The sequence below is a fragment of the Anabrus simplex genome, chromosome 8, assembly GCF_040414725.1.
Source record: "Anabrus simplex isolate iqAnaSimp1 chromosome 8, ASM4041472v1, whole genome shotgun sequence".
Taxonomy (NCBI): domain Eukaryota; kingdom Metazoa; phylum Arthropoda; class Insecta; order Orthoptera; family Tettigoniidae; genus Anabrus; species Anabrus simplex.
In genome coordinates, this window is record NC_090272.1 from 198,329,503 (window position 1) to 198,401,591 (window position 72,089).

Below are 72,089 nucleotides of genomic sequence, written 5' to 3' on the forward strand. Positions count from 1 at the left end.
ACAACACCGGTATGAAGATAAAGTTGGAATTCAAGGAAACAAATTGTGGCAAATATTCGTTTATAGGTACGGTAGTTAGGGTTTGGAATACCACGGGAGAAGTTCAATAAATTTCCAAATTCTTTGCAATTATTTAAGAAAGGGCTAGGAAAACGACAATAGATACGGATGCCGCCACCTGGGCGACTGCCCTAAATGCAGAACAATGTTAATTGATTGATTTTTTAAAAAAATTATACAGTTCGTTATTAACGGGTGCATCTGTGGTGTGTTTCCTATTCTGATTCATGGCATTAGAAAAGGTATTTCGAGAGAGTATGAACATAATATCCTCTTTTGATGTAGTCTTACCGCTATTAGCTCGTTGTTCCACGGACCAAACTCTGAGGAGAGATGCACTCATCTAACCAATATCAAAGATTCAATCCGCATCTCGTCAATAGTTATTTTCCCTTACATTTTATGGGCATTGGTAAAATGAAAACGAGATGGTAAATTCAAATGCCATAGTCACAGTACCGTACGTAGACAAATTGAACGGGAATAAGAAATGCCCGGACGGTAGTGAATCTTGCTCTCTTAATCAGTCACTTAAGGAAGTCTTCCGTGGGATGGAATCAAGATTTTCGTCGGTGTGAAAAACAGGCGGTGTACATAATGAAATAGTTCATTCAATTATTTATTAATATACCAAGTTATTACTTTATTAACCAGTTTCGTTATTTGACCTTCAAGTTTGTGTTGCACAAGGTGCGAATGTATTGCACCTGTGGTATTATTTTCTGTGACAGCAGGTTGATGGTAAGCTTTCAGTAGGCTACTTGACTGAAAAAAGTGAAAATAATGGAGTATTTAACAACTTACTGCATTTTTCTTAAAGAACTGCATTTATAACAGAGCATTTAATTGTTATGAGGCCAGGGAATGAGGGTTTCTACGGGCAGTAGTGAAAGGTTACATGGAAGCAAACGTTTCTGAAAAACTAGAGTTCAAAGAGCGACGGAGCGATAGAAAGAAAAGTATTAGTTTTCGGCTACAAAATCATCTAAATAGTTACTGGATAGTACCTGGGAGGAGTCGATGTCGCTTGTAAAGGCCATATTTTCTCTTCGTTAATCGCCACGTCTGTTTGAGTAAAAAAAAAAAAAAAAAAAAAAAAAAAAGAAAAACGTTATTGCTCTTACTTGTTGGCCATTGCTCTAACTTCTTAGCTCTGAAATTGTAACTCTCTCACCGCCATTTTGCAATGACTCGTAATTATATGAAAGTTGAAGTTTGCTGTTGAACTGGGCGTCTAAAAATTGTCTTCATGTGTACGTTGATTTGACGTTTGTCACGACGACTATGTCAACAGGTCGTTTCCATTAATTTCCTATACTAATGAAATAAACTCTCCTGTCAGTAAGCGATAAAAGCGAAGTCCAATAATTAACAAGAGGAAGAACTCCCTCGAAATTCATGTCATTTTAAGACCATGAAGATTAAATTATTTCTGATAGGCCTATCGTATTCGAACTGTTTATAGTTTACATAGGTAATAATAATAATAATAATAATAATAATAATAATAATAATAATAATAATAATAATAATAATAATAATAATCGTATGGCCTCAGCTGCCGTGTGCAGACATTTCAATTTGACGCCATCTGGCTGACTGCTTGTTAATTTCGTCCTTCCGTTTTGCTGTAGGTCTACTAGATGACAGACCGAGTAAACCGGATCTCTCTTGGGCGTCTGTGGCTGAGATTTTAATGAATTTTGTAGGGCAAACACCAAATGTGTCACCAGAGATCTTTTACATGCCGACATCGTACGACATGGAGTGTCGAATGGACTTCCTTTTCCGCCCTTCAAAAATCCGACTACCTCCGCCGGGTTTGAACCCGCTATCTTGGTATCCGGAGGCCAACACTGATCTACAGAGACAGCTGTTTACATAGGTGATCTATCGCAAGCTACAATTATATGGAATGCAGAGATTCTGTTGGATGGAAATGTAGTAAGTAATTTAGTATGCGACGACCTGATTTTAATGGCAGACTGTATTGAAACATTACAGTCTAATTTCTTGGAGTTTGAAAAGCAAGTGTGCGAGTAGAATATGAAAATACGCATTTCCAAGACTGAAGTGATTGGGAAACTGAATAGGCTTGAAGGTTAGGTAAGGAATACCTTCAGTCACCACTGATCTGCATTTAGGGCAGTCGGCCAGGTGGTAGATTCCCTACTTGGTGTTAACCTAGTCTTTTCTTAAATAATTGCCAAGAATTCGTAAATTCATTTAACATCTCCCTTGGTAAGTTAGGGGAACCCTGGATAATTTGAACATTATCATATAAATACCATATGCAGGAAAATAAAATACAAAATTGTGTGGGTAATTGAAAAACACCCTCTTGTAGGTATAAATTGAGTAACACACTATAATGTGTGGGAATGCAGAAATATCATGTCACTTTTTGATATTTATATGATAATGTTCTAATTACCCCAGGTTCCCCTATCCCAATCCCTAACGCCTCTTTCTATAAGCAATATTTGCCCAAATTTGTCCTCTTGAATTCCAAGTGTATCTTTATATTGTGATCTTTCCTACTTTTACAAACACCACTCAAACTTATTCGTCTACTAATGTCGTTCCATGCCATCTCTTCACTGACAGCTCGGACCATACCACTTAGTTGAGCAACTCATCTCCTTTCTCCCAAGTCTTCGCAGCCCAAACTTTCCAACATTTTCGTAACACTACTCTTTTGATTGAAATAATAACATTAAGTTATTTATTAGACCACCTAATCAATACAAAATCGTCTTGGATGATTTACATAAATTTGTTAACTAATAGTGGTACATGTTTCGCCTTCCCTGAAGGCATCATCAGCCATAGTCTTAACCTTAAATTAAAAATAAGTGTCTAAATAACATGTAATAATGAAATGAATTTTAAAATCTTGAAGAGATTTGAAGTAAAATAACATTAAAAATAACAATGATGGTTTAAAAATACAATGTGATGAGATATAATAGTGGAAGTATTAACAAAATTAACATTAGAAGGCTGCTAAAATAAGTGCAATGGATAAAACTGTACCGGGCGGTACACCTTCGCTCCGCTAATTCAAACATTGCGCCGGTTGAAACTCCTCTACTGGAGGAAGCCTGAACTTTAACTACAGTGTTAATTCTCAAGTTTCTCAGAAGATGTCCCTACTTGTAAATTTTGAAGTTTTCTGAACTGTGTCGTTTTTGATGTATTTTTGTTTTGCCTGTAGTAAGAAGTGTGGACATTCTCTTCTAGATGGCACTACTGAAGGACTACAATTATGCACCCTAGTGCGAAGTGAACGAACTGGGTTTTTGGAGAAATGTTGGGTTCATAAGTTTGTTCTTTGTTAAATTTCTTTCAGTTATTGTTTAAGTTGGCAATAGTAACCCTTTCTTTCCGCCAGTTTTGAATTTGACCAATAGGAATTTCTGTAATTAATTTTCCACCAATAAGGGGTTTCTTCTTCGTCTAGTTTAGTAGTTTTTGCCATTATCCAATAAAAGGCTTGTGGGCGGGTGTTCTCATTCATGAAAGGTATCGAATGTTCCGCGAGGGTATATAAACTGCTGATTTTCGGGTCTCTGCGCCACTTCAGTAACATCTATCAGTGTGTAAAGTACGTAGCAGGGGGCGGGAAGCGCCTCTTTCTTCGGGCAGCAGTTCAACCAACAGGTAATGGCCGTTTTATAACTTATTTTCTTGCCAGCTCAGCAGTTTAACCCTCGGGGCGGGTTCGAAACCTTTTACCATGTAACTTTCCTCTAAAATGTAATAGACTCTTGGTATAAATTCTATCTCCTTAAACTACAAATTGGGATAAAGAGTGCCTAACCCTCTCGAGCTCCCTTTCATATTGTTTTTGAGGTGACTACGTTTCTCAACCATTTTTCTTCGTTTTGTAATGTAATAAGTTTTCCTATCGTGTCACCTCTTTAGTATGGGATTAGCCCTTGCATAAGCGGCCTAGTGCCAAATAGGTTTTTAAAGAAATGTATTAGGAGTGCAGTTTCGCCTCCTCTCAAGTTGGTATTTTGGGGCCATGTAATTGACCTGTTTCTTTACTTAATAGGCCTCAGTAGGTTGGGTATTTTTACCCCTGTTTTCATGTACTTGGAGGACAGCTTGGAAGTAGAGTTTGATGTGGCCTTTGATAGGCTTGAACTTTATGAGCGGGTTGCTCTTTCTTAAAATTTTGATTTCTGCGTGCCTCGAGGAGGCTTTACTGTGTAATTGGGAGCAAGAGCTCCTGGGCATGATTGGGGTCTTCTGCCCCTTTGTTAAATCTCGTATATGTGTCAAGTTGGGCTTATAGCTCAAGAAGTGTGTGTCTGGCTCTCGGAGCCCAAATCCTGTAATCACTGTAGTTGTACATTCTCGATTTGTTGCTAGGCTACTAAGTACCTGTTATATTTGTTATTTCTTGATCTTAAAAAGAAAATATAACCTTGTTAAATTTTAAATTAACTTTAATTTCGTAGATTGAGACCTGTTCATCCCAGCACCTTCTTTCACCTCTGCTAATCCACCAAACCACGGTAACAAGTGGTAGCAGAGCGTGGTTGAATGGGTCTCAAATTAGCCCCTTTTGACGGCTAAACATTGCTTTGCTTTCGAACTCTAACAATTTTCTCAGTGCTGGAATTATGGATTTTTCTTTTTTTCAAAATTGCTTTGTCATCATGCCCGGCCCTCGCGATGTCCTCCATCTCAACTATTTGCGCAAGGAGGAGGTAATCTATGAATTAACAATTAGAAATGTGCAATCTGGAGGCACGATTGCGGTAGACACAAATAAGCTTAGAGAGTCCCTTGATTTGCCCATTTTCATCCCAACTTTGGGAGAGAAAGAAATTGACGACTCTCTCTCCACGATCACGGACAATACTACTGAGCTGGCATCCGTAATTACCTTTTTTGAAGAAAATGATCCTTCTCCTAATCAAATTAAACGTGTGCAAGCAAGGTTATTTCATTTTTCTAATAGAGTTAACGATCTATTGTCTCTGAAGTTGAATGACGTTCAGAGGAAGGAAGCTAGTGTGGTCCTTGGAAATCTTTCGGAATTGTCCAGTAAGGTTACCCAATTGTTAACTGGGGAAGTTCCTCCCAAAACTGATCAACCCACTACGGTGAACGTAGTTCAAGAGGAAGAGTCTTCCAAAGGAGAAGGAAATATGAAAGCTGTTGGAGCCCAACAAATCTCTGCCCCATTGGACAACGAGTCTGAACGCCGCACCTCGTTGAATAACGCACGTTCTGAATTAGCTTCTTTGCCACTTAAACCTTTACCTACTATGTCACCTGGGTTCAGCAGCTTGCCTCATCCATTAGCAATGTTGCTCAGAGGTACTTCTAAGTTTTCGGTTAACTCTACCAGTGAAGTTATTTCATTCTTAAGGTTTTTAGTTGAATTTCAGGATCATGCCCTTGTTTTTTTTCTCTTTCTCCGTGTCAAATTTTGCAAATCATTTATCCCTATGCAGTTGGTGTTCTCTCAGACAAAATTGTTAGGGCAATAGCGGAACAGTCATCTATTGAAGACTTCCACGCCCACTTGCTAGCTAACTTCATTCCGGCTAGGGCAAGGTCCTCACTTATTCAGAAGTATTATTATAGAGTGCAGCGACTTGATGAAAACCTGGCAGACTTCATACAAGACATTAAATTCTATACCAGGGTGTTTGCTCTTCACTTCCCTGAAGATCAGATTGTACAGGCCATTGTGGAAGGCATTTCTCCATCTTACAGATCATACTTGTGTTTTCCGTCGCGTCCGCAAACTTTTGCCGAGTTAGAGGCTATGGCCGTCTCCGCCGAAGGAGTTAGATACGCCGATACCTTGCGTGTCGCGAAAGAACCCCCTCCTTCTTTTAGTAATCCCCGGCCTCCACCTCGCCGACCAGTCACACCCCGTAAATGTTATGCTTGCTGGTCGCCTGACCATCTTCGCAATAAATGTCCATCGGTCAAATCTAGTAGGACAAATGATGGAGCAGGTTCATCACAAGGCTGTTTTAAATGTGGGGCTTTCTCACATATCGCCAAGAATTGCCCAAATTCAAATAGCACCCCCTCCTGCTCAACTTCTGGTGCAATTTCCACCAATGCCAATAATAATAAGTGACTAGTGCCTTCGGCTGAGTCGGCGAACCCACCTTTCCGAGGCTCAGCCCTAAGTAATCACACCAAAACTGCAGGGAAAACTCCCGCTTCAAATTTATCTTTTGAAGGCCCTAAGGAATGTCTTAGGATTGCGGCGGATTCCCCCGCACATGTGCCTTTTCTCAAAATTGAGTTAAATAATGAACCTGTAACAGCTTTACTAGATTCAGGCAGTGTGTGTTCTATTATTTCAGCTGAATGGTATTCCAAATTGAAAACAGTTTGTAAACTTCCTGGCTATTGCTCATCTCCTGTTCAATATGTTTCGGCTAATTCTTCTCCATTAGAAATTTTAGATTCCTTAAAAGCCAAAATTCGTATTTCTAAATTTACTTGGAAAGTTAAATTGTTTGTGGCTAAGCATTTGTCTTGCCCCATTATATTGGGAGCCGACTTCATGTCCCATACTGGTCTTGTGCTCGATCTTCAGAGTAGGTCATGCACATTCAAATTTGCTTCCAATTGTAAAATCCCCTTATTGAAATGTAATTCTGTATCATGTTCATCTGTTTTGCCTACCCAGGATGAGATGTTGTTAGATCTTAGACATCTACCTGCGGAGCAGGCTGACAGTATTCGTAAGTTGTGTCAGTCGTTTCCAGAGGTGTTCTCGGATACTCTTGGTGTTACTGACCTGATCGAATACAAAATTGAGGTCACGGATTCGATTCCTGTCCGTTTTCCACCTTATAGGCTACCTCCACCTAAAATGAAGGCATTGAAGGAAATCATCGATCAAATGTTAAAGGATGGTATTATTAGGCCCTCTAAGTCGGCGTATTCTTCGCCTATTTTTCTAGTCCCGAAACCCCAAGGTGGCTTCAGGCCTGTCATTGATTATAGGGCTCTCAATCGGAAGGTGGTGTTACAATCTGTGCCCCTTCCTGACCTTTATTCTTGTTTTTCATGGTTTCGTAAAGCCAAGTTCTTTACCATCTTGCATCTAAATCAGGCCTATAATCAAATTCCTCTGGCTGAAGAATCCAAACATCTTACAGCGTTTGCCACGGATTGGAATTTGTATGAATACAACCGCGTGCCTTTCGTGCTCCCCACGGGAACAGCTGTACTCACTAGACTGCTAGATAGGGTCTTCTCCGACATCAAATTCGAAGGTACTTGTACCACTATCTTGATGATGTCATCGTATTTTCGGAGACTTTTGAAGAACATCTAGATCATCTAAAGGAAGTTCTCAATCGCCTTCGTAAGGCTGGGCTAACTGTGAAGTTGTCCAAGGTAGCTTTCGCTAAGCCTTCCATGTCATTCCTAGGGCATATTGTCTCGCCCGATGGTGTTGCTGTCGATCACTCTCGAACACAGGCCATCCGTGATTTTAAACCTCCCAAGGACATCAAAGGTATTGCCAGGTTCATTGGTATGGTGAATTTCTTCAGGAAGTTTATCCCTAACTTCGCTAATAGAGCGGCGCCCTTGAACCTTCTTCGTAGGAAAGGCATCAAATTCGAGTGGGGGCCTTCGCAACAAGCCGCTTTTGAAGACCTGAAATTAGCTCTCTGTAATGCCTCTGTCCTTGCTATGCCAGATTTCTCGAAGAAATTCATCGTCCAAACCGACGCGTCGTCGTCGGCGGTAGCTGCAGTCCTTCTTCAAGAGACTGAACTAGGGAGGCGACCCATCGCCTATGCATCTAGGACTCTATCGGCTCAAGAAGCCAAGTATTCCATCTATGAGCTCGAAGGTTTGGCAGTCTTATTTGCCTTAGAAAAGTTCCGTCTCTATCTGGAACATGTCAAATTCGACCTGGAGACTGATAATCAAGCCTTAAGCTGGGTCTTAGGTAGACCGCGTCGTACTGGTCGTATAGCCCGTTGGGCCATCCGAATTTCTGCCTTCCAATTTGACGTTAGGCATATCAGAGGTACTGATAATGTCGCAGACGGACTCAGCCGTATGTTTTCCAATGACGTCGCGACCCATGAATCGGTCGATAGTTCATCACCTCCCGAGTCCATGCTAGCTGAGGTTGATGCCATCTTAACAGATGCTCCCATGCTCTTTAGGGATCTTGAGAAATATCAACGTGAAGATCCGACGCTGGCTCCGATCATGGAAACCCTTTCTTCTGGGGAACATGTTGTCCCTTATGTATTCAGGAATGGTGTTTTATGTTGCCCGTCGAGGCATGATCAAAAATGAAAGTTGTAGTTCCAGCTGTACTTGTGCCAATGATCTTCAAGTACTATCATGAGATCCCACTGGGGGGGCATTTAGGTATCTTTAAAACCCGGGAAAAGATCCTTGAAATGTTTATCTGGAAGGGTATGGACGGTGAAATTCGTGAACTAGTCAAGGTTTGTAAATCTTGCTTGCTTAGTAAACCCACCATGTCTACCAAGGTAGGCCTTTTGTCTTCTCATCAAGCGTCGCGCCCCATGGAACGTCTCTACATCGATTACGTAGGACCCTTCCCCCAGTCAAAGGGGAATGCCAACAAGTTCATCCTTGTATGTGTAGATGGTTTTACAAGATTTTCTTGGTTATTCCCGACTAAGCTGGCTACCGCTCAGGCCACCATTACTTGTTTAAATTCAATCTTTGCTTCTTTTGGTCCGTGTCAATATATTGTGTCTGACAATGCTAAGGCTTTCACATCTAATCTATTTCGTAAATTCTGTTTTGACCTGTCCATCTCTCATGTGACAACTTCTGCTTATTATCCTCAACCATCTCTGGCTGAACGGGTTAATCGTAATCTGAGGTCCGCGTTGATTGCCTATCATCATGAAGATCATTCTAGGTGGAACACGTCCCTGCATTGGTTAGCTTTTGCTTTGAATTCGGCGGTTCATGAATCTCATAAGTTTACTCCAGCTTCGTTGATGTTCAAGTTTGTTCCCAACACGCCGCTCTCTAACCTCTGGTCTCTGAGTGACATTCTACCCGAGACAATAGATCCAGATAATATTAAAGATCTTTGGAAGAAGGCTAAAGCCAATCTTAAAGTGTCTCATGAAAAGGTTAGGGAAAGATATGATCGTGGACGGAGACCCACCAATTTAAGGTAGGTGACCAGGTGATGGTCAAAAATTTTGTTCCCGCGGGCAAGCTTGTCCCCAGATTTCATGGGCCGTGTACTATTCTCGATTTCCTTACACCCGTTACCTTATTGCTAAGTAATCCAGCCACCGAGAGGATATTTAGGGTTCACCTGTCACAGGTGAAACCTGTGTAGCTTCCGCGCTAACGTAGCTGATTTTATATTTGCTTTAACATTTTTGAAAGAATTCGGAAGGTTATATTTTTTTTTGGGTTGCATTTTGAGGCCTTCTGCCCTTGGAGTCTGGTCCTTTGTGTGTAAGCATTTATTGTAAATCTTCCCCGACCAGTTAAACTGCCATCCTGTCCTTACCATGGCCATTACCACGCTCCCGTCTCCTGCTCAACAACACACAGTGGCTATTTAAATGAAATAAAGATCTCCACCCCGCTGGCCCCTCAGCCTCACCACTAAGCCTGTGCCCTAAAAGAATTATGGTCCAACAAATTCTGCCGCCGAGATCTTAATGTTTCAGTGCCCCCGCAGCAGCGCGGCGCCGTACCGCCACTGAGGTGGGGTATGGGCCCGCCCCTCTCCAGTGAGGCCAACCAGTGTACGGCGAGCCGGAGCCCTCCTCCCAGCCAAGGCTGATGTGCGGCGCACAACTTGCTACTTGCCCGCGGCCTGCATACGCTCGCCGCGGGTGCGGCGTGCTTCAACACCACTACTCCTCTCATAGTGCGGGCGAGCGGTATCTCAGGGTACTTGAGGAGTCCGAGCGGCCTCCTCTGGACACAAGCAGCAGCGGCCGGTCTGGCCGTCCAACTTAATCAACCTTGAATTATTTAATCAGCTACATGGACATTTAATATCAACAATTACTACATTTTTGAATTCAACCGCAATATTTGGTGGACTTAGAAAATTTTTCTTCCCTTTCAAGAATTAAAAGTTTTTTCTTCTGAATTCAACTTCTAGAAACATAAAGACATTACATCAGAAGTAACTACAAAGAATTTTGAAACTGGATCCAATCATTTAAGAAAATTTGGTTGTAAATACTTCTGCAATTAACTTCTATATCAACATCATAACTTGGACCTTATTTTAAAACAAAAGTTTATGTTCTTCTGTGTTACCCCTTGGAGGGACTTTTGGGGGGGGAGGTCTGTACCGGGCGGTACACCTCCGCTCTGCTAATTCAAACATTGCACCGGTTGAAACTCCTCTACTGGAGGAAGCCTGAACTTTAACTACAGTGTTAATTCTCAAGTTTCTCAGAAGATGTCCCTACTTGTAAATTTTGAAGTTTTCTGAACTGTGTCGTTTTTGATGTATTTTTGTTTTGCCTGTAGTAAGAAGTGTGGACATTCTCTTCTAGATGGCACTACTGAAGGACTACAATTATGCACCCTAGTGCGAAGTGAACGAACTGGGTTTTTGGAGAAATTTTGGGTTCATAAGTTTGTTCTTTGTTAAATTTCTTTCAGTCATTGTTTAAGTTGGCAATAGTAACCCTTTCTTTCCGCCGGTTTTGAATTTGACCAATAAGGAATTTCTGTAATTAATTTTCCACCAATAAGGGGTTTCTTCTTCGTCTAGTGTAGTAGTTTTTGCCATTATCCAATAAAAGGCTTGTGGGCGGGTGTTCTCATTCATGAAAGGTATCGAATGTTCCGCGAGGGTATATAAACTGCTGATTTTCGGGTCTCTGCGCCACTTCAGTAACATCTATCAGTGTGTAAAGTACGTAGCAGGGGGCGGGAAGCGCCTCTTTCTTCGGGCAGCAGTTCAACCAACAGGTAATGGCCGTTTTATAACTTATTTTCTTGCCAGCTCAGCAGTTTAACCCTCGGGGCGGGTTCGAAACCTTTTACCATGTAACTTTCCTCTAAAATGTAATAGACTCTTGGTATAAATTCTATCTCCTTAAACTACAAATTGGGATAGAGAGTGCCTAACCCTCTCGAGCTCCCTTTCATATTGTTTTTGAGGTGACTACGTTTCTCAACCATTTTTCTTCGTTTTGTAATGTAATAAGTTTTCCTATCGTGTCACCTCTTTAGTATGGGATTAGCCCTTGCATAAGCGGCCTAGTGCCAAATAGGTTTTTAAAGAAATGTATTAGGAGTGCAGTTTCGCCTCCTCTCAAGTTGGTATTTTGGAGGCCATGTAATTGACCTGTTTCTTTACTTAATAGGCCTCAGTAGGTTGGGTATTTTTACCCCTGTTTTCATGTACTTGGAGGACAGCTTGGAAGTAGAGTTTGGTGTGGCCTTTGATAGGCTTGAACTTTATGAGCGGGTTGCTCTTTCTTAAAATTTTGATTTCTGCGTGCCTCGAGGAGGCTTTACTGTGTAATTGGGAGCAAGAGCTCCTGGGCATGATTGGGGTCTTCTGCCCCTTTGTTGAATCTCGTATATGTGTCAAGTTGGGCTTATAGCTCAAGAAGTGTGTGTCTGGCTCTCGGAGCCCAAATCCTGTAATCACTGTAGTTGTACATTCTCGATTTGTTGCTAGGCTACTAAGTACCTGTTATATTTGTTATTTCTTGATCTTAAAAAGAAAATATAACCTTGTTAAATTTTAAATTAACTTTAATTTCGTAGATTGAGACCTGTTCACCCCAGCACCTTCTTTCACCTCTGCTAATCCACCAAACCACGGTAACAAAAACAACAGATTGTTATACAACAAGTAGTAAGATAGCATAAAAATAAAGTTGAGAGTCTGGCGGTTATAATTAGACGATGGCGAAAAATCGTATATGATCAAAGTAAAGAAGAGAGAATAAAAGTCAAAGTTAGTCGAGAGATCCGAAGTTAATCATGATCTTGAAGATAAAAGACGAAAGTCAGAGGCATATGGTGAAGTTGTAGAACACGTTGAGGATATGAAGTTGTAGAATAGAAGTTGAAGAACAGTTTCAAATAGGATCTCTATGGACCATCTTAAAATTTGAAGTAATGCTCAAATGTTGTAAATTGTGAGTTTGTAGATATTCTAGTTGAAAAAGCATATAATAGTGGAATCTGTACAAGGAAGCAAGAAACGTAGAGTTAATTGTGTGAAAAGATATTTGAAAATATTGAAGTAGAATCGTGTGCACTTACCATTTGACGGTGACAAAGATAGCTTGTAACGTTATGAGTTAGAAGTATTTGCAACAGTAGACTTCTTGCTATGTGTGTTATAGCTGAAGGTTTGTGCTGGAGGGGGATCTGTTTGCGTTGACGTAAGTATTGGAGGGGGGCTGCTATGGGTGGGAGGGAAGGAAGAGAGTGTATTACTGCGCGTGTTGTATCGGTGTAAGGCTATTGGAGGGAGCGATGTTACAGTGGGTGTGGCTATGGGTTTATTGGTTGTATTTGAATTAGGGGTACTAGCGGAGGGGGGAAGGGAGGGGTTATATTAGCTGTAGGGGAGGTGGGAACGCTAATACTTGCGCCTAGAGACAGCACTGATCAAGTCTTCATGAACGTATTACAGAATCTCTGAGAAAGCCCACATGTATAGAAACATCCACATCACTCGAAATAAAAAAGCAGAAATTACTGGAAAAACTACAGAAACAATTAACAGAAGAGGTAAATCAGATAGAAACAGAAGAAGAAATCAGGGCGTTAGAAAATCACTTTGCACCACTGTATGCAATATTGACGGCTGTCAGAAACAAGAAAGAACATAGCTATTCAGAGCTAGTGTCACTGGCCCAGGGAACAAAAAAATATGTCCACAGAGATTATTTTCTACAAGGAAATCTACGGGAAAACCTAAAAGTAAAATGTGCAAACCTACTCTGGAAGAAAGTAATGCTATTGCCACAAACATTGTCCTTCAGGCACAATATTCAACGCAGGAGGAAATGTAACTATTAATGTAAATTCAAGACATTTTATGTGTGTGTGTTTGTTTTAATTAGGATAGTTGTTTGGCTTACATCACACTTTCATTGTACTAGTACTGTTTTCGTTATCGCACATAATCCGATAGTGAAATTGTATACTCAGACATGTTCTAAAATTAATATTAGTGCTTCAAGAGTTAAAGCAGTAATATTTGGCCGCTGCATTTGAACCTTCCGTCGGTGCTCAGCTCTATGCATCAGAAATCTGTGAGTATAAATGTGTGCATATTTTTATTTAACAACGATTGTTTTCTTTACATTTGTATGATGTATTTGGTAAGTGTTATGCTGTGAAGTTAATTTGACATTTCATTGTTCGGGATTTGAAAGTTCCACAGATCATACTGCCTATTTACTCCCCCTCCTACCACCGGCCGTTCCTGTAATCTCTATCAGCTGACAAGACGCTCCCTCTCTGACCACCCGCCCTTCCTGTAACTCTTAGCTGACAAGATGCTGCCGAAGCGCATGCGCGAAATGAGTTGAAGACATGATCAGTGCTGTCTCTAGGCACAAGTAACGCTAATTGATGTGAGGTTGAAGATTTTTAAGAATATATTGGTGAGGGGAGTTGATTCTCGTAATAAAATAAGAATCTGTTCATACAAGGCGAAACATGTACCACTATTAGTTAACAAATTTATGTAAATCATCCAAGACGATTTTGTATTGATTAGGTGGTCTAATAAATAGCTTAATGTTATTATTTCAATCAAATATCATCAATACGGACCAAAAATGATATTTATTACATGTAACTACTCTTTTGTCGGAAATCACCCACAACAAATCGAGCTGCTTTTCTTTGGATTTTTTTCCAGTTCTCGAGTCAAGTAATCCTAGTGAGGGTCCTGTGCACTGGGACCATACTTCTAGATGGGGTGTTATAAGAGATTTACATGCCCTCTCCTTTACATCCTTACAACAATCTATATATATAAAATAACTTGTCCTGACTGACTGACTGATTCATCATCGCCGAGCCAAAACTGCTGGACATAAAGAGATGAAATTTTGGGGATATATTCATATTAAGACGTAGGTGCTCGCTAAGAGAGGATTTTTGGATATTCCTTCGGTAAGGGGGTGAAAACGGGGGTGAAATTTTAAAAAGAGTTGCTCTATATCTCAAAACTTTAAAAGTTTACAGATGTAAAAATTGGTATTTAGAATCTTCTTTAAAAATAAGGAAACACGTATTTTTTTGTTTTCAGAAAATCCCAATAGGAGGGGTGAAAATGGGGAAAAATGGGTTGAATGCCTTTAATCAGGATACCGGTACCTATATCTCAGAAACTGAAGATATTACAGACCTGAAAATTGGTACTTTTGATCTCTTTTAAAAATAAAGAAACACGTAATTTTTTGTTTTTGGAAAATCCAATTAATGGGAGGGTGAAAAGGGGGTGAATTTTTAAAATGAAGGAATCTATATCTCCAAACTTTTAAAGTTTGCAGATGTAAAAATTGGTATTTAGAACCTTCATTAAAAATAAAGGAACACGTATTTTTTTGTTTTCGGAAAATCGCAATAGGAGGAGTGAAAAGGGGCTAAAAAGTGGTTGAATGCCTTTAATGAGGCTACTTATATATCAGAAACTGAAGATATTACAGACCTGAAAATTGGGGTTTGGGATCTCCGTTAAAAATAAAGAAACACGTATTTTTTTGTTTCTGGAAAATCCAATTCAGGGGGGGGTGTGAAAAGGGAGTAATATTTTAAAATGAGTGTATCTATCTCAAAATTTTTAAAGGTTATATATGTGAAAATTGGTATATAGAATCTCCTTTAAAAATAAATAAACACACGTATTTTTTCGTTTTTGGAAAATCCAAACATTGGGGGGTAAAAAGGGGGGAGGGTAAATTTTTTAAAATGAGTGTGTATACATCTTAAAACTTTAAAATTTACAGATGTAAAAATTGGTAGTTAGAATCTCCTCTAAAAATAAAGGAAAACGTATTTTTTGTTTCCTCTAAATCCCAATAGGAGGGGTGTAAAAGGGTGAAAAATGGGTTCAATGCCTTGAATGAGGATACATATATCTCAGAAACGAAAGATATTACAGAACTGAAAATTTGTATATGGGATCTCCTTTAAAAATAAAGAAACACGTATTTTTTAGTTTTGGAAAATCCAATTAATGGCGGTTAAACAGGAGTGACAAATTGGGTGAATTTTTGAAAGACTATATCTACAGAATATCTTGGAAACGTAAAATGTTACAGACGTAAAAAGTGGGTGTTTGTATCTCCTGTAAATCTAAAGAAACATAGGTGATTTGTGTTTGGAAACTCCACTTAAGGGGAACTCAAAAGTGGTGAAATTTTAAAATGAGAATTTTTACAGTTTATCTCAAAAAACTTAACATGTTACAGAAGTGAAAAATGGTATTTTTTATCTCTATTAAACATAAAGAAACCTGTATTTTTAGCTTTCGGAAATACCACTTGGGTGGAGGGGGGGGGGGTAAAAGTGACTGAAAATGGTGTTGAATTCTTTTAATTAGGCTACTGATATCTCAAAAATGAAGATGTTACAGACGTGAAATTTGATATTTGCAATCTGCTTTAAAAATAAAGAAACACGTATTCTCGGAAAATCCAATTGGGGGGGGGGTGAAAGAATTGAAAAATTAATTAAATTAATTGAATGAAAATACACACATCTAATAAAAACTAAAGTTGTTACAGACGTGATTATTCGTATTTGGATGTCCTTTAAAAACAAAGAAAAACGCGTTTTGGGGGAAACCATCTTGGAGGGCGGGAGTGTAAAGGAGTTGAATTCCTTTCATGAGGACACATAAATCAAAAACTGAAGAAGTTAGAGTCGTGATAATTGGTATTTAGATCCTTTACTATTAAAGAAACAAGTATTTTTTGCGGGAAAATTCACTTAGGGGGGAGGGGAGTAGTGTGAAATGAAGTGAAAAAAGTAAATTATTTTTATGGGGATACTTATATCTCAAAACTGAAGGTAATAGACGTGAACATTGGTGTTTGAAATCTTCTTTAAACATAAGAAACGAGCCTTCTTTTAATTTTTTTTTTGGGGGGGGGGGGGTGCCGGTAAATAAACTTAACGGCGGTGGGGTGTAGAAGGAGGTGAGACCAATTGATTTTACTGTTCTTAATGTACTTATAAGGATCCTCGGCAGCGCGCCGGCCTCTCACAGCTGGGTTCCGTGGTTCAAATCCCGTTCACTCCATGTGACATTCGTGCTGGACAAAACGGAGGCGGGACAGGTTTTTCTCCGGATACACCGGTTTCCCTGTCATCATCCATTCCAGCAACACATAATAATAATAATAATAATAATGTTCCGGACCGTCGTCAAATGTGCGGACCGCGCTGGAAACGGCTCCTGGACGGGTAATGACTAAGAATGCAGTCCGGCCGCGGGTTCAGTGCCTTCTAGGCACCCAATATGACACCACGCCGGATCTCCTGAAGGATTTTATCCATATTAAAAATGATTATAGGAAAAGATGGCAAAGATTTACGGACCCAACTGACCGGGAGGAATACCTGAGCCTAGCCCGGGAAGAACGAAATCGATTGCTGGAAAAGAAGATTGAAAAATGGGAGGAAACATGCCGTAATCTAATAGAAAACGAGTCAGATCGGGAATTTTGGTGGGTTCTCGCAGAAAACGAGTCAGACCGCGAATTTCGGTGGATTATATATCTAAAACAATAAGCATTCAATTATAAATTTCAGTACAATACCGTAGCGAAGCACGGGTATCTTGCTAGTCCCTAAATATTCTCATGCCAGGCTGAGTGGCTCAGACGGTTGAGGCGCTGGCCTTCTGATCCCAGCTTGGCAGGTTTGATCCTAGCTCAGTCCGGTGGTATTTAAAGGTGCTCAAATACGACAGCCTTGTGTCAGCAGATTTATTGACATGTAAAAGAACTCCTGTGGGGCTAAATTCTGGCACCTCGGTGTCTCATAAAACCGTGAAAATAGTTAGTGGGATGTAAAGCAAATAACATTATTTAAAATACTCTCATAACCATGTGCAGAGATCTGTAACCTTTATTTACAGTCCCATTTTTGTGCTTACCCCAATGAAGATCTTTCCTTATATTAACACCTAGGTACTTACAGTGATCCCCATAAGGAATTATCACCCCATTAATGCAATAATTAAAACTGAGAGGACTTTTAATCCCATTTAACATTGAACCATTGCCTGCTGTCCATCTCAGAACATTATCAAGGTATTTTTGCAGTTGCTCGCAGTAAACTTAGTTATTACCCTATACAGTACAGTGTCATCTGCAAAAATCCTTATCTCTGATTCCAGTTCTACTTATATCATTTACATATATAAGAAAATATAAAAGTCCAAGAATACTGCCTTGAGGAATCCTCCTCGTAATGATTACAGGATCAGATATTGCTTCGCCTACTCTAATTCTCTGAGTTATTTTTTCTAGAACTATCACGATACAGTCCATTTGATCTCCTGAATCTAAGATATCTGCTATACCTTGCTGGAATCCTACAAGTTGACTTCACTGGAATAACCTTTCCTAAACCCGAACTGCTGTTTATCAAACCAGTTATTAATTTTGTGAACATGTCAAATATAATCGGAAATAATGCTTTCCCAAAGCTTACATGCAGCACATGTCAAAGTTACTGGCCTATAATTTTCAGCTTTATGTTTATCACCCTTCCTTTGTACACAGGGGTTTACTAGAGCAACTCCCCATTAATTTGGGATAGCTCTTTTATGCAAACAGTTATCAAATACGGACTAGGAACTGATGAATACTTGAAGCTTTCACGGGGTGGTAGTAAAGTGTATCAAAGCTGATGTTGGAGCTTGCGGTTGAGATCATTGGTATTCTGTATGAAAGTATTCTGCTCCTAGATGAAGTTATCCTTACATCACTCCATTTTCAGGTTGGGTTTGCAATATGGGAGTGAAGGCTGGGTGGACTCAGGGCATTTTCTCATAAGCTGGAGATAACACATATGAAAGTAGTGACAATGATTGCTGTTAGACTGGTGGTAACGATGGCAGGAGTACACTTATAATAAGAAGATAGAGACTCGGATGATGCTGTGTGTATGAACTGGTTTTTCTTGGTGGAGTCATATGTGGCGAAAGGAGGAGGATAATTTGGTACTGAGCTCGATAGCTGCAGTCACTTAAGTGCGGCCAGTATCCAGTAATTGGGAGATAGTGGTTTCGAACCCTACTGTCGGCAGCCCTGAAGATGGTTTTCCGTGGTTTCCCATTTTCACACCAGGTAAATGCTGGGGCTGTACTTTAATTAAGGCCGCGGCCGCTTCCTTCCCATTCCTAGGCCTTGCCTATCCCATCGTCGCCATAAGACCTATCTGTGTCGGTGCGACGTAAATTAAATAGCAAAAAAATAAAATAAAAAAGTAGATAATTTGGTCATCAGTCCATCAGTCACCACTGACCTACATTTAGAGCTGTCACCTAGTAGGCAGATTCCCTATGAGTTGTTTACCTAGCCTTTCCCTAAAGGGTTTCAAAGAAGTTGAAAATTTATCAAACTTCTCCCATGGTAAATTATTAAAATTCCTACTTCCTTGTGTAATAGGCAAATATTTTCCCCAATTTGTTACGTTGAGTTTCAGATTTATCTTCATACCATGCTACTTCCTAATTTTCAAAGCTCCAGTCAAGCTTATTGGTCTACTAATAACTTTCCATGCCACCTCTCCACTGACAGCTCAGAATATACCACTTCGTCGAGCAGCTCATATCGTAACTCCCAAGTCTTTTGAGCTCAAAGTTTGCAACATTGTCGGAAATCTCCCAGAACAACTCGTGCTACTTTTCTTTGTACCTTTTCCAGTTCTCAGATCAAGTAATTCTCGGAAGGGTCTCATACACTGGGGAGGATAAGAGAAATAGAAGTACAATTAGATAAGGGGATAATGCTGGTTACTTACAGAGTACTGCAGAGAAGCTTAGTTCATTCTCAGAGGCTTGTGAACTGAATTCTGAAAGGCATAATAGTATTAGATGTATACTCAACATTATCTGCACATTTCAGAGGTTTAAGGAAAGATCCCTGAGAGAGATTTGCAATGTACAGAGATCTAGGAAAGATGTTCAGTACAGTCAAACAAATATATATCTAGTGCCATACCGAATGGCTGCTAGAGGAAAATACTGGACACTTCTTAGAAGTGATTTTGGTATCTCCATGATGGCGAGTATGCAGTAGTGAGAGGGGAAGGAAGGTATGGGTTTGGCAAGCCATGATGATGTTTTTATCTGTCATTAAACAAAGATAAGCATTTAGCGGCCTTATGTTCTTATTCTTGACAGAAAACCTATGATGTTATTTCTTATAACATTATGGAAATTAAAATGAGTCAGTTTGATATAATGATAATTAAATGCTGACAGAAAAGCTGCAGTGACCTCATCATGATCTTAGGGTTAGAGAAATGCATGTTTTGAGTAAAATGAAATGCACGTACTTATGGTGTCTTTAACACTTCAACGAGACAACATCAAAGGTTTCTCAGACATTTGTTCACAAATTTTTTTTATCACAGGGCATTAAAATTATTTTGTTTTGAAAAACACAATTATTTAAGGTCTTATAGGGTCCTTTTTAGTGACAAATAGATCTGTCTCTACACACCCACCCACTCTCCCTCAGAGGCTTGCAATTGTTGAAACGTGAAAGGCAGGAACAGGCCCTAAGCTGAGCCTGGCATTTCTTCCTCTTCCTTGTGTCAGGCTGCTCCTGCCTGATCCCCATTGGTTAACTCAGCCATGGCAAGTAATTTCAAGGATGGCAGACAGTATAATTCGAAGTATGTAACTCATCAGTTTTCAGTGCTTCTTTGAAAATTTGATTAAATTTGTCACCATTTTGTACTGAAATGATAGAGTCAAATTTCAGCTTCCTCTTTAGCACAATGATATAGCTCTATTACTGGCATTTGAAAGTACTTAATTGCTAGAGGCTTATGGTGGTGCTTTCACTGGCATATAAAATAACACCTGCAGGATAAAATTCTGGAACTGCTATGTCTGTTGTTAGTTGCTGGGACATTAACATCCTACCCTTTTCCTTCTTGTCATTTATTTACCTTATTATAACTGCCAGAGAAAAAAAAGAAGACCTGGAAAGACAGTGTCGATTTTGATCCGATGACAGCATATGCCACCTGGGGGATAGTAGATGTACTGATAATAGTTTCAATATCATCTGCCAGCAGATGGCATAGTGGCATACCTACCAGAGTGTTATTTGTGTCTACTTTTTTAAAAGGGAATGCTCACAGCCATAAGGCTCAGTGTGGTACAAACGTGTAAAGCAAGCGGGCACCATGCCACGGAGATGCACTTGTGCGTCCTACAGCCAACTGAGCAAGTTTGAAAGCGGTCAGATTGTGGCCTTCCAAGTGGAGGGATGGTCCTTTAGAATAATTGCCATACAAGTTGGATGTGCCCCGTCAGTTGTGCAGTGATGCTGACAACAGTGGAAACGTGAACATTTTCACATTCATAGATGGGGTTCTGGACGTCCACACATCACAGACACCCACCAAGATCATTGTATTGTAAGAGTAGCAGTGTCATGTTGTACAGCTACCACAGCACAGATAAGAGTGAGTGTGAGCATAGAAGTGTCAACACGAACTGTTGCAAACCAGTTTCTAGCAGTGGGACTATGGGAACGCACAACTCTATCACGTCTTCCATTTAAGCCACAGCATTGATGTGCACAGCTTGACTGGTGCTGTCAGAGGATCACCTGGAGAACAGAATGGTGCGCTGTGGTCTTCAGCAATGAAAGCAAATTCTGCCTGTACACAAGTGATGGTCGTTTGTGCGTAAGACATAGACCTAGGGAATGCTGTCTTGTAGAGTGCATTTGTCCAATATACACTGGCCCCAGCTTCTGGCAGTGGGGCTATGGGAACACACAGCCATATCCCGTCTTCCATTTACGCCACAGCATTGATGTGCACGTGGCTCGGCTGGTCTTATGATCTGGGGTGGGAAAAGCTACAACTCTTGCTCACCTTAGGTGTCTGTGGAAGGAATGCTGACCAGCTCTTGGTGCTTGCATAATGTTGTTAGACATGTTCTTTTGCCAATATTTTTTAATTTTCCCATCTAAAAAATTATTTCTTGAAGAATGGCAAAAGAACATATCTAACAATGTGCATAAATGTAGGCCAGGCCAGGGAGAGATTGTGCTACATGTGTGACTGTCTGGAAAAGGCACTCTGGGGGTAAGTCACCCCTAGGGGTAGAGGTGGAAAGGAGGTGGCATATAAAAATAATCAAAAATAGTGTCAAATCCATAGGTTTTGGGGTCGCTCAGATGAACAGTGACACTCCACATGTCGTTTAAGTCGTTCAGCCCCCATTAGCATGGGGAATTAAAAGGAATGAAAAAAGTCCAAAATGGCCGAGATTATGGATGTATGTGTGTGCACCACCCTGGGCGGGGGTGGAAAAGGGATGAAGGATAAAAGTAATAGAAAACAAATTCTATAGTTTTTGGGTTTGCCTAAATGAATACTGCCCCATCGGCAAGGGGGTGTTAAGGTTTGATTTTAAAATAGTCCAAAATGTCCGAGATTATGGATGTATGTACATGAATGTGTTCCAGACCAGCACTCAACCAAGCTTGGTGCGGATATGAATTCTCGAAAAGATACTGTAGGGGTAAGACATCCCTCAGGAAGGTGGTGACATGTAAAATAATTGAAAAAAGCTTATATTAATGGCCAATCCATACTTTTTGGGATCACTTTCTTTTTTTGCTATTGGTTTTACGTCGCACCGACACAGATAAGTCTTATGGCGATGATGGGATAGGAAAGGGCTAGGAGTGGGAAGGAAGCAGCCATGGCCTTAATTAAGGTACAGCCCCAGCATTTGCCTGGCGTGAAAATGGAAAACCACGGAAAACCATCTTCAGGGCTGCCGACAGTAGGATTCGAACCCACTCTCTCCCAGATGCAAGCTCACAGCTGCGCGCTCCTAACCCCAACTCACCCGGTTTTGGGATCACTGAGATGAATAGTGACCATCCAGATGTCGTGGAAATTCAACTTCAGCACCCATCGACATGGTGATTCAGAAGGGGTGAAAAAGAAAATGCTAAATTGACTGAGATTAGTGTTGATTTCACGGTTTTTGGGCTCATGTGGCTGATTGGTGACAGCCCCAGTGATAGCTCGAGTTGTTTACATCATATCTATAATGCAATATGTAAACACATTACGGTATAACTTATTTATATTATTTGTTTGAAAGGCTCAGCTACTTCCCAGGCAAGCTGTGCTATCACAAGGAGATACTTTAATGCAAAACTAAATAATCTCAAACTAAAACATAAAATTATGTACATAACAATTTCTCTAAATCTACAAAAGAGTTCATAAACTATCAATCAATGTCACAACGAAGAAAACTTAAAAAAAAAAAATCACTTCAAACAGATAATACAAATCCTAAATGTGAACGGCGCGAAAGAGAAAATGACCAAAAGGACCAAGGCTGTAGATGTATGTGTGTACAATATCTTCCAGAATAGCTCTCAGCAAAACTTTGCACAAATACAAATTACTATCTCGAAACGGTACTGGAGGGATTAAACATCCCTAGCAATCCTAGGGGAGGAATGAAATACAAGAATAATTTTTAAAAACTACTAATATTAGCATTGAATCCATAGTTTCCATGGTTGCTTAGACGTATTCTGGATGCTGTTGAGTACCAGTTAAGCTGCATAGGCATGGTGAGAAGTGGTGATGAATAAAATGTCCAAACTGACTGACAACAGTTTAATTAACGAGAAACAAAATAATCTATAAGTGAAACTTGAAATTAAACATACAATGATAATGCATAAAGTACAAAATAGTTCCTAAAATATCAGTCAACATCACAATAAAGAAATTTCAAAAATTTGCTTCACACATGATTAACAGGCAATAAAATACCTAAAAGTAAACAATCAATACAGTGCCAGATGATAGAAGCTAGTATGTAATATTTACTAGGAAGATGGTACCTAGTTCAATAGCTGCAGTCGCTTAACTGTGGCCAGTGTCCAGTATTCGGGAGATAGTGGGTTCGAACCCCACCGTCGGCACGACCGCTTCTTTCCCACTTCTAGCTCTTTCCTGTCCCATCGCCGCCATAAGACCTATCTGTGTTGGTGTGACATTAAGCAAATTGCAGAAAGAAAAAAAAAAAAAAAAAAAAAAAAAAAAAAAAAAAAAAAAGGAAGACATAATATGGTACTTGGATTTCATTGTTTTATGTTTTGGTTACAAGGAAAACAAACAAACAAACAAACAGACAAACGAAACAAAGGAAGACCGTTTGATAATGATCTGAAGTTGTCAGGTGATACTTTTTAAATAACTTAAGTGAAGAGGTTGGTATGGCAATGACAGGATGCAGGAGGAAAACTTGCAACCCTGCTCTCTATTTCACCCAGCAATTGTTGTCTTCTCAGCAACAGACTGTACTTCTGTACCTATTTCTCTATCATTAGAATTTTCCCTATCTTCCTTTATTGTTCTATCCAAATCCTCCCTAGCACCTGCTGGTTGATAATTTAATCTCTTGTATGTTCAGTCCTTAGCCCTAAGGTTGATTGGATCCTCAACAGCTTCACTATCAGCTATCATAGATGGCCTAGGGATCACTGAAGAGGTGCACTAGGGAAATGAGTAGTGAGGTAGTTTCCCCGTTGCTTTCCTCACCGAGCCAGGAGTTGCTATTACATATCAGTCTGCCAAGCTCACTGAAATACATACACCAACTGGCCCTATGAGCAACATTTTCACACCATTCATAGCAGGGACTGTCTGCATAAGGAATGGCATTACTAGCATCGCTCACACCTTAGTCACTTGCATGTTGTCAAAGCCATGGATAAGACGACAGATCAAATGAAAGTTACAAAATTGCTCTAGCCTATACCAGAAGACATAGTGCACTATAAACACTAGGTCCTGGTGAATTTCTTTTTAAATATTGTTCACATCTGAGTATTTGCCTTTTTCTTTCTTCTTTCTTGCGAACCGGCCAAACTTAAGACCACGCCAATACCACTTCACTTCCTTCTAATCATCCCTTCTTCCTTCCTCTTTCTCCACAGTGCCTTCATTCTTTCAGAATGTTGCGCTCTTCTCTCTTCAGTCCATCTTCCCCCTCTGCGCTCTTTCTTTTCTTCAACCAGAACTTTTATGTTGGAAAGTCTTTTCCTGAATTTGTCTCTATCACGACATTCTTCATCTGCAATTCCTAACCTCTTGAGTTCTTCCTTCATCTGCTTGGCATATCCCCCCTGGCTCTTCAAGTAGTATATTTTATTAAAAATTTGTTTATTTAACCTTGTTGGATCCATTCTGACCATGTGTCCATAGAATCGCAACCGTCTTTTCCTTATTGTTGTTTCCAGGTCTTCTGTTATTTTGTATATCTCCTTATTTGAGCGTAATCTGTAGTTTCCCTCTACCACCCTTGGGCCGTAAATCATCCTCAATATTCTCCTTTCAATCTTCAGTAGTTTTTCCAGGTTCGTTAGTGTTGCTGTTTCCACCCCATACAGAATCACTGGTTTTACCACAGCATCATAATGTCTTAGTTTCGCATTGATGGAGAGATTCTTTTTGTTGTAAATGGCTTTGGTGGCAATGTTTAGCCTTTCCAACTTAAGTCTTCTATTTTCCATGGCCGCTTTATCCATCCCGTTGCTGCTGATAATTTCTCCCAGGTATTTAAACTGCTTTGTGACCTTCACTTCGCCATATTTCGTCTTCATTGTTCTCTTCACATAATTCCTGTCCGTGCTCATCATCTCTGTTTTCGTGAAGGAGATTTTTAAACCTGTTTTCTCGGCTATCTCCTGTAGTTCATTTATCTGTGTTATTGCTTCCTGTTCTGTCTCAGCGAAGAGTGCCAAATCATCAGCAAAGGCCAAACACTTGGGTTTGACATGTTTATTTTTACTACCTATTATAGCACCTGAGTCATTATGTTTCCACAGTGTTTTCATGACCTTATCTAGAACCACGTTGAAGAGTGTTGGGGATAAGCTGTCACCCTGTCTCAGACCTGTTTTTATCTGGAAGGGTTTGCTGATCTCTCCTCGAAATTTCACTTTGGATATGGTGTTTGTTAGTGTTAACCTAAGTAAGTTGAGTGTTTTTTGATCGATACCATATTCTCTCAAAATTTCCATCAATGTGTCTCTATCTATTGAATCGTATGCTTTTTTAAAATCAACGAAAGAGATGAAGATGTTCTTTGGCCGCGCATTGTAATATTTGATTATCATTTTTAGACTTAGGATATGGTCCTGACAAGAGCGCCCTCTCCTGAAGCCACCCTGATATTCTCCCAACTTGTGGTCAATTTGCGGTGTCAGTCTGTTCAATAGGAGTTTAGAAAAAATCTTATACGTGACAGATAAAAGTGATATTCCTCGGTAGTTGTTGACGTCTGTTTTCGGTCCCTTTTTATATAGTGGGTGTATTAATGCCACTAGCCAGTCTTCTGGTATTTTCTCATCTCTCCAAATATTCCGGAACAGTTCTGTCACTTCAGTGATAAAGGCGTCATTGGCTATCTTCCACAGTTCTGCTATTACTCCATCTTCACCAGATGCTTTGTTGTTCTTTAGGGAGTTTATTACTTCCCTTACTTCTTCCTCATCGGGTGGTTCAGAATCTGGGTTCTGGATTGTGTCCTTCTCAATCTCCAATTTTTCTCGTGGTGATTCACAGTTAAGGAGGTCTTCAAAGTACTTTGCAAGGATCTCACAGTTATCTTTATTGTTGAGGGCAAGAGTTCCGTCCGTTTTCTTGAAATGCAGGCTCGGTGCTATATAGCCTTTGATTCTATTTTTAAAGGCCCTATGGAATAATCTGGTATTGTTTTTCTTGAAGTTTTCATCCATTTCTGTGAGTTCTGTCCTAAGGTGTTCTCTTCTGACTCTTCTCAGTGTTTGGTGGGTTCGTTTCCTTATTTCTCGTGATTTTTCCAAATTTGTCACAGTCTTATTCTCATTCCATGATTTCCATGCCTCAAATCTTTCTTTGATTGCATTTTCACATTCTGCATTCCACCATGCATGCTTGCTTCGACGTTTCGTAGACGCTAATTCAACTGCTGGCTCCTGAAGATTTTTTGTCACTTCATTCCAATTTTTTGGCACCTGTAGCTTTTTCCTGTATTCTTCCCTCTTTTCGTGGATGAGCAATTCACGGTCAATTTTTGGCACTCTATTGCCACAGATATGTGTTTTTCGTCCGGGTATGAAATTCATCTTAATCTGTGATAAATAATGGTCTGATGTTACATTAACCGCTTTTCTAACTTTGACATTATGAATTTCCTTGTAATTGTTCTTGGATATCGCTACATGGTCCAGTTGAAATTCGCCTAGCAAGGGGTTTGGTGATACCCATGTTTTCTTTTTGTTGGGGCGTGCTTTGAAATGGGTAGACATGAGTTTGAAGTTGTTCATATTGCATAAATTGATCAGTCTTTCTCCGTTTTTATTCGTCCTGTTGTGTGCCGGATATTCTCCAACTATTTCAATGTACTTCCTTTCCCGCCCCACTTGTGCATTGAAGTCCCCCAGGAGAATTTTGATGTTATTTTTTGGGATCTTTAGTATTTCATCCCCCAGTTTGTCCCAAAACTCTTCAACCATATCGGGATTCTTTTTATTATCCTCATTTATTGGTGCATGAGCATTTATCTGCATGTATTTCTTATTCGCTGATTTGATCGTCATGAGTGATAGTCTTGAGTTTACACTCTTGAAGTCGACTATAGTGTTTAGAAACTTTTTGTTTACTACAAAGGCTGTTCCCAGTTGCGGGACGTTTTTCATGATCTTTCTTCCGGCCTTTCCTTTGAAGATTCTGAACCCATCTGATTCAAAAGGTTCTTCATCCATGTACCGCGTTTCCTGGAGGGCCAATATCGAGATATCGAGTCTATGTAGCTCCGCTGTTAACTGTTTCAGTTTTCCAACCTGAATAAGGGAGTTGATGTTGAATGTTCCAAAATAGTATTTTCTCTTATTCTTGAATTTAGCAATGTTCTTGTGGTGCTCCGATTCACTCACGAGCTTCAAAATGTCAGGCACCCTGGAATCCGAAAGCCTGATTTTGTCTTCAGGGTAATTTAATTCATAAGAAGCTTGTTCCATGATATTAATGTTCATTTTAGGGGTTGGACATAGTCCAACATTGTACAACTAAGGTTGTTAGCCTTAGAGGGCCTCATGATGTTTTCTGGCGAAAGGCAGGCATTTCCTCCTACCTTAAATACGTATGGTTTTCCCGCCAATACTCGGGTGGCTAACTGCAGTGGTTACCCACTGGGCGATGGGGTCGCCACATCCCTATGCCTTTTATGTCATTGCTATTTTTTTTTTTTTTTTTTTGGCTAGTTGTTTAACGTCACACTGACACAGATAGGTCTTACGGCGACGATGGGACAGGAAAGAGCTAGGAGTGGTAAGGAAGCGGCCGTGGCCTTAATTAAGGTACAGCCCCAGCATTTGCCTGGTGTGAAAATGGGAAACCACGGAAAACCATTTTCAGGGCTGCTGACAGTAGGGTTCGAACCTACTATCTCCCGAATACTGGATACTGGCCACACTTAAGCAACTGCAGCTATCGAGCTTGGTGTGTCATAGCTTAAATCAGGTGTTTTTACTGTATTTTTCTTACCCAACTTGATTTATATTTCCACAGTTCTTACTGATTGAACCCCATCTGCTTCAGTACAACCTATTTTCCATATGTTGCAGAACATCATTCTCCCGTGATGATGATTTTGACCATTATTCTGAGACTTTTGCTGTTGGGCATGTATGAAGGTTACACCGCTATACAATAGAGATCCTTGGAGAAAGATTTAAGACTGAAATGGAGGAAGGTTAGTACTTACAAAATTTGGTTCTTGATAAGCTTAACCCATTGCCATACTTTGACGGGAGCTTCTGTCCTGCGATCGTAACATGGTAACATACTTTGATGGACACTTCCGTCCTGGTGCATGGAACATTTATAAGTTCATTATTGCAGTTAGCTGGTCAGAGAGATTTATTCAGTTCATTTTGCAGATTATACCTGAGCAGAAATACGGAAAATAAAAAGCACCTCAGTTTGCCGCTTGTAAACAATCATGGCGGCATCCAAGCACGGCATGGATGAGGCTATTCGTAACTGGCTTGAAAATGGTGATGTTGAAAGTTGAAATGATTCTTCTTGTTCAACTGACAGTGATGAATGTGATTCTGATTTCAGTTCCAAGGTGATAGTGCCAATTGAAACTGTGGGACAAAATCAGAATGCAACAAGAGTGGGTGGAAACTCTAGTAATGATGCTTGGAATTGGGATCTTGTTGACAACAAGCCTGTTTCTGTAACATGCAAACCAGTTTCTGAAATTCACTCTATAGTGAGGAGGTGGTTTGAGAATAATCCAAAAGAATGGGCGTAGTGAATGGATTTCTAACCCCACAGATCTGGAATCACGTTACTAAGGAAACCAATGCCTATGTGTCTACATTTCTTGGAAATTTATCTGCTTCCCTTGAAACCAGTAATACTTACGAACAAAAAACATTGGTTTCCTCATACTATAGACGAGCTAAAAGCTCACTCTACTCTGTGTATTCTTATGTATGTGATTAGTCAAATTTATGTTAAAGTGACTGAAATATAAAGGGTATGTAAGGGAATATTTCCTTTCACAACTAATGGTAGACCAAAGGGTTAACAGTTATAGAAATGTAAAGAGTGTGCAAAAGAAGATAGAAAGGATATAACAAATTTAATTAGATATGTAATACAACTGTGGAATACCGTGCTAATGAATGTCACATTAACAAACTTCCCTCATGAGCAATGGTAATGTTGGCCTCCAGATCCAAAGATCGTGTATTCAAACTTGGCAGAGTAGTCTAAATTTTGAAGGGCAGAGAAAAGTCCATTTACTACTCCATGTTGAACAATGTCAGCATGTAAATTATGTCCAGTGACACATTTGGTGTTTTCCCGATAAATTAATCAAAATCAGCCATGTATAGCCCAGCAAAGATCTATTTCTTTGCTAGCTGGTAGAGTAAATAGGAATGTTAAAACTGAAACTTTGGCAGCCTATACGGCAGCAAATCAAGATGCCTGCACACGGTAGCTCAAACCATATGATTATTACTAACAAATAATAATTTTCAATAGTTTCAACTGCTTTTCCTTGTTATCTTTGTGTACTGACCTCACAGATTCTCTATTTTGACACCCCATGCATAAATTTTATAATAACAAACCAAAAATTGTTTATAGATAATGGCAATTTGAATTTGTGGCAAAGAAATTTCCCAATTTTATTTCCCATATGAAAGACTCAGTATACATTTATTTCTTTAATTTGTTTGGAAGATTATCAGCCAGGTATGTTGAAACACTCAATACTTTAATCTATGTTGAATACTGTTTTGTTTGCCAGGAATGGCATCAGTTATCTTCAGCAGTATACTGTAGAAGTCCTGTGTTAAACCCAGCTTGTTATGTTTTGCATAGCTTTATCTTTGTTGTGTCAAATAATATTGATAGCCAAGCCTCTTAACTGAACATAAAATGTTTTTAATAGTATTATAGAGTTATAAAAAATATAGAATGATAACTGAAGCTGTAGCCCATTTCATCTCATTAACTCCTCTGATGAGGATGATATCAGGAAGGGCATCCAGTCCTAAAGACTCGCTACAAAGACTCATCTCACTTCATACACGACCCAGTAGAGAAATGGGACAAGGGTTGGACATACATACAGAATGATAATTGAAGAATTCAAAGGAAGATGTATGGAAGAATTCAATGTCACTGTATGAATATAACTGATCTGTATTCCATACCATTTATAAGCAATTGTTTAACATATGTTTCTGAACAAGTATGTGTTAAAAAAAAACTAGTATTGTATGACTGATTGAAGCCATTCTCATTGAAGAACTTGAAATGTTTGGATGAATTATTTGTTCTTTTTCTTAAGAATTTATTTTGAAAATGTTTCAGTGAGCTCATGTTTGTGGGTTACTGTAGTCACGTCCTAGTTCGTGAACCATGGGCAATGGCTGAGTGGCCTAGTAAGTGGTCCTGAGAGTCGGGATACCAGTTGCTATGGAATGGGAGTGAGCATCTCGGACATATTCTGAGTCGTGGCCCTCCTTGTGCTCAGGTGGCTAGGACTATACAATTCACCGGTGGTCCATAACCCATTAGAGGAGAGATCCTCACTTGGACTATGTGCAAGTAGGGTAGCATCCTGCTTCATGAATTTACCGAGCTCAGAACATTTTAACCCTTTCCGGGTCACGGCGCAATATATTGCGCCTCGCGGGAAGTGCCCCAGCAGTTACGGCGCAATATATTGCGTGTCGAACTTCCAAGCATCATATCTTCGCTTCTCTTTGACTTTCAGCAATGATTGAAGAATTTGTCGTATCTGCCATCTATCGGCTATATTACGGAAGCTTGCGCTAATTTGTATTCTCTTTGGGAACGCTGTTAACTTAAATTTTTTATGTGAATGTCTACCACACTTGCGAGTCAATGCGATCTAATAAACATGGCTGCTCGCAGGCAAGCGGAAGTTTTTGAAAGGTGATGAAAAAATGTTTGAAATATTGATGAATGATGAAAGTGAGGGTTCAGATTTGTGTGAAATTGACTTAGAAAGTGTTGACGATATTGTGCCCGAAGTTTCAACTGGTGACGATGAAGGTGTAAGTGACAATGATGAAGAATTATAACCAGCTACCGCGAAGAGGCAGAAACGAAATGTATCAACTGATCATCGGGTCTGGGAAAAAGAAACGGGTATTAATAAATTTTTACCTACTGATTTCGGCTATAAGCCTGATCTTGCCGGAATCCAGGATCAATCTTTGAATGAAAACTCTCCAGAACTAGACATTTTCAAAATAATTTTTCCGCATACCTTAGTGGAAAAAATAGTCATAGGAACGAACTTGTATCACTCGCAATATGTAGAGAATAATTAGGTCATTTCTCCCACATCCCGAGCGTCAAAATGGACTGATGTTACTGTCGAAGAAATGTATTTGTTTTAGCAATAAGTATTAATGGGTCATGTAAACAAACATACCTTGGAAGAATATTGGTTTGTGCTCAGCCACGTGCTTTGAGGAATATCATACAAAAAAACTTTTAAGCAGGTAAATTGTGTGATATTGTTGTTTTTCATTTCATTCATCTGTATTTTATCCATTTTTGTGAATATAATGTCCAATGAGTGTGTTTTGCTATTTATAGGGAGATTTATTTATGTGCCTGTAAAAACCTAAATTGTGGGGTATGTGAGCGTTTAGAAAACCCGACCTTGAAAGGGTAGCAAGCCTCAGACCTATGGGAGTAATGGAGTCCCACTCCCATTTGACAGGCGAGGGACTCCTTGGAAACAACTTGGCGAACGAAATGGAATTCGATGGGGAGCTATCAATATTAATGGGGCTTATGGAAGAAAGAAGGTAGAACTGGCTGAGTCAGCAAAGAGGATGCATCTGGATGTGCTAGGAGTAAGTGATATTCGGGTAAGGGGAGATAATGAGGAAGAGATAGGAGATTATAAAGTGTACTTGACGGGTGTTAGAAAGGGAAGGGCAGAGTCTGGGGTAGGGCTCTTTATCAGGAATACCATTGCACGCAACATAGTTTCTGTTAGGCACATAAATGAGCGAATGATGTGGGTAGATTTGTCAGTTGGAGGAATTAGGACAAGAATTGTGTCTGTGTATTCACCATGTGAGTGTGTGGATGAGGATGAAGTTGACAAGTTTTATGAAGCATTGAGTGACATCGTGGTCAGGGTCAACAGCAAGGATAGAATAGTGCTAATTGGCGATTTCAATGCGAGAGTTGGGAATAGAACTGAAGGATACGAAAGGGTGATTGGTAAATGTGGGGAAGATATGGAAGCTAATGGGAATGGGAAGCGTTTGCTGGACTTCTGTGCTAGTATGGGTTTAGCTGTTATGAATACATTCTTCAAGCATAAGGCTATTCACCGCTACACATGGGAGGCTAGGGGTACCAGATCCATAATAGACTATATCTTAACAGACTTTGAATTCAGGAAATCTGTTAGGAATGTAAGAGTTTTTTGCGGATTTTTCAATGATACAGACCACTATCTGATCTGTAGTGAACTATCTCTAGGCCTAGGGTAGAGAAAGTGAAATCTGTCTGCAAACGAATAAGGGTAGAAAATCTCCAGGATGAGGAAATTAGACAGAAGTACATGGATATGATTAGTGAGAAGTTTCTATCAGTAGACAGTAAGCAGGTTCAGGATATAGAAAGTGAATGGGTGGCATACAGGGATGCTGTAGTAGAAACAGCAAGGGAATGCCTAGGAACAACTGTGTGTGAAGATGGGAAAAGGCGAACATCTTGGTGGAATGATGAAGTGAGAGCAGCCTGTAAACGTTTATCAGAAATGGCTCCAAACAAGGGCCGAGGCAGACAGGGATTTATACGTAGATGAAAGAAACAGAGCGAAACAAATAGTTGTTGAATCCAAAAAGAAGTCATGGGAAGATTTTGGTAATAACCTGGAAAGGCTAGGTCAAGCAGCAGGGAAACCTTTCTGGACAGTAATAAAGAATCTTAGGAAGGGAGGGAAAATGGAAATGAACAGTGTTTTGAGTAATTCAAGTGAACTTGTAATAGATCCCAGGGAATCACTGGAAAGGTGGAGGGAATATTTTGAACATCTTCTCAATGTAAAAGGAAATCATCCTGGTGGTGTTGCAAACAGCCAAGCTCATGGGGAGGAGGAAAATGATGTTGATGAAATTATGCTTGAGGAAGTGGAAAGGATGGTAAGAAAACTCCATTGTCATAAGGCAGCAGGAATAGATGAAATTAGACCTGAAATGGTGAAGTATAGTGGGAAGGCAGGGATGAAATGGCATCATAGAGTAGTAAAATTAGCATGGAGTGTTGGTAAGGTACCTTCAGATTGGACAAAAGCAGTAATTGCACCTATCTATAAGCAAGGGAACAGGAAGGATTGCAACAGTTATCGAGGTATCTCATTGATTAGTATACCAGGCAAAGTATTCACTGATATCTTGGAAGGGAGGGTGCAATCAGTCGTTGAGAGGAAGTTGGATGAAAACCAGTGTGGTTTCAGACCAGAGAGAGGCTGTCAGGATCAGATTTTCAGTATGCGCCAGGTAATTGAAAAATGCTACGAGAGGAATAGACAGTTGTGTTTATGTTTCGTAGATCTAGAGAAAGCATACGACAGGGTACCGAGGGAAAAGATGTTCACTATACTGGGGGACTATGGAATTAAAGGTAGATTATTAAAATCAATCAAAGGCATTTATGTTGACAATTGGGCTTCAGTGAGAATTGATGGTAGAATGAGTTCTTGGTTCAGGGTACTTACAGAGGTTTCACCTTTGCTGTTCGTAGTTTACATGGATCATCTGCTGAAAGGTATAAAATGGCAGGGAGGGATTCATTTAGGTGGAAATGTAGTAATTAGTTTGGCCTATGCTGACGACTTGGTCTTAATGGCAGACTGTGCCGAAAGCTTGCAGTCTAATATCTTGGAACTTGAAAATAGGTGCAATGAATATGGTATGAAAATTAGCCTCTTGAAGACTAAATTGATGTCAGTAGGTAAGAAATTCAACAGAATTGAATGTCAGATTGGTGATACAAAGCTAGAACAGGTTGATAATTTCAAGTATTTAGGTTGTGTGTTCTCCCAGGATGGTAATATAGCAAATGAGATTGAATCAAGGTGTCGTAAAGCTAATGCAGTGAGCTTGCAGTTGCGATCAGCAGTATTCTGTAAGAATTAAGTCAGCTCCCAGACGAAACTATCTTTACATCGGTCTGTTTTCAGAACAACATTGCTTTACGGGAGTGAAAGCTGGGTGGACTCAGGATATCTTATTCATAAGTTAGAAGTAACAGACATGAAAGTAGCAAGAATGATTGCTGGTACAAACAGGTGGGAACAATGGCAGGAGGGTACTTGGAATGAGGAGATAAAGGCTAATTTAGGAATGAACTCGATGGATGAAGCTTTACGCATAAACCGGCTTTGGTGGTGGGGTCATGTGAGGCGAATGGAGGAGGATAGGTTACCTAGGAGAATAATGGACTCTGCTATGGAGGGTAAGAAAAGTAGAGGTAGACCAAGACAACGATGGTTAGACTCGGTTTCGAACGATTTAGAGATAAGAGGTATGGAACTAAATGAGGCCACAACACAAGTTGCAAATCGAGGATTGTGGCGACGTTTAGTAAATTCTCAGAGGCTTGAAGACTGAACGCTGAAAGGCATAACAGTCTATAATAATATATGTATGTATGTATGTATGTATGTATGTATGTATGTATGTATGTATGTATGTATGTATGTATGTATGTATGTATGTATGTATGTATGTATGTATGTATGTATGTATGTATGTATGTATGTATGTATGTATGTATGTATGTATGTATGTATGTATGTATGTATGTATGTATGTATGTATGTATGTATGTATGTATGTATGTATGTATGTATGTATGTATGTATGTATGTATGTATGTATGTATGTATGTATGTATGTATGTATGTATGTATGTATGTATGTATGTATGTATGTATGTATGTATGTATGTATGTATGTATGTATGTATGTATGTATGTATGTATGTATGTATGTATGTATGTATGTATGTATGTATGTATGTATGTATGTATGTATGTATGTATGTATGTATGTATGTATGTATGTATGTATGTATGTATGTATGTATGTATGTATGTATGTATGTATGTATGTATGTATGTATGTATGTATGTATGTATGTATGTATGTATGTATGTATGTATGTATGTATGTATGTATGTATGTATGTATGTATGTATGTATGTATGTATGTTCTATTGGGTTACTAGTTGGCAGGCTCATATTGTCATATTGTACTTAGTGAACTGAATGGTGTGAGAAAACCATTCATCATTTTTGCATCTCCTGATTGTTGATCAGAAGAACTGTTTAATCCTATAACTACAGACTGTCGTCTTGGAAGAGAGTATTATTCCATCAAATGAGACCATCTGACAGTCTCTTAAGTTGAAGTTATACAGTCAGTCATCAGATGCATTGATTTCAGATTGTGAAGGCTGTGGAGTATTTTATTCTTTGTTTTGAAAGTATTAAAACTGAGATTGTTGATTCCAGAATGCTCTCTCAGTTTATATTATAACCTGACCTTGTATTCTTCAAATGGTAAGAACTGGCATTCATGGATATTTTCTCTTAAACTGTATAGCCCAGTTGAAATACCTCCCGTAATCATCTCCTGTTCTCTGCTGTTCCTGAAATGATCTAATGTATCTGTTTCACTCTGTAACACGTTCTTCCCTCAATTATTTTCTAACCGGGCGAGTTGGCCATGCGCGTAGAGGCGCGCGGCTGTGAGCTTGCATCCGGGAGATAGTAGGTTCGAATCCCACTATCGGCAGCCCTGAAGATGGTTTTCCGTGGTTTCCCATTTTCACACCAGGCAAATGCTGGGGCTGTACCTTAATTAAGGCCACGCCGCTTCCTTCCAACTCCTAGGCCTTTCCCATCCCATCATCGCCATAAGACCTATCTGTGTCGGTGCGACGTAAAGCCCATAGCAAAAAAAAAATAATATATATATTTTCTAACTGTTATAAATTGTCCTTTTACCTATTTATTTCTGTCATATGACATATAGTTTCTTAAGCATCATATAGATAATGAACAGAAGAATATTAAACATTTTATATGAACAATTATAAAAGTTGGTTCTAAATTCCTTTTCAGCTGTGAATGATTCGTCAACATTAGAACAGAACATGACCATCAAAACAGAGCCTGAAGATCCAGAGGAGGGACAACCTTCAGTGAGTTGCATTTACTCACCCAACATTCTTTTTTTAAAGGTTTTTAAGGGTTTGGAGTTAAGGTTATTTGAATGAGCAAGAAAAAGTAGAAATATCAGTATAGATATAACCAAAAAATCATTGCATAGTTTGTTCATACAAATTACTCTGTTTGTATTATACTGCTTCAAATATCATGGCTCCTAAATTAATTAACCTTCCTCAAATTAGAGACGTGATATAGACTTTTGGGCTTATGCCGTGTCAAAAAGTAAGGTGAAATTCTTTACGTTTTGCAGAGAACTTTGCTCTGCGTCATCAGAAGAAAATCTCAACTGTCCACGAGAAAGGCTTCTCAAACAATGAAGTGTTTGAATTTAGATGTTATAACAGAACTGAAGATTGTGCATTCACTCGTCACCAGATGGCTCCCCGGACACGGTACAGTGCTAGCGTTCGAAGTGAAAGCTAACGGAACCATCAGAATCAGTCTGAGAGGGTCACATAACATAACATGTGTATGCTCATATGAAGGTATGACATTGACACAAGCCTGGAATGAAACATCTGGCGATGAGGAACGTACAAATTTGGAAAACACTGAAACAAAATAACGATAGTGAAGGGGTAGGGAAGAGAACTACCTATGTAAATCCTTAATGGCTGGCAACCAGGCGAGAGGAGAGCTCTGAAGGAACTAAGAGATGATTCTGAACAGACCATTCTCTCAGCTGATAAGTGTAATGCAACAGTGCTTATGGACACCGACGAGTATAACGATAAGATCTCAGCTATATTGTCAGAGCCTGTTTACAGACTGAGCTCACATGACCCTACCACTTGTGTGTCCAGCATCACCGTGAAGCTCTTAAGGCAATCTTCAATTCCAAAAGAGGAGAGACTACATCAGGCCACCTAGATTATACAGTATGGACTTCCCAAGATCCATAAGAAAGATGTTCTCCTCTGACCTATTGTTAGTGTGATAGGTTCTCCTACGTATGCTCTGGCTAAATACCTAACCAAATTGCTTCAGCCACACATAGGATGTACTGATGCATATGTCAGGGACTCTTAGTATTTTGTCAACAAGCTGTCAACCATAACCCTTCAACGTAATGCACTTTTGGTGAGTTTCATTGTTGAGTCCTTCTTCACTAAAGTGCTGATTGACTCGGTCATGTCTCTCATCGAACACCTGTTCCCTGAGGACATTACTAAGCTATTTTACCACTGCATGACTTCCAGTTTTTCCTTGTGGGGTGGGAATTTTTACGAAGTCTATGGGAAGTCCACTTTCGCCCGTAGTGGCTAATTTCTTTATGGAGCATTTTGAGGAGGAGGCTATTGCTTCAGTGCCCGTCAAACCCATGATATGGTGGAGATATGTTGATGGTACATTTGTGGTCTGGACAGAAGGTCCTGAGAAACTTCATCTATTTCTAAACCACCTAAATCAGCAACATCCTTAAATTAAATTCACTATGGAGATGGAGTTGGATGGATGCCTTCCTTTCTTGGATGTTCCAGTAAGAAAGAAACAAGAAACTGGATGGCTCCTTAGGACATACCGTCTATCGTAAGCCTACCCACACAAATCACTATCTTCATGCAGATTCTCACCACCGTGTCAACACAAAAACAAGGCATTCTCACGACACTCGCCAAGAGAGCGAGACAAATTTGTGAGCCATCAAATATCCAGGTGGAGATGGATACGCTCAAAGTCGTGTTCAAGGGAAATGGTTAGTGATTTACAAATTCATAGAGCCCTGCATCCCAGAGAAATGACTAAGCAATGCTCACAGATGGAAGAAGAGAAGGGAACTGCCTACCTGACTTACATTCACAACACCACAGATCGAATTGCCAAAGTCCTCCGCAAACACAATATAAAAACTGTGTTTGGAACTGCCACTAAAACTGCTCACAGTCTGAGTAAAACCAAGGACAAATTGTCCCCACTTTTACATCCTGGGGTATACAAAATTCCCTGTACTTGTGGTAAGGCACGGTATACATTGGCCAAACCTGCCAGTCCATTGGTACTCGTGTCAGGGAACATGAACGTAATATTAATCCCAAACAGCCAGACAAATCAGTAATAGCTGAGCATTCTCTATGTCATGTTCCACGATGCTCGAGCTCTTACCCACTAGACACTACAGGTCCAGGATTATACAGGAAGCTGTGGAAGTACGTAGAAATCCTAACAATTTCAACAGAGACACTGGCTATCAATTAAGTAATACCTGGTTGCCAGTCATTAAGGATTTGCATAGGTAGTTCCCTTCCCTATCCCTTCACTATTGTTATTTCGTTTCAGTGTTTTCCAAATTTGAACGTTCCTTATCGCCAAATGTTTCATTCCAGGCTTGTGTCAATGCCATACCTTCATATGTATATACACGTGTTATGTGACCTTCTCAGACTGATTCTGATCATTCCATCAACTTCCGCTTCGAACGCTAGCGCTGTACTGCATCCTGGGAGCCATCTGGTGACAAATGAATGTACAATTTCCACTTCTGTGACATCTAAATTCAAACACCTCATTGTTTGAGAAGCCTTTCTCATGGTCAGTCAAGATTTTCTTCTGATGATGTAGAGCAAAGTTCTCTGCGAAACATAAAGAATTTCACCTTATTTTCTTGACACGGCATAAGCCCAAAGGCCTATATATCATGTCTATAAGTACGGGCCATGAAAACATCAACATTCCTCAAATTGTTTTGCACTTATTCACAAAACTTTTTATCTGGCGCATATACCTTAAATGCATGAGCCTGGATTAAAGTTATGTCTATTAGTGTCATATTTCTTTAGTGGATACAAATCTTTAGATGTGAGTGTTAATAAACAAATCACATTGTCTGTCACATGTTACAACGTTGGTTAGATACCTGATGGTAGTGCCCTGGAGTAAGCCTTTGGCGTCCATTTACAAGAATATTCAGTGAAATAGGATAATTAGGTCTAATGTTATGATTTTTGAAAATACTGAAAGCATGAAAAAACCCAGATTTTCCAGAAAAATCCATTACAAAGTATTACATTGGTCTGAGAAACCTTCTGCCTCATGTGATATACACTCTAATGCTGTATTCTGGTCTTCCTTCTTTTTCTCAGGTACCTCCTGGTTTTCTGCTGCCATGTGCTTTGTAGGCGATACTTTTTCTCTATAGCCAACTCCATATTGGCTTGAGTGCATTTAGCAATACTAACATGCAACTGCATCAGAGTTTTCAATTCTATATCTGGGCCAAAATTATAGTGGGAAATAACATCCATAATACAAGAATGCAATGTTTTCAGTCCGATATAACCATCTTTATGGTGTGTTCAACATCGTGCCATTAAAACTTTTCATTTTGCTATGGAAGCAATGCCTTAACATGGCAGATCTGTCAACTTGGTGTTCACTGGCTTCACAGCTTCAAGTACATGACCAGGGTAATCTGTTTTTAAGTTTATATTTATCCATTGTGCTAGATGCCACTGCTTTTTGTACAGAACACCAACTGCCTTCACCACTGGAGCATTTACCATGGAGCATTTCTTTGTTGCCTGAAGCAAAATGTACAGGGAAGACCATATAACTTCATTAATTTCTTCCACATTATTTGTAGTACTCTTCAGTGCCACTCCAAATTGTTGTTGTTTGAGTCATCAGTCCATAGACCTGTGTTATGCAGCTCTCCATGCCACCCTATCATGTGCTAACCTTTTCATTTCTACATAACTTTGCATCTTACATCTGCTCTAATCTGCTTATCATACTCATACCTTGGTCTACCCCTACTGTTCTTACCATCCACACTTCCTTCAAAAGCCAACAGAACAACTCCTTAGTGTCTTAAGATGTGTCCTATCATTCTATCTCTTCTTGTCAAATTTAGTCAAATCGATCTCTCACCAATTCGATTTATCTCTTAATTCGTGGTTCAATCTATCCATCTCACCTTCAGCATTTTTACATAATACCACATTTCAAAAGCTTCTATTCTCTTTCTTTCTGAACTAGTTATCACCCATGTTTCACTTCCATACAATGCCATGTTCCAGGTGAATGTCGTCAAAAACTTATAATTCCTATATCAATGTTCAAAGTGAGCAAATTCCTTTTCTTTGCCAAGGCCTTCCTTGCTTGTGCTAGTCTGGATTTTATGTCCTCCTTACTTCTGCCATCATTTGTTATTTTACTACTGAAGAAACAATATTCGCCTACATCTTTTAAGACTTCATGTTCTAATCTAATCAATCACTCACGACTGATCTGCATTTAGGGCAGTCACCCAGGTGGCAGATTCCCTATCTGTTGTTTTCCTAGCCTTTTCTTATATGATTCCAAAGAAATGGGAAATGTATTGAACATCTCCCTTGGTAAGTTATTCCAATCCCTAACTCCTCTTCCTATAAACAAATAGTTGCCTCAATTTGTCCTCTTGAATTCCAATTTTATCTTCATATTGTGATCTTTCCTACTTTTAACGACACCGCCCAAACTTATTCGTCTACTGATGTCCTCCCACGCAATCTCTCCACTGACAGCTTGGAACATACCACTTATGGAAAATTCTAAATTCCCATGGAGAGAATTAGATATTTTTCACCCATAGAGCATGTCAAAAACATATCAGATGTAAGGCTTTTCAGGCGTTTGCTCTATTAACCAGCGTTTCGTCTTAGGTCTGGCACTAGACTCATCAGAGTGGGATGTGTCAGACCCTACCCACTGATGCTGGGGTGTATGCAGGTGAACTTATCAGAAGCCCTTAAAAGAGGCACAGTCTGATAACTACATACAGGAGATAAATCTCAACAGTGGAATTATTGCCCGCCGAGCAAATCCGAATGGAAAATTCTGAATTCCCATGGAGGGAATTAGATATTTTTCACCAATAGAGCATGTCAGAAATGTGAAAAACATATTAGGTATACTGCTTTTCCGGCGTTTGCTCTATTAACCAGCTTTTTGTCTTAGGTCTGATGCTAGACTCATCAGAGTGGGATGTGTCAGACCCTACCCACTGACGCTGGGGTGTATGCAGGTGAACTTATCAGATCTTATCCAACTTTATCTTCATATTGCGATCTTTCCTTCTTTTAAAGACACCACCCAAACTTATTTGTCTACTGATGTCCTCCCACGCAATCTCTCCACTGACAGCTTGGAACATACCACTTATGGAAAATTCTAAATTCCCATGGAGGGAATTAGATATTTTTCATCAATGGAGCATGTCAAAAATGTCAAAAACATATCAGATGTAAGGCATTGTGGAGATTTATCTCCCATATTCAGATATCAGACTGTGCCTCTTATAAGGGCTTCTGATAAGTTCACCTGCATCCACCCCAGCGTCAGTGGGTAGGATCTGACGCATCCCACTCTGACGAGTCTAGTGTCAGACCTAAGACAAAACAGTGGTCAATAGAGCAAATGCCTGAAAAGCCTTACATCTGATATGTTTTTGACACATACCGCTTATTACATAAAATAAATTTCATTGTAAAGTCCGTATGGTCGTACGTATACTTTAAGGTTAAGTCAATATTCCACCTATACAATACCAAAAGTTTATTGTCTAATTATTTAACATTATTTAAAATATGACGGGACATGTTTTTCATCTAACTTGTAGACATCATCAGCAACAACACTATGAACAAATACTATAAATCAGGTGTATATAAGTTGAATTGCAATCAATGTTCCGCGAGCTATATTGGGCAAACCGGTAGAGGCTTTTTGATCAGATATAAGGAACATGTCAACGCCACTAAAGATAGAAGGTACTCCGCCATGAGACTCATATGACAGAGTCCAATCATTTCTTCACTTCCATAGAACAGGACCTAAAAATTCTTTATTTTCATAATAAGGACAGTTTACTCAACATTTTAGAAAACATTGATATCAACATAGATAAAAAATGCAACCGCACTCTTAATTTGAATAAGATTTCTGAAACTACGAACGTAATTTTTGAGGCATTGCTCAACAGTTCCTATTTCGACAAACATTCAAACAAGCTTCCACGTGATTGCTCCCCGCCTATTGATTCCTACCTTCCCCTTCTTTCTCCTCACTCCGGCTCCCATCATACATGACCTCCATAGTTCGTCTTCAGTCAGCCACAATCATCCATGCTGAACTAATTACTCTTCAGAGGCGAGAATGCAAGTAATCAGATGTCCTCATTCTTCCCTTTCTTTCATTCTTATATCATAAGATACAAAAAAGCTTGCTAATTTCAATAATTACAATAGCCCTTATTCTTATTCTAGGGCCATCCACTGTATTTCTACATACATCATACGATCAGATATTCCACCTAATTTTTAATAAGAAATGTCAACTTTGCACCAATTAGACGATCTTTATATCATCTCTCTGGATTTCTTACACATGCTCATTGATAGTCTTTTTTCTACTAGAAATAACATTGTGCACCTAATTATCAGCTTTTACTGACGGACCTGAATACTGCATGTCAACAGCACCCTCAAGAAGAATTTTAATGCCAAGTATTACTGTATCATCTCATGTGTATAATTTTTAGTTTGTTCATCAATAACTTTTGAATGTTTGTGCTTGAAACAATCTAGAACAGCCTCACTATTTTAATTGACGTATTCGCCAACCCGATTTATTTCAATGTGTTATTCTGTCCTTGTCTTTTTGTGCTTTTTCTTGAATATTTTATGGCTGATGATGTCTACAAGTTAGACGAAACATGTCCTGTCATATTTTAAATAATGTTGTTTAAATAATTAGACAATAAACTTTTGGTATTGTAAAGGTGGAATATTGACTTAACCTTAAAGTATACATACCACTTAGTCGAGCAGCTCGTCTCCTTTCTCCCAAGTCCTCCCAGCCCAAACTTCGCAACATTTTTGTAATGTTACTCTTTTGTCAGAAATCGCCCAGAACAAATTGAGCTGCTTTTCTTTGGATTTTTTTCCAGTTCCTGAATCAAGTAATCCTGGTGAGGGTCCCATACACTGGAACCATACTCCAGCTGGGATCTCACCAGAGACAAATACGCTCTCTCCTTTACATCCTTACTACAACCCCTAAATACCCTCATAACCATGTGCAAAGATCTGTACCCTTTATTTACAATCATATTTATGTGATTACCCCAATGAAGATCTTTCCTTGTATTAATACCTAGGTATTTACAATGATTCCCAAAGGAAACTTTCACCCCATCAACGCAGTAATTAAAACTGAGAGGACTTTTTCTATTCGTGAAATTCACAACCCGACTTTTATCCCCGTTTATCATCATACCATTGCCTACTGTCCATCTCACAACATTATTGAGGTCATTTTGCAGTTGCTCACAATCTTGTAACTTATTTATTACTCTGTACAGAATAACATCATCTGCAAACAGCCTTATCTCTGATTCCACTTCTTTACACATATCATTGATATATATAAGAAAACATAAAGGTCCAATAATACTACCTAGAGAAATTCCCTTCTTAATTATTACAGGGACAGATAAAGCTTCACCTACTCTAATTCTCTGAGTTCTATTTTCTAGAAACAGAGCCACCCATCCAGTCACTCTTTTGTCAAGTCCAATTGAAATGAAAGTGAAATATTACGAATGACATAGGTGAGCAATATATAATACAAGTACACTAAACACGCTAAAAATTCTGGGTATAAAAGTACAAATGAGATGCTCTGTATTGTAGGTCAATTTCAGTATGATTTTAGACACATGGTGTGTCAGATGGAATTCAGTTGGGCCTAGTAATGCATAACGGTTGTGGACCGAGTACTATGGTACTAACAACGAACACAATATGACATAGCTGGTACCAGCTGAGCTGCACACAACCCCCGCGCGAGGTCCAATTTGTTTCCGCTATGAACTGAGAGTTCCAGCCATTAATATCACCATGCGCAGTGTCTATTTTCTTCTCAAGAAGAATTCTGAAACTTCATATTCAGTCCAGTCACCTAACTTTGTTTGACTGCACTCCATTACTTTTATTTTGGACTTGCTTAGTTTCATCTTGTACTTCTTATGCATGACTCTGTCCATACCATTCAGCAATTTCTCCAGATTTTCACACATAAAATAACAATATCATCTGCAAATCTCAAGGTTTTGATTCCTCTGCTTGGATTGTGATTCCCTTTCCAAATTCCTCTTTGATATCCTTTGCTGCCTGTTCTACATAAACTTTTATTTATAGTATGTGATGTTAGTTTGCCTTTACATCGCCCTCTACTATGACTACGCTATTAAGCCTTCCCAATACAGCAATATGAGCGATATGGGCCTAGTTCCCATTTTTACCACTGAGCGCTGCTTCGCTGGTATTGAAACACGATTGTTCATTACAGCACACGTAAAGTGCTTTGTATATTTCTGTTCAAATATATAGTGAATCACTCAATAAACATATTTGAATCACACCTTACACCTTAGTATAGAAATTCAGTGAAGAACGTACCCCTCTGCAGCGGAAAAACCGTACAAAATAATGTTAACGGTAGGTAGTAAATACTGTAGATAATAAATAATTTCACACACTTTTCTGCTTAAGTGTTTCGCATTCTCGCATTCAAATCTTTCAAAGATCTATGTTGTTTATGTGGCTATGTTATTTAATAATACAGGGATAGCACACTCGCAAATAACTTCACTCAATAACTATGAATGTCCGATTTCAGGACAACTGAAGTGAGGACAGTCACGCAACACAGGCACTAAAGTCACTCATAGACGCAACAGGATTTTTATCCACAAATGGTTGTGCTTCTAATACAAAATCATGAATAACTTTCAAAGTCCACACTGCCAAATCAGATAGGTACTGCAGCCTGCTGTTTTAATCTCTTTTATAAATCAAGTCCATTAGCACTGTTGAACACCTTGGTCTTGTCAAAAGAATTAAGCATCTTGTCCGGCTGCAATGTTGCTACATTGGTGCTACGGACACGTATGTCGAATCAACTTTTTATAGATAACATGTATTTGACAGTGGTACCTGCATTAAATAATCGTGCACATCTGTATACGAATGGTCTTGTAAATATTCTAGGGTTGTTAATTATTATTTCAGTTCCGAAAATATCTTTCTCGCGCCGCACATTCATTTTCTTAAACTTAGACGGCTCGATGTTTCTGCAAGTCAGAAAAATGAAGTCGGCCTCTGTGGTGTAGTGGTTAGTGGGATTAGCTGCCACCCCCCGGAGGCCCGGGTTTGATTCTCGGCCCTGCCGTGAAATTTGAAAAGTTGTACGAGGGCTGGAACGGGGTCCACTCAGCCTAAGGAGGTTAATTGAGTAGAGGTGGGTTCGATTCCCACCTCAGCCATCCTAGAAGTGGTTTTCTGTGGTTTCCCCACTTCTCCTCCAGGCAAATGCTGGGATGGTACCTAACTTAAGGCCACGTCCGCTTCCTTCCTTCTTCCTTGTCTATCCCTTCCAATCTTCCATCCCCCACCAAGGCCCCTATTCAGCACAGCAGGTGAGGCCTCCTGGGCGAGGTACTGGTCATACTCCCCAGTTGTATCCCCCGACCCAATGTCTCAGACACCAGGACACTGCCCTTGAGGCGGAAGAGGTGGGATCCCTCGCTGAGTCCGAGGAAAAAACCAACCCTGGATTGTAAGCAGATTAAGAAAGAAAGAAAGAAAGAAAGAAAGAAAGAAAGAAAGAAAGAAAAATGAACCGGTTTCACAGTTTCACTTGTTTGCATCTGATACAGTTCCTTGATAAAATCACCATTTATATCCTGGGAACCATCAAACATAGATTTTTTTAAAGTAAAGAATTCCTTACTTTTCAGAATGTGCCATTTGTTGTAAGCAAGAAGAGGCATTTGTCTATCAACAGGATGACAGATCTTTGGTTTAATGTGTTTGGAAGAAGACATTCTTCTTATCCTACTAACATTAGGCTTATGATTATGTTTTGAAGAAGACATTCTTCTTATCCTGCTAATATTAGGCTTATGATTATCACTCACAATGCGCAACACGAAAAAAACGCAAGCTTCGACTTCCTTTATTGTTTTGAGTGTTAAAGTACGTAGCTCCGTACCTAAAAGCCTTTTAAAGAAGAAAAAGTCTGCCGTAACCTTTATATAGTAGTCACAGCAGAAATTATAAAACAGAAAAGGTTATTGACTAGGGTAATTCGATTTGTACTTTCGCTTGCATGACAGTCACCTTGAGTAGTTTTTATTCTCTCAACATGGAATGAAGTATCTCTCTGTTGAAAGAAGGTGTCAAGTTTCTTGTCATATAACATCTGCTGTTCGATGGACTAACAACAATCAGAATCTCTCTGCTTCATTTAGGCACTGACTTTCTGCTAAGAGGCGCTCCTGTACTAAAAGTGTTATTCCAATCTCGTAGTTTATATCTCCTACGTAGCGTGAAGGTGTGGATTTATTCGGTGTGGTAAACATATCGTTTCGATGGTCTCGAATTGAAATTTGGCGAGAAATCCTTTCTTGAAATAACATTTAGCCGTTTATGACGTTGTTGCTCATTGAGAGGAAATTCATGAAACGAAATCCCACTTCGCGATCTGCTTTTCATCTTAGATTAGTGCACACAGCAGTATACAATAGTACGTACATACACGTTAAGACGGTTCACGACCAAAGAAACAATCTAAATAAGGTAAACACAGGCTCAAATTACACCAGCACTCTTAGCAATGATCACTGAGCGTGTCTCGTCATGCAGACTAATGCCAGCTTGTCAGCGCTCCAAGCGCCTGAACTGGTAACTACGCCGTGTTCGCTCGTTTACATGTGTAACTGAGCGAATGAGAAGGCGTATTAGCGCAGTCATAGTAGATAGCGATGGCCTTTAGCACCTAACATTTTTCCTTTCCTGTGAAGGTCTTTTCCAACTCACTTTTGGTACTATTACTGAGACTAGGGCATGTGTTAGGTAGTATTTTAGTGATGCTTCTGTCGATACAATGCTTTTTGTATCAGTTATTAAAACGATGAAGAATAATAAGTTGATTTCTAATCCTGTTTAATCCTGTTCACTCCAGTTTTTAAATACCTTTACCCTTGTATGGGTCCACTTCAACTTCTGCCTTGTAGCTCATGGAATCTCCACCACCAAGGTACCGAATATATCCCGAGCTTCTACTTTTCTTTGATTGCTGTGTGTGGACTCAATAGGCCTACTGTCTTACTTTGTGACTGAATATTCAGCATTCTGGGCTCCTATACATGGGCATCTGGGTTAGATTTCCAGCTGAGTCTTGGGATTTTAATTGCATGTTGTTAAATCCTGTCACAGGAGAGTTGGATGTTTGCTCTATTCCCAATATTCCTGCAGCTCACACACTACTGATTATATTTTCTACACTACACCTGTGTACTCAGGATAGATACTGCCCACCCTCCTTGGAGGATCTGCCTTAAAATGGCAGCTGCGCTAGTTGTACTGGTTATGCTATATTGTAGTACTTCTTTATGTGCTCCAGAATACAGTCCTCTCTTCATTTAATAATACAAAATTCATAAATTTATGAATTCTTGTTTGCCTAATAAATATTTTATTAGCAGGTCCAGCAGTGTGCAATTAAAAGTAATGGCAAGAGTGCACTACCTTGATTCAAACCATTCTTCTGTTCTAGCCAGTCTATTTTCTCTCCTACTTTCACACAACTTACATTCCATGGGTACATCTCCATTACCCTCCATATAGTCTTTTTCCCAGTTTCTTTGTTATTCGTGACCTTCCATATATTGCTTCTGCATACCCTGTGATATGCTTTTTCAGTCCCCAAGAAGGTCATCTCCATATTATTAATGCTGCCTTATGGCAAAAGTTGGAACTATTGTGAACCTTCCTGGTCTGAAACGATACTGTTCTTCTCTCAGTCCTCCTCCTACTTCAGTTCAAATCCATCTCTCCAGAATCTTTTCTAACATCTTGTCACAATGATACATTAGAATGTCTCCCTGATCATTTTTGCACTTTCCTCTACTTCCTTTCTTGACTAGACTTACTTGACGTATCTCCTGTAGTTCCTTTAGGAGCTTATGGCTTCAATGAATTTTCACCAATGGACTCTGCTCCAGGCCATCTGATGAAGGTCTCCCAAGGTCTTCCCTGCCTCACTTGCCTCCTCTAGTATAGACCTCTTCCAGATCTGCCAAGGTTGACCTCAATTTCATTGTCCCTGAAGGTTCCAATCCAGGGCTAGCTTCTCAATGCCTTCATCCTGCATTGTCAACGTGTGTCCTATCCACCTTCACTTCCATTATTTGATCTGGTTTCCAATAGGTTTTTTTCCAGTCACTTCCCATAGATCTTCATTTTTGATCATCTCTGGCCTATGAATGTTTAGGATCCTGCACAATTACTGGTTTCCGAATGTTTGGAGCATCTTGGTGAGTCCCATAGTAACTTTCCAGGTCTTGCATGCATAAAGGAGGACAGACTTGACATTACTGTTGAAGATCCTACAATTTTGTTATTTGAGATCTTGTATGGTTTCTTCACAAATGGTAGAGCTACTCAAAAATGCCATTGGCCTTCCTTTTATTATTTTGACCATTTCAATCTGTTTTAGTCCATATTGACTTTTAGGTAATAATCATAACTCTGAAAATAAACAGGGGATGTTATGGGTCTACCTTGTCATTACTAGTAAAAAACTATTTAATATATATATATTTTAATCTATCATACATGTTTTGAGAACACCATTACATTCTCTTCATCAGCGACAAAATATTCACAAAATATTTTGCGGTCTTGATCGAATTATATGCTACCACATAATATCAAGTATCTTGTAAATAAAAATACTAAACTCTTATAATTCATCATCAAATATCTTATAACATTCCATCTAATATCTTATTACACTCCACAAACAGAATTATAACTTTAAAAACCTGTATTGTAAATTTAAAAATCTTTAAAATTATATAAAAAAAATATCTTCCTCCTTAAAATATACTGTATATTGGAAAAATAAAATAAAATAAGAAACGTGTGTCAAAGACATGAATTTCTAGTACAGCTCCATTTGTATTCGTCTTGTGGTAAGTAACTTCTTAAAATGTTAAACAACTTGTGAACTAGGTTGTGGTCAAACCTTCTAGTACACATGTGACTGCCTGTTTGCAAATCAGATAACAATAATTACAGCTGACCATGAGTCATAAACAGATGTGATCTTGTCTCATAGAACATCCGAGCCAGTTTGTGGTACTTAACTCCTTCTGTACACGTGCAGCTGCTTGCTTACTTAAGTATTAAGTTAATTGAATGGTAACTAGTTTCAGTAACCAACATAAATTATCTTAATTTGATTTACAGGAAAAGAAAGATGATGTGGACATGGAAGAGCCAAGCTTTAATCCAGTTGTTATACTGCAGGAGGGGCCCGAGTGAGTATTCAGTGTGACAGATGTAAGAAATTTGATAAAATTATCAGCAAGTGAGTTGTTCTTAGAATAGAATAATTTAGAAACGAAAAAGAGACCAGTTACTTGTTAGAAAGATTATACTTGTCATTATAACCTGTGTATACCAAAAATCATTTTAGAACTTTAAATGGGTATTACAGTAGAGCATTGGTTCTCTAATTGATGTTCAGCCCTGTTCAGAGTACTGATTCATTTGGATTTATTAACATAGAGCAAAAATGACACAAAACTAATTTTAATTAGATACTGTATGCAACATCCCCTAACAATTATGGTAAATGACGTTCGGCTAGTAAACGTCATAGGGAAGTGCGCACTCCAGAAAAGGTAAAAGTAGAGCAAACTGACAGAACAGTCAGGCGATAATACATCAAGCAAACAAGGGAGAGTACTGGAACCCACCCATAATAAAAAAAATAAAGAGGTAAGGATCCCGAAGGAACAGCTAAGGCATACACCAAAAAACGACACCAAGATTTTCAAAAATTTAAAATAAAATTATAATTTGATAAATAATATTTACATTGAAATAAAATTTGAAAAATTAATAAACTTTGATAACATAATAAAGAAGAGAAATTTGCAAAGAAAAAAATAAGTAGGAAACAGAATTAATATTTAGTACAAGTCGTCTTTGAGACAGTAAGGAGTGCGGATGTGCTGAGTAGTGCGCGGAGCAGCAGAACAATGGGTAACACGTTGACTCAGTACAGGATAGCGATTGGGAGATGGAACGGCATAAAGGGAAACAAAATGGAGACAAGAATGGAGCTGAAAGGTGAAAAAAGAAGGATGGTGGCTACTCTACTGGTGGCGGCGGTGGTGATGGTGCTATTGATAATAGGAGGGGTGGAAATTAATCCTGGCCCAGGACCAGTGGGTTTCATTGGATGGGAAGAATTTGAAGCAATAAGAGAGATGATAAGAGAGGCTTGTCAGACAGAACAAATAAAGGAAATGTTTAGAGAGCTATCCAAGGACTTTATGGACCTAAAGTCGAGTATTAAGGAAGACGTAAAGAAGATATTAGAAGAGGAAGGATGTAATAAAGACGAGTTGGACGTGTTGAAACAGAAAGTAAGAAGTTTGGAGCGGGACCTGAGAGAAACTAAGAAACTAGTAGAGAGGGGTGTGCAAGATAGTGTGAGAAAAAATATTTTTATATATGGTGTCCAAGAAGAAGAAAAAGAAACAAAAGTGGAACTAGTATATAAAGTGGTTGAAGTGATACAGAATAGAATGAAAATCAATTTTAGTGAAGTAGATATAGACGATGTGCAACGTGTGGGGAAAATGAAGGGAAGAAGGCCAATCAGAGTGAAATTATTATCCACACTGATGGCCGACATTGTGATAAGAAATTCGAGCAATCTAAAAGGTGAGAAAGTGTGGATACGAAGGCAGATGAACAGAGAAAACATCGAGAAGAACAGGATCCTAAACAGACACTTAAAAGACGCAGAAAAAAACAAGGCCTCAAAGCATATGTCAGAGGACAACAATTGGTGGTTGGAGATGGAAGATGGAATCATATATGGGGAGTAAACCAGCTAAAAAAACTTGATGAGGAATACCAACAACAACAGAAGGAGTCCGGGACGGCAGAGGGAGCAGCAAGGAAGAGCACTAGGAGAAGTGGTAGTGACGTAGTGGAGAGTGATATTACGGAAGTGAGCGAAGTCCACACCATATCCGGTGCAGAAAGTAGAGAACTACTGACCAGCAGAGCCAGCAAACAGATGGTCGAGACTGCAGAGACCTTGAAGAGTCAGCGCAGTGTAGAGATGGAGGAAACAAGTAATGTGTCACAAGTGGTGCAGAGCGAAATGAAAAGTGCAATTGAAGACAATAGGAGACAGGGTAAGGATTCATCCTCACTGAATAAAAGGAATACAGAAAATAAAATAGAGAGAAGGCAGGTATTAAGTAAGGAAAGATCATTAAGTTTGAAGGATTTATGGGGAAAGAAAAAAGGCGTAGGCACGGAGAAAGGGAAGGAGGATAAGAAGAATGAAGGAGGGGATAGAGATGGAGAAGACTTGCAAGAAAGAGTGACAAGGAGTAGGGGTGGAAGTGGAGAAGTACAGAAGCAGAGAGGGGGAGGGAAAAAATAACTAGAGATGACAATAGGGTTGTGGAATATTGAGGGGTTGATGGGGAAACTAGGAAATAAAGAAATAGAGAAATTAGTCAAAGAGTTTGAGATCATTGCCCTAATAGAGACTTGGCTAGGGAAAGGGATAGAAATCGAATGGGGTGGGTCTAGAGTAGTCAACGTCACAAAGAAAAAAATAGGGAGGATGGGAAGGAATCCGGGAGGGATAACAGTCTTAATAAAAAATGAGATAGTAGGGAGAGTAGAGAGAATACAGAATGAGGTAGAAGGGGTGGTGTGGTTTAGAGTTAAAATGGGAAGGGAAGAGAAGGAGGCAATCTTAGCTCTCTTGTACAACCATCCTAAGGATTCAGTTTATACGAATAAATTTTTTTTTTTAAGATCTGATTGAAGAAATAAATAAAATTAAAGATACATATGTGGAAGATGGAATGATACTAATAGGAGATTAGAATGCAAGAGTGAGCAGTAGGGTACCGAATTATGGGAGGGAGGATACTGAAGTGAGAGGGTACAAAAGAAACAGTAAAGACAAAGAGATAAATAGTAATGGTGTAAAGTTGCTAGAGCTATGTGCTATCGAAAAATTATATATTTTAAATGGATGGATGAAGGGAGACACTACGGGAGAATTGACATTCATCACATCGAAGGGAGGGAGTGTGGTAGATGTAGGAGTAAGCTCGGAAACAGCTTTAAGGAAAATAATAAGTTTCGAGGTGGTAGAATGTGGGTCAACAGATCACATGCCCATTAGGATAAAATTAAGAGAGGAAAATGGTGAAGTAAAGAGAGGGTTAGGAAATAGGAAGAGGCATAAAGAGAGATGGAAGTATATTTGGAATGAAACTACGATTTAGAAATTGAGATTGGAGTTAAGTGAGAGGGGAGATAGTATAAGAGTAGAAGCTGAAAGAGTGCTGGAAGAAGAGGACATAGATAAAGCTTTAAAAATAATACAGCACCCTGTATGGGAGGTGGGAAAGAAAGTAAAGATAAGGGAAGAGGGAGACAAAAACACAGCCTCGGGATGGTTTGATGAAGATTGTAAGAGGGAACGTGAGATAGTTATGTCAGCACTAGCAGAGTTTAAGAAAGGAGGGAAACAAGAAAAAAGAGAGGAATATTGTAAATTAAGAAGAGAATACAAGAAGCTACTGAATGAGAATAAGAAATGCTGGAGAGAGACAGAAGCAGAAAGAGTGAACAGATATTGCAAAGAGAAAAGATTTGAGAGGATATGGGAAACCATAAACAAACTTAAGAGAACTAGACCTACGGGGAAGGGAACAAGCATAGAAGAAAACGAGTGGGTAGGATATTTTGCAGGTCTTTTGAGTGGGAGAGGAGACTGGCATGGGGAAAAAAGTAGGACATTTATCCAAAGAGATTTGCAAGTAGGAGTACAGTTACTAGATGGGGAAATAACAATCAAAGAAGTAATTAGTGTGTTAAATAAAATAAAAATGAAAGTAGCAGGTGGGGCGAATGGTATTACCAACAGAGTATGGAAGGAAGTAGGGACAAACGAATCGATGTTGAAGGTGATGGTAAATTTTTTTAACAAGATATGGGAATCGGCAAAATTTCCTAGTGAATGGAGAAAAGGAGTATTATGTCCTACATACAAGAATAAAGGGAGTCGAAGTGATCCTAATAACTACAGAGGAATAACACTCCTTGACTCGTTATCGAAGGTATACACAGGACTTTTAGCCAATAGGATTTTAAATTGGGCAGAGAAGTATGGAAGGATTTCGGAGTATCAAAATGGGTTTAGAAAAGAGTGAAATTCTGTGGATAATATATGGATTTTGGATACCTTAATTATGAAATATGTCAAGATAGCAGGGATGAGATTATATGTAGCAGCAATAGATTTGGAGAAAGCCTTCGATACAGTGAATAGGGAGGCGTTGTTTACTAGGTTAAGGGATATTGGGCTATCAAGGAAACTGAGAATGGCAATAGAAGGAATATAAGAGGAAGTAATGGTGATGATTAAATTACAAGGGGGTGAATTGAGTAAGTGTATTGAATCCAAGAGGGGTGTAAGACAAGGCTGTAAACTGTCACCGATATTATTTTTATTGTTTATAAACAATATATTAGACGGTCATGGAGGCGAGGACTGGCATTGTCCTTGGATAAACAAACGGGAAATATCGGGACTGCTATTTGCAGATGATTTATTAATTTTGGCACTAACAGCAAGGAGGTTGAGAAAAGGGCTAGCAGAGGTGGTGGAATATACAAAAAGATGGGCACTTAGAATAAATATACAGAAGACACAGATAATGGTATGCAGGAAAAGGAAAGGCAAGAAAGGAAATATAAATTTTGGATAGTAGAACAAGAAGAAATCAGTCCAGAAAAAAAAAATTGAGTATTTAGGAGTGATAATTAGTAGCAATGGAACATGGAAAGATCAGACCAAAACAGCTAAATTAAAAGGGAGAGAAGCACTGGCTATAGTGGGGGTATTGGAGAATAAATTCCCTGATATTAAATACAAAATTCAGAGAATGGTTTTCCAATCAATGGTTAAAGGAAAAATGTTATATGGGGTAGAAGTGTGGGGATTGGAGGAGAATAGAAATGACCGGGTTGTGGCAAAATTTAGTAAGATTATGATAGGGGTTCCTAACTGTACTGCTAATGTGGGGACTAGATTAGTTTGTAAAGAATCGATAGATATTACTATAGCAAAGAGGATAATGAAATATTGGATGAGATAGGAAGAAGGAAAAGGAGGAGATTGAATACAAGAGGTGTATAGGTTCCCGAAAAGTATGAAGAACGAAGAGTACTGGGTGAATAATTGCAAAAACAAATTATGAAGGATAGGATTAGAAGAATGGTGGGAAAGATGGGGAGAGAGGAAAGATTGGGTATTGAGAAAGGTAGAAAAGAGAGTGGCTGATATAGAAAGACAGAATTTAATAATGGAATGTAGGGAAAGAGACTCATTATCAGTATTAAACAAATTAGTAGAAATTACGAACCCAAGAACCGAATTTGAGGGTAGAAGGGGTAAAAGAGGACTATACTGGTGGGTTATGGGAATCCCAAATAATTTAGGATGAATAGGTCGAGAAAAGAAGGATAGATGTATCTTATGTGGAGAGGGATGGTCAGATATGCATATATTTTACTAAATGTAGTGAATTAGAAGAGATAAAAATGAAAGTGTTGAAGAAGAAGGAGATAGAAAAAGTAGAAAAGGGTCACAAGATGACGACATGGTTATGCAGAGAATGGGAAAGAGGAACAAATATATCAAAATATTTAAATTTGGTTAGAGCTAGGTTTGTAAAGAAATTAAGTGAACAATAGGAAGGTGTTATGTTCCAGATAATGAGTGCCGAAAGAAAAGGATTGTACTATAGTGTTGGAAATAATGATATTTAGGCTAAGTGACGCAGATTTAAAAAAAAATTGTGATTAATAGTTCTAGGACAAACGGATGAAAATAAGAAAGAAGTGTGCTAACTACAATGGGTATGTATAGAAATGTGTAATAGTGAGTGGTTTTTTAAACTAAGTGATGCAAATATGAGGAAAAAACTATGATGAGTAAGATAACTGTTGATATGTGGCCAATTTCAGTAAAAAAAGTGAAATAGATTAACATTAGATCATAGTGGATAGAAAAAATTAAGCAGGGTAAACAGGTGTATTGAAATTGGTAATTTAAAGAAATGTGTAAATAATTAGTGGGTTAAAAAAAATCTAAAAGATATAAATAAGAGGAAAGATCGGTGAAGAATAAGGAAACTGTAAAACTGTTGACAGTCCAGTGTTCTTAAATGGTGTTAAAAAAAAACTCTAAGACATAGTGTTGACAATATAGTGGATATGTTATTATAAGGTAAATGAATAGGTGTACAATATAGTGGATAAGTTACTATAAGGTAGATGAATAGGTGTAAGCGAAGAAGAGAGATGAAAAGATTTGGAAAAGGGAGGGAGGGGGGAATATAAGGTGGAAGGATGGGTTGCAAAAGACCCATCCTTAGGTGAGTAAAACAAACATGTCCGCACATAGAGATAATGGAGAATCAAGATGGGAGCAGGCAATGTGTTTTATGACGACTCAGATTACTAGGCAGGACAATAGATAAGAGCATGACGAATCGCATGACGGTCAGGTATCCTCCTCGGCGATTCGTCAAGCAAAGAATGGGAGGGAAACACGTTGCCATAGAGGTTTAGGTGGGGATATCATCTGACCCACGGGTGTGGCTGATAGTGGTGTCATGGGTGGAAGGGGTTCCCTCACTACAAGGGGATACCACGAACAGCCAGTTGTCTTTTTTTCTTTTGTTAGTTAGTTGTAGTAGTAAAATATTAGTTTTAGTGTAGGGTGGTGCTGCTTATGGTCTGGAAATCCACCTCTGCAGCGCCACCATACAAGTTAGAATTTGGAGTAAGTAGTTTTATAGAGTTAAGTAGTTTTAAGGGTTAAATAGTAGATATTGCTTGTTTAGTGTAGGGTGGCACAGCCCAAGGTCTGGTGATGCGCCTGGGGGACACCACCAAATTTGTTAGGGTAGGTAGTTAGTAGTTTTAAGAGACATAGATTAGATATTGTTTGTCTAAAGTTTGTTTTTGTTTCTGTGTGTTTTGTTGTCTTTATTGCCTGTAAGCCAATGGTGTATACTAGGGTGGGCAATAAAGAGATGTTCTATTCTATTCTAACACTTAGTAAATAAATACTTTAAATAAGCTTAGTTAAGTAGTAAATAGGACTAGTTTATCACACAAAATATCCTGTTACACCAGCCTATACTAAACCTCACAAAAAATTAACATACAGAAATGGAATTAAAATTTAAACAAAGAGAAAATGGGTTGGATGGCATATAGAGGGCTTTTGACACCACCCAGTGGAGGATCATTCCCACAATACCCATAGTGATGTTGGTCCACAAACCCATCATATTAAATACAAAACAGTACATAAACGCAGGCCATAATATCCACACAAGACTGCACAGAATCGAGAATATTATCCCAAATAATTAATTTTTAAAATTACAAAGCCATAATAGGCATGGAAATTAACAAATGCACAACCCAATATAAATGATAGAATGAAGTAGTACTCACAACCACAAGAAAATAAACACACAATCTTGCCTCAAGACAAAAAACAGTCCATTATTTATATTCACAACGGCACACACAAGTTGACGCTATTCCAGACAAGACAATAATGAATTAATAATCAATTACGTAACTGCCAGGCACGAAGAGATAAGCAACAACAATAGGAAGAATAGATAAGAACCACTCACACTAGGGCTGTCCAAAAACCCTCGATTAAAACCCGAGAAGTAACAATTTACTTTACATGTACATTATTGAAATAAATGCAGATTTACCAAAAATAATTAGGACACTAATCTCATAAAATGTCCGCAGTAGAGATGAAAACAAAGCATTCCAACCCAAATTATATATTCCCCAAGAGAAATTAAAATTTACAAACTTACAATGATAATAATAATAATAATAATAATAATAATAATGAAATTTAAAAAAGGTAGACATTAGTATAAGCATAGTGTTAGGTCAAACACGGGCACAAGCAGGCCAAAATACACGAAAGGATGCACGAATCACATATAAGAGAATTACAACCAAAAGTAAACACGAATATGTGAACACAATAGAGCAACGATAGCGATAATATATAACATTAAAGTTTCAAAAGGTAACCACACACGCATCCAGGAGATAGCACAGAAAAACACCCACAAATACACAGAAAAATAGAATTAATCCAAGGGAAAAACAAATGTAAATCAAGACAACGAAGAATTTAGAACGTTACCTAAGCATGACAATAGGCTTCCGTTACACACGACACACACTTGGAGCAAGACGCCATAGCACAAAACTGAGACATCATATTAGAACACAATAAACACAGGAACCAAAATATAACTACATCACACCAGGAAAATAATATAAGCTTAAAGAAATCATTAAAGGCGTACTTACACTGAAGCCAGTTTTGCCTAGGTAACTTACTGGTGTTTGGCCTAACGCTACTACACCCGCAAGTAAAAGATAAAATAAAATACTACATATTTACATTCCAAAAATAATTATAACATGAGAATGTTTAAAAAACAATTCACTTGCTAGGATACATATATTTTCACTCAGCCTACACTGGTAGGTAGGTCCATTGTTTTAGGAACTACTAAGCACTCCATTGCTGCAGAACCAACCATTTCCAATCAAACCGACCCGTCAATAGAAACACTCCACTATATGCCACGCGCGGCGACACTGTTTAGCATAGGTACATGCTCTGGTGAGCACAGCCAGAACACAAATTGCAGTTCCAATGGATGCACACAGATGGCGTAGGAGTTCATGTTGCTGTCCACAGTACGTTCATACCCACTAGAGATAATAACTTAGAGTATAACTGCGACGAAAACGTCCCTATCGCCACATATAGAATGAGTAGTTGACATGTAGACTAAATGTTCCGTGTGCCCATGCACTAAAATTATCAGAGTCCACCAGATACGTAGTTTTACCATACAGTTCGTCAAATAGCGTATGATTCCAATCTCACATGGTTATTGTAATATCACAGCTCGGTGTACAGGTACCAGGCCAAGAATGCAGAGTTCAGTAGCAGAAGGTATAAATCACAAAGGAGAGCTGTGCCAATAGAAATGACGTTTAAATATATGTCGCTTAGACAGTTCATTGTCCAAATTATATATATTACATGATTAATGCTATATGTATTAACTTTCTAAAGATTTGAATCGGCCTACATACTGTAGTACAAACAAAAGTAGAGAGGAAAATATCTTTGATCGTAAAAAGTAAATTTTATTGAGCAATGTGTTTGTTAGTCATGTCTTCATCTTCACTGATTGGATTGGTAGAGGGAGAGGTGTAAGGGGTTTGGGTTCTTTCCACTTTCCTTCGATGGAGATCCAGCCATCCCCACTCTATCGTACAGCATAGGGAACCAGAGTCAAGAGGGCTAAGAATGAACCATGCCATAATGTTTTCAAATGCACTCCTTAAAATTGAGGGTTTAAGTTCAGATAATCGATGGTTAGCTTATTAATGCTCTACAATACCTACAATATGAATGACAGTGTTCATTCTGCTTTTGCTCTGATACAGCAAAACAGGCATGATAATTGAGTGATACACTGATAAATTTGTGTATGCTCTTCCTTCTTCAAGTTACTGTGGATCGTTTTTTGAGAACTAAATTTTTGATTCTGAATTAATCAAGTATGGTCGATTAAAGGGTTGCCCATTTGGTCGTCAGGTGTATTGAACCTATCTTTCATATTTTTCTGGACAATCTAGATTCTCCATCTGAAATAGGAAAGGAGCACATCAAGGTAGTTTCATAAATTTGCAGAATGCCTAATCTATAATGAAACTTGACAATTTCCTGAGAAAATGGATCTGTTAGTCCTTTCTTTCATCTTTGAGGGTCCTCTCAGTAAATACGTGTCTGTCTTATGCTGTTCATCTTGGGATAATTTATAAAATTATAACAAGGTAACAATCAATGAGCTCATATCAAAACTTACCTTGAAAGTTGGCTAAAATCATCTGCGTCCTATAGGAAGCTCACTTTCCAAAAATTAGCTGCAAGTTTTATCTGGAAGATTCTGAAGTTATGTCATATTAGCTAAAGTACCCATTCTTCATATAGATTTATGGGTGGCTAGGATTTATATGGTTATTGACACAAAATGAAATATGTATTAAAAACTCACTAAATATGAATCCTAAACCTACACAATATCAGAAAGATAGAAAGATGTAATAGAAATACAGTATGATGATGGTATGAACATCAAATGGGATGACTACGTAAGCAATGTGGCAGTTCCTGACAAGGTGCATATGAACAGCATAGAAGCTTTTGTCATCACTCATCAACTCAGATGGGTTGGTCACATCCAGCGTATGAATGATAGCAGACTGCCTAAATAACTTCTGTACAGTGAGATTGGTCATGGCAAAAGTCCACAAGGTACTCCTTTGGAACGTTATAAAGACTAGCACCAACATAAATGCTAACAGCTGGGCAACAATTGCACAAAACCGTGTTCTTTGGTGCAAAGCTACTGCAGAAGGTGTCTCACTGTTTGAGCAGGAATGTCACAGACAAAAAATTGAAACCCATTAAAAGGAGAAACTACATCAAATCCAACCGCGTCCTCCACCCATCTTTACATGTGACCTGTGTGGCCATATGCTTCATGTGTAGATTGGCTTGATTAGTCATCAGTGACATCTCCATGAACCAACAGACTTTAAGAAGAATTGCAGGAGAAAAACATATTCTTGGAAATGAGTAGTGGCCGACGATGGTGATGGTGATGATCAAAATGGCTCCGTAAGTAAACTGCAGCTCACAGCAGTTCTCAGATATGAATAAATATGCTTAGTACTCTAACTGTAACCTCCAAATGCTCTCTGTAGAACGGTGTGCTTATTCATCAGCTGGCCTGTTAATAAATGAACAATGACCTTACATGAATGATGAGAACACGTGACCCCTACTTTAATGTGCAGTCTATTCGTTAGTGAAAAACACAAGAAATATGAATTTTCTTGAAAACTGTTAAGAGTTACCTAGAAATTGAACATGACATTTCTTGTTGAAAATTTAAAATTTAAAGGCCATATAGCACACTTCATTTTTTGATTGGGCCAACCATTTACCCGTTATTTTAGTTATTTTGATGTGGACCACATAAAAAAACACAAGAAAGCTGATTCTTAAAAACCATTTAAGTTATGAAGAAAATGCATATGACGTTTCTTGTAGAAAAATTAATTTTAAGGCATGTGATACACTTAATTTTTTGATATGGATGATGGTTTACCCATTAGTTTAGTTGGCATAGGGCAAAAATAATCCAAATTTGGGACATACCCGTCAAATCTCCCACCAGTTCGGAACAGTGAAATATTACATGTAATAAATATCATTTTTGGTCCGTATTGATGATGTAGATTGAAATAATAACATTAAGTTATATATTAGACCACCTAATCAATACAAAATCGTCTTGGATGATTTACATAAATTTGTTAGCTAATAGTGGGAATAGTGAAACTGTTCTTCAACTTCTATTCACCAACTTCATATCCTCAACGTGTTCTACAACTTCACCATATGCATCTGACTTTCATCCTTTATCTTCAAGATCATAATGAACTTCGGATCTCTCGACTAACTTTAACTTTTACTCTCTCCTCTTTACTTTGATTACAGAAGATTTTTCGCCATCATCAAATTATAACCGCCATTACTATCAACTTTACTTTTATGCAATCTTACTACTTGTTGTATAACAATCTGTTGTTTTATTCCATTGTACTTATTTTAGCAGCCTTCTAAGGTTAATTTTGTTAATACTTCCACTATTGTATCTCATCACATTGTATTTTCAAACCATCATTGTTATTTTTAATGTTATTTTACTTCAAATCTCTTCAAGATTTTAAAATTCATTTCATCACTACATGTTATTTAGACGCTTATTTTTAATTTAAGGTTAAGACTATGGCTGATGATGCCTTCAGAGAAGGCGAAACATGTCCCACTATTAGCTAACAAATTTATGTAAATCATCCAAGACGATTTTGTATTGATTAGGTGGTCTAATATATAACTTAATGTTATTATTTCAATCTACATCATCAATACGGACCAAAAATGATATTTATTACATGTAATGTCAATGCCAACCAGGCAATAGTAAAACCTAACAAGTACTTAAACCTAAAAATTAAAATAGGCAAGATTTCTAGAGATATCAAGTTTCTTAAAGATTGCTTGAAATTAGAGTTGGTACCTAAATTTCTCAAATCTTTACAAAGAAAAAGTCATCCCTATTCAAAATCTAATGCCACTCAAAAGAAAGTAAACAACATATGGTTGAAAAATGAAATTAAACTATTATACAAGAAGAAATCTTTACTAAATTTACAATTATATAGGACTCATTTGACCATCTCTCAGAAATTACCCCCACTTGAATGGAGCTCATTTTTAAGGTACACTGACCTCAAACTATCTTACGTATTAGACAAGAAACAGAAAACCCTAAACCATAAATTACTTAGTCTTCAAGAAAACAAATGTAAAACTCCTGACCAAAATACAAACAACAAAGTGTCCCCTTCCCATTTGACTAACATTCCCACTACAATCAACCTATCTAATGCAACCTTCTCTAACCAAGAATTAAATCTATTAGATAAAGGCATCAAACATAATTGGCCTAATCACAAAAAGGCAGAAGACATCATCACTACCATCGCTGAAACCGAAACTAATATCGATAAACAAATCCCAATTGATAAACAGAATGACGTACGATATGAAGTAAAAAAGAAACTCCCAACTTTGATTAATGAGATAACATCTAATAATAACCACAATGTCTCGAAACAAATTCTAAACCTGAAATCCAAAATCCATAGCAACAACGTAGTAATTACAAAAGCAGATAAGGGCAACACCATAGTAATAATGAACAAACAAGATTACATCAATAAAACTGAAACCTTTTTTTCAGACAATACCTATACCTTAATTAACAAAGATCCTACAAACAAAATACAGCGTAACTTAAAGAACCTTCTGAAAAATTCTAACTTCATTTTAAATGATCAAGATTATCAGAAATTAACTGTAATGAACCCAAAATTACCTACAGTCAGATCACTGCCCAAAATTCATAAAAAAGATGTCCCCATTCGACCTATAATTAATAGTATCAATAGTCCTACCTATAAAACCTCTCAATTCCTACACAAATTCCTAAAAAAACACTTCAAATTTCACAACTCCAACCCCATAAAGAACTCGATCGAACTCTGTAATTCCCTAAATAAGTTCAGTCTACAACCAAACCACGTTTTATGTTCTTTTGACATCACCAACATGTATACTAATATCCCTATCAACAATACTATTAACATCATAAAAAACAATCTGTTGAAACATAGCACATTGAGTAAAATCGAAATTGATGAATGGTTAAAATTACTTAATTTCGTTTTAGACAACAACTATTTTACCTTCAATAAGAAAATTTACAAACAAGAAGGTCTAGCGATGGGAGACCCGTTATCTGGAATACTAGCCGACATATACTTAGATAATCTCGAACATAGTAAGATTATTAATAACATCAACGGACTCTGTCTTTGGCATCGCTATGTTGATGATACCATAGCTATCATTGATAAACAAATCAACAACAGCAATAACATACTATCATTCCTCAACAACTTAGATAATAATATTAAATTCACTAAAGAAGATGAGTTCAATAACTCTCTGAACTTCTTAGATATCAAAATCACACGAGTATTGAACAAATTCGACTTCCAAATATACAGAAAACCCACCTTTTCTCCAACAACCATAAAAAATGATTCTTTACATCCCAACTCACATAAAAAAGCCACTTATCACAGTTTAATATATAGAGCATTAAAGATCCCTATGTCCTCTACTAATTTAAAGAAAGAATTACTATTCATCAAGGAAATAGCTAAATTCAATGGATTTAACACGAATATGATTGATAAAATCATCAATAAAACCAAACTAAAACTAGCTACCAATTTAACTCCATTAAAACCCGTCAAACCAAAATACGCTAAATTCACGTTCACTAACCATAGCATTTACCCGATAACCAATTCATTAATGAAGCACGAAATAAAAATAGCCTACACAACAAAAAACACTAATCGCAATTTATTCTTCAATCACAACTCTATCAACATCACAGACAATAGTTACTCTGGATCAGGAATATACAGATTGAAATGCTCTACATGTAATTTTTCTTATGTTGGCCAAACTGGCCGCAGCTTCTCTACCAGATACGCCGAGCATTACAATGCCCAAAAACACAACAAATTCTCCGCAATGGCCAACCATATGAGGGACACCGGGCATAAATTCACCACAATAGAACAAGACCTCCATATCCTAAAAAGAGTTGATAAAAGCAAACTCATGACAGAATATGAAAACTTATTTATTTTCCTCGACCAACATTTTAATAAAGATAAAAATCTAAATGACACTATTGATAAAAAAAGCCCCTTGTATGAACAGATTCTTATTTTATTACGAGAATCAACTTCCCTCACCAACAAATTCTTAAAAATCTTCAACCTCACATCAATTAGAGTTCCCACCTCCCCTACAGCTAATATACCCCCCTCCCTTCCCCCCACCGCTAGTACCTCTAATTCAAATACAACCAATAAACCCATAGCCACACCCACCGGAACATCGCTCCCTCCAATAGCCTTACACCGTTACAACACGCGCAGTAATACACTCTCTTCCTTCCCTCCCACCAATAGCAGCCCCCCTCTAATAGTTACGTCAACGCAAACAGATCCCCCTCCAACACAAAACTTCAGTTATAACACACGTAGCAAGAAGTCTACTGTTGCAAATACTTCTTACTCATAATATTACAAGCTATCTTTGTCACCGTCAAGTGGTAAGTGCATACGATTCTACTTCAAGATTTTTCAAATATCTTTTCACACAATTAACTCTACGTTTCTTGCTTCCATTTACAGATTCCACTTGTATATGCTTTTTCAACTAGAATATCTACAAACTCACAATTTACAACATTTGAACATCACTTCAAATTTTGAGATGGTCCATAGTGATCCTATTTGAAACTGTTCTTCAACTTCTATTCACCAACTTCATATCCTCAACGTGTTCTACAACTTCACCATATGCATCTGACTTTCATCCTTTATCTTCAAGATCATAATGAACTTCGGATCTCTCGACTAACTTTGACTTTTACTCTCTCCTCTTTACTTTGATTACAGAAGATTTTTCGCCATCGTCAAATTATAACCGCCATTACTATCAACTTTACTTTTATGCAATCTTACTACTTGTTGTATAACAATCTGTTGTTTTATTCCATTGTACTTATTTTAGCAGCCTTCTAAGGTTAATTTTGTTAATACTTCCACTATTGTATCTCATCACATTGTATTTTCAAACCATCATTGTTATTTTTAATGTTATTTTACTTCAAATCTCTTCAAGATTTTAAAATTCATTTCATCACTACATGTTATTTAGACGCTTATTTTTAATTTAAGGTTAAGACTATGGCTGATGATGCCTTCAGAGAAGGCGAAACATGTCCCACTATTAGCTAACAAATTTATGTAAATCATCCAAGACGATTTTGTATTGATTAGGTGGTCTAATATATAACTTAATGTTATTATTTCAATTTCAACAGTGAAATATACCAAAATGAAAATTATCCCGTACGTGATTTGGGATTTCGGGCTTTATCCGTATGTAATTTCAGCTCAAACGGCTCCGTAGTTTACAAACTTTTCCGGAACAAGCAAATAAATGCCATCCCGTTTTATTAACAGTATTGATGAAAGCAGTGTGTTAGCAGCAGTTGGACATGCCTGAACAGTTCCAAATGCTTGAAAGAGTGGTGGAGAGTATACTTGACTGCAGCTGAATTTTATCCACACAATAATATTTGTCCGAAATAAAGCAGAAGCACAAGTGCCTCATATCAATAGTGATGCTCTTCTTCAGTCATGAGACATCATACAAACGAATGGCATACTACAGGGTAACCCCCTGTGCCCCATGATGTTTAATATGATCACACATGATGTATTACAAAAAGTCATAACTGGGATGTGAATATGTACTTACAGTATATGCAGATGATATGGTTTTATTGAGTAACAGCAAGAACTCATCACAGGAAGCACTTAATAGACTGGTGTAATGGTCTCAAAGGAATGACATACATATAAACCAAAGTAAGACGAAGGTCATGAAATTCTGGAAAGGACGGATTCTGTCATCAGCAGATACATTTACCTGCAGATACAAACAATTGCAATGGTCAAATCTTTCAAATATTTAGGGGTAACTCTGCAAGTCACTGGATTCACTTTCACAAGGAAACTGAAGTGTGTAGAGCCCTTACCTATATGGTGTACTCTATTACTTTGATGATGATGATGATGATGATGATGGTGATGTTTGTTGTTTAATGGGGCTAACATCCAGGTCATCAGTCACTCTAATACTGTAGCAGGATGACCTGTCTAGGCAATGACTTTAAAGTTAAAGCATGCTATTCATATTTAACATACAGGAATTTGCCTCAGACACTAAATTACCCTAACATTTATTTTACTCCGAATATATCTTTCATAAGCTGGAAACATCATAAAAATAGTGACAGTAGTTATTGGTGCATGTAAGTAGGAATAATGTATTTTTGAAAGTATTGTTTGGAAGATTTTACATTAAATCATATGGAAAAAATTAAAAATGAACTTTAGTCTTTTGAAAATTTCAAAATACATGTAGAGAAGTGTCCAAATCAAGAGTATGTCAACATTATTTTCCTAACTGTAATAGTGCTTATGGAAAATATCATAAAAATCATCTTATAATATTATTTTTCATAACTCTGAAGCTCATATTTTAGTTGTTTTTTGGGTTAAGAATAAATGGGATTCTGTTTTCACTGATATAATATAGCATTGTAATTATGTGTAAATCATGTGGGCTGTTCACTCTGTTATTGAGGCAGTGATATAATTTAATTTGAATTGCAAAATGGAATAAAGAATATCTGACAAAAACAGTGATTTTAATTTTGGGAGCTAACTAAATCTGTGTTGTCAGATTTATGGGATCATGACTGTTATGTGAATATAAATAATATCAAGGAATTGTGGTTGAGAAAAATTACTCTAGCTGTCTGTTTATCCTTAGAAAGGTGTTTGTTTCTATCAGAAGCAACAGTGGTGGAAAAGAATCCAAACACCAAAAAGGAGTTGTGCTAGATGAACGAATGTTGGTAGGCATGTTTATACATCTGAAAGATGCTGATTCAAATTTCCTGCAAATTGCATTGTTGTGGTGCTAGTAGTGGCCCCATGACTTTGCACATCAGGTTTGCTTTAAATGCAGGCTGCACTGTGCAAGAGTGGTAGTTATCTGTGAGTGGGTCAGGAATGCCTTTACGATGACAAAGAGGCCAGTATCAACAGCTCACTGCAGTTCAATGAGGCTGTGTAATAGGGAAACAAGAAGGTGGATTTTCCTTCCGCGCTATTGTAGAATGACTTGGTAGAAATGTCTCCACTGTGCACATTTACTGGCAGCAGTGGTCACAAGAAGGTACATTCTCATGAAGAAAGGGCTCCAGATGTTCCTGTGGCACCACCGAGAGGGAGGACCGCCATATTGGGCATACGGCTGTAATGCAGCGGACTGCATCTGCAGCAGTTTGAATGGCATTTGCATCACAGTGATGCAACGAATGGTTCGAAAGCAGTTACTTGAAGAACAGCTCCTAGCCAGATGCCCTGCAGCTTCCATTCCACTTACCCCAAGCCACCGCTGTCTGTGACTTCATTGGTGTCAAGCGAGAGTCATTGGAGGATGGAGTGTAGGTCCGCTGTGTTTTCTGATGAAAGCCAGTTCTGCCTTGGTGCCAGTGATGGCCATGTGTTGATTAGGAGGCCAGGTGAGCACCTGCATTCCACCTGTCTGTGGCGTCAACATTTGGACCTACACCAGGAGTTCTGGTCTGGGGAGCAATTTCCTATGACTGCAGGAAAACTCTTATGGTTATCCCACACACCCTGACTGCAGATGTGTACATCAAATTCCAATTCAACCTGTTGTACTGCCATTCATGAACAGCGTTCCGCAGGGTGTTTTCCAACAGGATGCCGCTGTTGTAACCCAATGTGCTCTACAGAGTGTTGACATGTTGCCTTGGCCTGCTTGATCCACCAATCTGTCCCCAATCAAGCATGTATGGGACATCATTGGACAACAATTCTAGCATCATCCACAACCGGCATTAACCGTCCCTGTATTGACCGACCAAGTGCAACAGGCATGGAACTCCTACCCACAAGCTGACATCCAACACCTGTATGACACAATGCATGTTTGCATGTCTGCGTTCAACAGTAAGGCGATTACACTGGTTATTAATGAACCAGCATGACACATTTGTGATAGCTTTTCTCGTACAGATATTAACCCATAGTCTTGTACCGTTAATCAATTAAATATATTACCTTAACAAATATATTGCAAACATTTCTGTATTCTACATTCCTTATTTCATGTTGTTTGGGTATTTTTTCCACAAGTATATATTAAGTGAAGGGCAAGATTCAGTGCCTGCAAGAAGTACAACCTGTTGTACTGCCATTCATGAACAGCATTCCTGAGGGTATTTTCCAACAGGATAATGCATGCCCCATGCTGCTGTTGTAACCCAGTGTGCTCTACAGAGCGGTGACATGTTGCCTGTTCAACAAGCAGGTAGCTACTCTATGCCTGTTTAACTGAAGTGTACAGCTTGAAGTTTGTGTAGGGTTGCATAAAATTCAGGTGTGTGAAGAGTTCAAAATCTGAACAAATAATAACATTTGCATTCAATTACAGGAAAACCCCTGAAGTTTTCTAAGTGTTGTCTATCTTAGTCTTTGAAGAGAAAACCATCATGACCTGCAGAATTTTATCTTAATGTGGGGAAGTCTGTCAGACTTATTAAATGTGTTGGCTGCCTCTGTAGCTTAATAGATAGTGCTGTTAGCTGCTGTACTTGGGACCCAGTTTAGATTCCTGTTACTGCTAGAAATTTAAGGATGGCAGGAGGGCTGGTATGCGGTTAAAATGGAGCATACAGCTCACCCAATGGTTGTGTGCTTGAACAAAGTTTCTTTTACTCATGAAAAGAACACTTAATAAATATATTTCTAGATTGTTTCAATAAATAACAATGTTCATAAGGCAGTTGTATATGGGTTGAAAACCTTCATTGGAAAAATCACCCTGTGACAGAACTGGAGAGAATAGTGTTCACTCTTCAAAAACACACCATCTTTACCACTGTAAAAAAAAATGAAGGTCCCATACTTTACAACTGTAAAGAAATGAATGTTCTATTTTCGTTAGTTCATAATATTTCATTGGATCCATTGCCTGACCCTGTAATTCCTTTTACAGCGTTAATGTAAGGAGAATTTTTTTAAAAATAGTAGGCTGTTGGCAAAACATAGTTTTATTCCACATTATATAATGAAGGCTGTTGAATAGAGGAAGCTGGTGTTGGAGAGAAATTAGTATCTCCAGCCACATTACTTTTCTAAAATATCACTTCATAAAAAGAATACTGATTTAATTTTTTTTGATTTCACATGGAATGCCTCATATGAAACTATGACTTTGCATTTGGTCTTCCCAATGTGTCACAGAAATTGTACATTTGCATTTCAGTACTGAAGAAGGTGGGGATCTGAAATGTTCTTTGTATGGTGACCTGAATGCAGAGGAAGATGGAAGTATGGAGAAGCTATATAATCTACCATTACGTTACATTAGCGGCCGTCAATGTAATGAATACAGTGGACAAAGATGGCGGACAGTAGCTTCAGGTGCAAGTACACAGAGTAGTGATCTAATAAATCGATATCGCCCGGCCGCAAGGGAAAAGAATTTCAAGAGTTAAATAATGACGGACGGAAAAATTTGAAAGAGAACGATTCTTAACTACTTTGTGAAGATCAAGTTACAAGTTGAAGGGAAGTTGCACGGCGTGTAGAAAGATTATAAAAAGTATCAACTCAACGTCAAATACGAAAATATTAGTATATTAACAGAATGGAAGACTATATCTGTAAGAACATAGTACGGAAAAAGACTAGATTTGAAAGAGATATTCGTCATTGTGAGATCTGAATTCAGAAACGGAAAGGAAGCTTCAGCTGAATTACACGTTGCCGAAATTAATACCATAGCGGCATAATTTATTGCTTCCAGGAGGGAGGCAATATCTGTTTAAGCAAAAGAAAGAGCAAGGAATAGGCCAGATTAGAAAAATCTATAAATTTAAAGAAAAGAATATTTTCGTCCAACTCGAATTTCTAAAAAACAAATATTGTGAATTGAATTGCCTATTATTCACCAGTATACTATGTATTCTACTATGTATTTGTTCTTTTATGATTGCATGATGACTGTTGACAAGATGGACTCAGCTTAAACAGAAGGAATGTTTTGCTCAAGACTGATTAGCTCAAGCCAAGACCCAAGATGAAGCCGCAGATGACGTAGTCTTCGGATCGCAGTGGTTGCCTACTCCGAGATGCCGTAGTCCAGCAGAGATCCAGCGGCAAAATCCCGTTACGAGATAAGTATTATGAGTTGCATCGTAATGAATTTCAAATCAATTAATGAAAAATATTTATAGGTGTACAGGAGTGCTAGATATAAGAGATCAAGTGCCAATGAAAGGTTATATGAATATAAATGCCAATTATTAGCCGATGAAATGTGCTATTTTATGCTATATAACTGCAGTGCTTATGTGATAATTTTAAGGTTATTGGAAGCTAGATCTGATTGAGTATTTGTGCATGTTTTGTGCCAATTAATACGTATAGACCGTGAAGCGTTTAACCAGTTATGGATGTATAAATATAAGCGAGATATAAGACGTAACCTAGAACTTCAGGTCAATATGTATACCAATCATGGCCAGTATGATAATAATATGGTAAAGAAGTGTTTGAAATATTATGAAGTTGCAGTGTATAAGAGAATAATCAGGATAGTGAATATTGCGTCCGTAACACAGAGGTTATTTTAGTGGAATTGAATGATGATCTATCTTAAATATGGAGGAATATATATATATATATATATATATATATATATACAGAGGAAATGAAGTGTTCATGTGGCATGTTATAAGTAGAATGAGGAGATATGTTTCTGTTCGTTATTTAAGAATGGGATAGATAACTGAAATGCGAATTTCTGTGTTACATATTATATTTAGATTTGGGTTAGCACTGCAAATAAAGAAGATAGGCCATGTTGAGTTGAAAGCATGTCTCGAGCCAAGCAGTATGTGTTTCGTTATAACTTTCGGAGGATGATAGGGAGAGGTTACGCGTTTGTTATGCATTACGTTATATATATATATATATATATATATATATATATATATTTGGGAATAGAATGAAATCTCGCACATTTACGTATTTGAAGGTCAGCACGTTAGCGCTTACACGGAGTACGGTTTGCTTTATCGAAATTATGGCACAGCGAAGAAATATTTGGGAGTATGTAAATATTTTGGCACATGACTAAGACTGTATGGCACGATTTTCGCAGATTAGAATGACGTATCGTCAAATCTATGGCACTCCGTACAAGTTTTATTTGGTTTGTGTTGTACATATGGTGATGTACTGATTTAATTTATTCATTTGGGTTATGATAGGAATATTGGTAACTGTATGGGTGTTTTGAACCCATAATTAAACATGCTAATGCTTATCTCGTAACGTGGTGAGTCACAAACAAGAATCCAAACATGTGTTTAAATAAATTTTTGGTCAAATAGACCGAAATATAAAATGAAACTTAACTTATGCCCCAAAGAAAGGCCCAAACAACATTAAAAGAAAGATATTCCACTCCTCCTTGATTTAATAAAGTTCTGATCCCTATTTTTCCCCTTATATGAATTTAATCATGGAAGATATGGTGTAATTTGATTATTAACAAATATGTAAGCAAATATGTTGAAGATATAAAGTTCTTTCAAATATGTTTATCCCGGAAACCAAGCATTTTGAGAATGATACTTATAATACTATGATTTTCCTTTCCTTATTGCCAATGAATATATATTATTCAATTTTATTATACGTTAGCATGCTAATAAATTAGATATATACCGGGCGAGTTGGCCGTGCGCGTAGAGGCGCGCGGCTGTGAGCTTGCATCCGGGAGATAGTAGGTTCGAATCCCACTATCGGCAGCCCTGAAGATGGTTTTCCGTGGTTTCCCATTTTCACACCAGGCAAATGCTGGGGCTGTACCTTAATTAAGGCCACGGCCGCTTCCTTCCAACTCCTAGGCCTTTCCCATCCCATCGTCGCCATAAGACCTATCTGTGTCGGTGCGACGTAAAGCCCCTAGCAAAAAAAAAAAAAAATTAGATATAGATTTGATTTTGCTTTTCTATTCTTTATGTAGGTAGTAGTAGGATAGTTTACGGAATTATTGAGTTAGCTTACGCTGAATATTAGATGAGGATCGGATAATTTCTTTTGACAGAAGGATATGGTATGAATGTTTCAACGGTCGGCGACTCTTCAACGGAATCCGCGATTTATTTAATGCATATAGGAACAACGAAGCGAATTTTTACCCTGAGAAATGATTATATACCATATGTTGGAACTTATGTTCATAAATACTATTCCAGTTTGGAATCTTTGTATGACTTGCGACCCGATACTTAGAATTTAGTGGCCG

General features: G+C 38.3%; 1 long non-coding RNA gene across 1 annotated transcript; it reads left to right on the forward strand.

Moving 5' to 3' along the window:
* Window positions 1-1,778: 1,778 nt before the first annotated feature.
* On the forward strand, window positions 1,779-49,849 carry LOC136879411 (uncharacterized). Its single transcript, XR_010860914.2, has 4 exons — window positions 1,779-2,008; window positions 27,939-28,066; window positions 36,027-36,106; window positions 49,430-49,849. It is a non-coding gene; the product is annotated as an uncharacterized lncRNA (long non-coding RNA).
* The last annotated feature ends 22,240 nt before the right edge of the window (window positions 49,850-72,089 follow it).